This window comes from Diplotaxodon limnothrissa, linkage group LG20, assembly GCF_057381915.1.
Source record: "Diplotaxodon limnothrissa isolate DT_005_m linkage group LG20, D_limnothrissa_male_GT1.1, whole genome shotgun sequence".
Taxonomy (NCBI): Eukaryota; Metazoa; Chordata; class Actinopteri; order Cichliformes; family Cichlidae; genus Diplotaxodon; species Diplotaxodon limnothrissa.
The window spans coordinates 3,105,976-3,166,923 of NC_140615.1; the positions used below are offsets into that span (position 1 = coordinate 3,105,976).

The 60,948-nt window shown below is 40.1% G+C and overlaps 4 protein-coding genes across 4 annotated transcripts; 3 read left to right on the plus strand and 1 right to left on the minus strand.

Moving 5' to 3' along the window:
• Positions 1-17,914: 17,914 nt before the first annotated feature.
• Positions 17,915-21,227, plus strand: LOC146610238 (uncharacterized). The gene is made up of 4 exons (XM_085345371.1): positions 17,915-17,991; positions 20,303-20,637; positions 20,733-20,813; positions 20,894-21,227. Exons 2-4 carry the CDS (start codon positions 20,322-20,324, stop codon positions 21,172-21,174), a joined length of 678 nt encoding a protein of 225 aa, XP_085201497.1. The 5' UTR covers positions 17,915-17,991; positions 20,303-20,321; the 3' UTR covers positions 21,175-21,227.
• Positions 21,228-23,234: 2,007 nt separating this feature from the next.
• Positions 23,235-34,282, plus strand: csad (cysteine sulfinic acid decarboxylase). Its single transcript, XM_085345669.1, has 13 exons — positions 23,235-23,366; positions 23,444-23,570; positions 23,645-23,735; positions 24,229-24,451; positions 24,568-24,647; positions 32,464-32,518; positions 32,619-32,735; positions 32,822-32,886; positions 32,975-33,056; positions 33,145-33,344; positions 33,584-33,635; positions 33,723-33,812; positions 33,981-34,282. Exons 1-13 carry the CDS (start codon positions 23,235-23,237, stop codon positions 34,152-34,154), a joined length of 1,488 nt encoding a protein of 495 aa, XP_085201795.1. The 3' UTR covers positions 34,155-34,282.
• A 570-nt stretch (positions 34,283-34,852) lies between these two features.
• znf740b (zinc finger protein 740b) lies at positions 34,853-44,386 on the plus strand. Its single transcript, XM_085344480.1, has 7 exons — positions 34,853-34,922; positions 36,656-36,805; positions 36,972-37,205; positions 37,379-37,507; positions 37,598-37,727; positions 40,542-40,660; positions 42,255-44,386. Exons 2-7 carry the CDS (start codon positions 36,761-36,763, stop codon positions 42,402-42,404), a joined length of 807 nt encoding a protein of 268 aa, XP_085200606.1. The 5' UTR covers positions 34,853-34,922; positions 36,656-36,760; the 3' UTR covers positions 42,405-44,386.
• An 11,162-nt stretch (positions 44,387-55,548) lies between these two features.
• Positions 55,549-60,027, minus strand: copz1 (COPI coat complex subunit zeta 1). The gene is made up of 9 exons (XM_085343957.1): positions 59,990-60,027; positions 59,477-59,545; positions 58,772-58,853; positions 58,591-58,682; positions 57,172-57,227; positions 57,002-57,079; positions 56,863-56,914; positions 56,742-56,780; positions 55,549-56,101 (listed from the first exon to the last, which is right to left on the minus strand). The coding sequence occupies exons 1-9, from the start codon at positions 60,005-60,007 to the stop codon at positions 56,054-56,056; spliced, it is 534 nt and encodes a 177-aa protein (XP_085200083.1). The 5' UTR covers positions 60,008-60,027; the 3' UTR covers positions 55,549-56,053.
• Between the last annotated feature and the right edge of the window lie 921 nt (positions 60,028-60,948).

The window sequence follows — 60,948 nt, forward strand, 5'->3', positions numbered from 1 at the left end:
AAATTCTTTGGAATTGAGGTTATAATATACAATGCTAATGTTACAGCCACTAATCTCCAGTTTGGCATTCCCCATTTCCTTTCTTCAACATTCATTCTCTCAAACACAAATATAAAATATTCAGTTGAAACACCTGCTCAGCTCAGTCTTCATTATTTAAGGTGCTTAAAGAAACTCAACACATGAGCACAGTAACATCACCATTTAGTATTTTAGACATGCAATTACAGAGCCACGCACACATGTAAAACATTTTAGACAAAGTGAAACACACTGCAATGCATCAATGGGCGGGTTTTATATGTACAAAAAAATAGCTCTGTCCAGTAACCTTTTTACTAGATCTGTGAGAGCAACCTAGTGTATGTCTGGAAAAAATGTAAATGGTTTTTAACTGTCTGTTTTTTATAGAAAACATCAAGTAAATGATGGAGCCAATTAAAGTTCTTAAGGTTATTACACACCGAGGAAAAAAACAACATGAAATTCAACATTTTTTCGAATGTGAATTTGTCATGTAGTGCATTTACACACGCACACGTTTTGTGAACGATTCATCCCCAAATAATGCACCGTGAAACTCATTCAGTTCTCAACAGAAGGCAGAAGCAGCTCCTGCAAACAGAGTTGGGACCACATCTGAGGAGGCAGACCGCTGCCAAATGCAGTGATCTGATTGGTCAGATCTGTTTATTCGCATTTGAAAATCAGAAAAATTGAACATGATGTAAAAAAACAAATGCTGCAAATTTGTCAGTGTGAACGGCCACATTAAGAATAGGTGAGCCCAAAAAATATTTTTAAGGCACAAAACTTTTACACAGTTTCCAGAAAACTGGAATAATGTCCGACTTTTTTCATTGGAAAGAAAATTGCATATTCATAATTAACCTATGAGCTTTGTTACTTCTTCATTTGTTTCTTGTTTGTCATGTTTTTGCAAATTAATCTTTAAAAATAATTAAGGAAACTAATTCACATAATATGTCAAACACACATGCAAACATCATTTTTACAGACGATTAAGTAACTTTCTAGAATACACAGACGTCATTATAGCAACAGTTCTAAAACTGCACAAAAATGCTTGGAGTTTGAACCAAATGCAAATACTGAAACCAAATGAAAAAAATTAGGACAAAATGTTATGAAACAGAAAATCACAAGCACCAAGGTGTGCTGGTGAGTCAACACAAGTCTTTTTGTATGAACCACTCTCTCAACAAGAACACCGTGGAGCTGTGGTGCTAATATCGAACCACAAAAACTCATCACTAGCTAAAATAGAGCTCAAAGAGGAAAGCACTCAACAACACACAGTAAGAACAGAGTTATGAGAAATAAGAAAAGCAGCAAATATTAATCTGACCAAACGTCCAAGGACAAATAAGGCAACTATCTAAATTCGCTACACACAAAACCCACAAAACATGATAAACAACTCAGTTTGCTGTCAAAACAACCAACAGGTTACTTTGATATTACTAACAGCTCAGTGCATAAAGGTGAATGAGGTGATCCATTGATAAAGATATAATGTCTGCAGCCACACACAGCCTATAGCCAAATAGAGTATAACACTTTTTCCTTCTCTTCTTGTGTCAACACAATACCTCATAATATTTCACATAACAGACTTTCACTCACAGCTACTAGGCTGGATCCATCCACACATATTTATGGCTTCGTTGAAGTCTCCCATCTTGGTTTCAGCTGCACTGGTCTGACTTTGAATCAATAGTTATCAAGATTATGGCGAGGATGTCCAAAACCTGTTTTGGCTTCATCCAGCGTTTGAATATCTTCTTACAGCTTGACAACATTATTGGTAACAGAACTAAGCTGTTCTCAGCTCTCTGCTAGCTTTCTTGATATGTTTATAGCACAGATATGAGACACATGTCATAACTATTCAAACAGTTGTTCTTTGTCTGGCCCACACTTGTGTTTCCTCTCAGATTCTCCAGTTATTTTCTTTTCCTAAGACAATTTAAAATGTTAAGCTTGTTCTTTTCAGCATTACCACCATGATTTTAGCGTGATGGTTCTTTTTCACTAACATTCACCTAAAAATATATTTTTGGTCTTTATGTACACTAGCAAAGAAGGAACTCAGGTTACACTCTTCCTCTCATTGCTAATTTTATGTATGTTTTAATATGCAAAATTAGCTTTGCTGCTATCAGTATTGCTTTTCCATTGATTTCAACCCCACAAAATACATTTCATGAACTAGAACCGCAGGCATAACGATACAGGTTTCATTACACAAAGACTAACCTGCATGTATCTTGTAACCATGCATTCTTACCTATGGAAAATTGACACCATGCGCACGCTCAAGCAGACACGTGTGTCCAAATCAATGGGATTTTAGTCAGACATCATTCTTCTCAGTATGAACATACCAATATTGGAGAGGGAACGAGAAAAGCAGGAGTAGACAGATAAACCCATTAGGCCCTGTAAAATATGAATATATGGCTTATGACTTAGAACTGAGTCACTGATTAGGATAAGTCAATAGATATATGCATCATTGTTGTTTTATGAGGTGTTGTACTATTTTAATATAGCCCTAGAGAAAATCTATGGGTAAGGGTAAACTATTGATCAGCAAATAAGGCTGCAGGGATCAATAAAATGTGCACCAGTGAAATGTTCAGAAGAATGTACATCATCAAAATAGATCAAGAGCTAATCCTCATATACCCCATTCAATTTGATTTAACTCATAATCACCTACCTGTAAGGTGTGAGCCCTCTTTGAGCTTTTCTGAGTCGTACACATATTCGGGAGCTGATCCTGTTTTATTTCTACTCCTAATACTTTCTGTTTCCTTTTAGGGAGCAATACAAAAATAGTTGAGCTGCAGTACCTGTCACACGTAGTATGCTCTGACTATACCCCGTCTCTTTTTGTTCCAAGTCAGTGTTTCAAATTTGTCCTCTATTCCATAAAAGTAGTGCGTCATTCAAGCCTGTGTTTCTAATTATGTCAATATTCAAATCCTCAAAGCATCGAAACTTTTCTTTCAGGTTTTTGTTGACAAGTACAGAGGTCCTTTTCAGCAGATTGCTAGGATAACACACTATGATCCAATCGCCGTCAACAAACACTATTTGAATTAATTGCAACATATTGCTTTTTATGTGACGATTCAAATCAGCTCTTTTATTTCTGTTAATACCCAAGGGTCATGCCATAGCAAAGTAATGCCTGAGAAATATTACAGACAATATGTCCTCGTGGTGTTTGTAGGAAGCAAATTCCAGGCAGGGCTTTGGAGGCCATCTGCTCTTGTGTCTCAACATAATGGCTGGCTTATGAAAGCTACATCCCCAAATTTGGCTCCATGTATATGCAGCAGACAATGGGTCGCTTGCCATTTGAATCAGAACAAGTCCAGAAAGATCAGATCATTTCCAACATGCACAGTTATTGGAAATGTTCTGAAGAGGTTCTTCAAACAGCATACTGGTGAAATCTGTCAGTCCATCTAATTCCTTAAATGCTTATCCAATTTAGGGTCACAGGGAGCGGTTGGAGCTCACACCAGCTGTCACGGAGCAAGAGATGGGGTACATACTGGAGAGATCGACAGCCTGTCACTAAGATGGCTAATTTAGAATCACCAATTACCCTAGCATGCATGTCCTTGAACTGTCGGGGGAAGCCAGAGGGAACCCGCACGGGCAAAGGGATGACATGCAAACTCCGCACAGAAAGGCCCCAGCTGGTAGATTCAAACCCAGATCCTCTCACTGTGATGCCACATTGCTAACCACTACACCACTGTGCTGTGTTGATAACAATCTATTACCTAACAAAAATAGCACCCAGGATTTATCGTTCCACTCAAGACTCAGCAGCGCTGCGATATCTACATATGTGCTTAGTTTCTCTCATCTGACATTACATAAGCCCCCCTTTTTCTTTTTTTTCCTGCCCCTGTGCCTCTCTCTTACACTTTCTCTCCTTCACGGGGAGGTTTCAACTCAACGTAGCGTGAATATGTTTGAATTTTAGCAAGGTACTGAAACCTCCCCAAAGCTGTGAAGCCTGGGTGAAATGGGATTGTCATTTAAAAAAAAGCTGGGATCACATTATTATGCTTTGATACAGCATTGGTAAGTTCAGCTGACATAGTCATGCACAGAGAGAAAACACACGCACACAGAAGCAAATTTTCCTGTGTGCTGAAGTGTGAGAAGATAAGCATTATGCAGCTTCAGTTTCTCTCTGGTAACAGAATTAGCTGAGGTTAATGCCTGTACTGCCGTTTAGGAAGAAAATGGAGAGTGCTGTGCATGTGTAGAGGAGCTTGGCAGGGTTGACCATTTTCTCCTCTTCTGTAACTTCATTAAAGAAATATAAAAAGGCAGGCCATTAGGGCAAACGCATTCACCAGCCTCTTATTGAGAGATGCTTTTAGAACAATCTAATTCACCACAAATTGTATGGCTCTCCAACAACACACGCGCACACTTCTCTAATCTTCCCAATATGACTGTAGCTTTGTGAGCTCAGCGAGTGCTGTAGGAGGTGGAAATGGGTGGCACCGCTTTTCCACAGTGATGAAGTGGCATCTCAAACATGGCTGTCTGCCCGCCCTGCCTGTTTATTAAACAGTTGGGGGAGAGGCTGAGAAAGCAAGAGACCAACGGAGAGAGCAAAAGCAGACAAATTTGAACTTTACACCCATATTTCCTTTCTCCGCCTCCCCTTTAACAGCCTCCGTGTTCTAGCCTCTCTCTTCGCCGTGTGTGCTTCTCTCCGCCATATGAGTTATTAGAGATGAGAGGAGTCATACACTGTGTGTGGTTATTAGTATTGATCTGAGAGCCGTTCAGCAACCGTTTCCTGCTGATTTTCTTGGAGTTTGCCTTCCCTCCTATTCTTACTTTATATCAGTTAATAGTCTCATCCATCTTGGCTCACTACCTCTATAGTGACTTTTTAACATTTTGTCTGCTGTATCTGTTTGATTTACTGGTTACTGTGGTCTTAACGCTGGTTCACACGCACACACATACACAGCTAACTGACCATGGAAACAATAAATTTACACTAACTGTAAGTGCACAGCTGTGTATGTTATTGACCACACTTCATTTATGTAGTTTGTTGAACATGCAGTGATGCACGCTCACAAGCTCTGTCACACACACACACACACATATGCTCAGGAACACACATACATCGATTAATTAAACTATTACTGGTTACCACTGAGTCCTTGATTCTTCTCAATGGTGCGTGTAATACTGCCTGGTTTCATTTGCAGGACCTGCACATGTAAGAGGCATCCAAAGCAGTGTTGCCAACTTAGCGACTTTGTCGCTATATTTAGCGAGTTTTCAGACCCCCTTAGCGACTTTTCTCTTACTCAGTCAGTTCTTTTACTGTTATGCTGTTTTGCCGATCACAAGGTTTAAAACTACTAATAAACAAACACACACACACACACACACACACACACACAAAGTAACTACCCCAGAGCGCCTATTTCGGGTCACTTTTGCTGGTCCAAGCCAAAGGAGCAGGGTTGGAATTGTGACATTAAAAAACAATAATTGCTAAAAGAAATTTAATTTGTAGCTCCAAATAAACTCTAAATGCATTTAGGACGTTTTTTACTGACTTTATGTCTCTTCCAAGATGTTATTTCTCTCTCCAACAACATAGGTTACAATTACATTAGCATGACCAATTATGCAAATTAGGCGATGACGTCATTTAGCGACTTCTAGCGACTTTTAGGACAGCCAATAGCGATTTTCCTTACTGAGGAGTTGGCAACACTGATCCAAAGCCACACTAGCGCAACATATGTGTGCAATATGAAAATCAGTGGTGTGTTGCTTTATTATGAATATTATTGATGGTATTAAGATAAATGTTATTAACTCAGTTTTATATTTTTCATGGTGTTTGTTTCTTATAATATATGCAGATACACACAAAGACACAAACCTGAAACATGTCAAAATAACACACACTGAGCATAGATTAAAAGGACTACCGCTTATATGGCACTTTTTCACTCAATGTATTTTCTTACATGCCTCATTCAACCATACAAGTGCTTTTTTCCTAAGCCTAAGCACTCATCGCCTTACATTCTCATAGATTGAACCACCAACCTTCCAGTTAACAGACAACCCACTTTACCCCCTGAGACACAACCACCCAAACCAATGAACATCCAGCCTTTTTGAAACATAGGGTCACTGCATCGTTGGCTGGCTGACAGCTTATTGGGAAAAAGTCAAGTAAACCTCACCAAATTCTAACTCTACCCTCAGTCTTTAGCCATAACCTTAACTCCAGCCCCCAATCCACTAGATAATTAGCTTTAGCGTTTTTAGTGCTATTGGCATGTCTGTCCTCTGTGACCATGTCTATTAGTCTTGGTTAATAGAGCAGCCATCAGTAATGAAGACACTCTATATAGTTCCTAATGACTTGTTGGAGAGATGTAAACAAGGTCAAAGTAAAATCAAAACAGCTAATCACAATGAGAAGTTAATGAAAGACAACCAAGACCGTGTAAAACAGTAACTCAGCTCAGAGTAACAGCAATAAACGAAGGTATTTGTAGGCAGAAAAACGAAGGAGCAAAAGGTATTTTCTTGGGGGAAATCATTCTGCCGTGCACGGTTATTTACAGTTCAACCTGACCTGTCCTCTGCTGTCTGTGAATCTCTCCCAAGCTTTGTGCTACTTAGGAAGACCATGAGGACTGTTTTCTAAAAAGAACAACTTATAAATGGAGGCCATCTTCTGAGGGAGAAACAAGGGCAGTTGACACAGCCAAGCAGGGAACTGATTTTCTTTTCATGCAACATACAATACAAATAAAGCAAAAGGTTTCAAGTAGCCTATATATGGCACTAATTACATTTTTTAAAATTGTGCTCTCAGTGCTTACAGTTGCTTACGTAAAGCACAAAACTCAAATCGTTAAAAAGATAATTTCATACAAATTGAAATAAATTATAGCTAAAAGAAAACATTTCTGTAACAAAAAGACCGATGTTGCTGACTACTGTGATACTAATTACATTTCAAACATATCTTTTTGAAAAGGCAGTGGGTGGTGTTTAACACTGTTACCTCACAGCAAGAAGGTTCTGTGTTCTGGTCACATGTATATAAAATCGAGCACCTTGGCATGCAGAGCGTTTCTGCAAACATTTGTGAAACAACGGGGTCGCTCTCAGGAGTTCAGTGAATTCTAGTGAAGTACCGTGATAGGATGCCACCTGTGCACCTTGGTACTAAATATTCCACAATCAGCCTTTAGTGGTATTACAACAAAATGCACTAGTCTAGGTTTGGCAGTTGCTGGAAGGACAGCACTTGTTTGACTGCATTGTGCGAACTGTAAAGTTTACTAGAGGGGAGATTATGGTGTGGGATTTTTTTCAAGAGTTGGGCTCGGACCCTGAGTTCCAGTGAAAGGAATTCTTAATGCTTACCATTAAGACATTTTGACAGTTTCATGCTCCCAGTTTTGTGGGAATAGTTTGGGGTTGCCCCCTTCCTGTTCTAAAAAGACTGAACCAGTGGACAAAGCAAGGTCTATAAAGGCATGGATGAGGACGTTAAGTGTGGAGGAACTTGACTGGTGCCCACAGAGTCAGAGACAGAACATATTTGGGATGAATTAAAGTGGAGACTGTTAGCCAGGCTTTCTCATGCAACATCAGTGTGTGACCTCACAAACGCACTTCTGATTAGAAATTGCCATAAACACACTCACTTGTGGAGCCTTCCCATATTAAACTCTGTGTACTAAGAATGGCACTCGAGTTCATATGTGTGTGAAGGCAAACAAACAAATAGTTTTGGCAATATTATGTGTCATGTATATTACACCAAATTTTGGAATTTGAATTCTAATTTCTATATGAGCCACATGCAAAAATGTCTGTAAAGTATATATATATATATATATATATATACACACACACACACACACACACACACACACACACACATATATATATATATCAGGATGAAATCTTTGAACCCATTATCAGACTACCTACCCTGGTGTAGTGGGTGTGGGATGATACTGGTGAACAACAATGTAAGCAGACTCTCCAGGAGTTCAGTGATGCCCTGGATGGACCAGATTCGTGATCTCATCTGGAGTGTTCCTTTTTTTGACCAGTGTAGCAACAATGAAATCAGAATTTCAAAATAAAACAGGAAATTAAACAAGTAATCACAATTAACTGAATTCAGAAGGAGCAGCCAAAAAAATAAAGCTCATGTAAACACGATCACTCACTCACACACACACACACACACACACACCCTTTGTAGTCAGATGGCCCATTAGCATGGATAGAAATATACAGAGGCACAAGTACCCAGTTATCAGGCTCTAACTGGCTTCTATATTTAGAAAATGGAAAACGAGAGCTGCAACAAGGAATTTAATATTTCTGTGACTTTTTTTCTGTATCTGTTTTTAAAAAAAAACTTTATGCTTCATGGTGGGAATGCTCCCGATGAATGGCACATCTGCATGAGAGATGTTTTTTTTTTTTTTTTACAAATGCAGAATATTAGGTTACATATCGTTCTCTCATTTGTACTTGTTCTCTTTCTCTCGAACTCGTCACCCCCTCTCCCGTCCTCTGTGTGAATGTGAATGATATTCAGTTGCGCGTTAATCCACCCTGGATATTAATTACAGTCTCCATTAACATTTAATAAATACTTCCCAGGTGGGCTTGCTGCTGAGTGAGCTGAGAGTCTTATCAAATATTAGGCCTTTAATTGGCCTTTCACTCCAATGAATGGCTTTTTAATTAGCGTGCAGTTATCATTCCTCCACCAACCACAGGGCCAGGCTGATCAGCACACTCAGATGTGCCAGTTTTGCTGACTGAGGGCATCTTAATGACCTGAGGTAGGCCACCCATTGCATAATATACCATTTATGGGGACAGTTTCAGTTTTTCAGTAAGACAGAGGTATGTGAGGATGTGGGTGCAGCCAGTAGCACACATAGGAACTAGGGGTGCAACGATATTCGTATCGATATTGAACCGTTCGATACAGTGCTTTCGGTTCGGTACGCATATGTATCGAACAATACAAAATTTTTAATTTATTTTATCAACTTTCCTTCTGACGATGCTGTCTGTGTTGAGCGCTCAGTGAATCTGCGTTCGACTACTCCGCCTAGGCTCGACAGTGCAGCCTAGGCGGAGTAGTCGAACGCAGATTCACTGAGCGCTCAACACAGACAGCATCATCAGAAGGAAGAGCGCAGGGCAAGCTAGCGAGACAGAAGTTAAGCTCTCCTTACAACATGGACCTCCCGCACCCTCATTCAGATCTGGCGTTTGGAATTATTTTGGTTTTCATGTGACGTATGACCCTGAAGGTAAGCGAGTCATGGACTAAAGTAAAACAGTATGTTTGATGTGCCACGCAATGCTCAATTACATGGGTGGGAGCTAGTGTGTTAGCGCAGTTAGCTCGTTAACGTGTTGGCCGTCTAGCCCCATGCACGGGGCGATCGGCGGTAGCTCGTTAACGGAGATTTGCCGTGTTGTGGCGTTAACGTCATTTCAACGAGATTAACCTGAAAGCACTAGTGGGAACACGACGAATATGACTGCACATTTACGCCGACATCATCCTAGTGCAAAGACAAGTGGAAGCAGACAAAAAACAAGCAAGCATGCTACTAACTTTAGCCGAGTCATTTAGACAGCCGTTAGCACATGATTCTCCTTATGCTGCTGAGAATATAGCCCAGAAGAAGCGGATAGTATAGCTTTTATTTTGGAAAGAGACATTTCTCTGTAATAAACTCTCTTTTTCCAAAGATGAGTGATTCCTCAATCAGATACAGGGCTCGCAATATCGCTAGCCCGACGTCCCGGGGCTAGCGATCTTTTCAGTCGGGCTACCAAAATCTATCTCTGCCCTGCCCGTCGGGCTATTGTAGGAAGGAAAAATATATGTCAATGCTTTTGCATTCTTTCAGAAATGTAGCTGGGTAATTATGTCATTGGCATCGGTGAGCCACTGTCAATATGTGACATATTGAAATCGCGTTTGAATTTGCGCTTGTTTTTTGCTTTCACTTTGCAATCGTGCGAACTGTGTATAGAGAGCGACAGCACTGATCTGTGAGTGATGATAATTTGTGCACCAATTCCTCTGACATCGTCTTATTAATCGTTAGCTTACTATGCAAACATGACAAGTGAAATCTCCCGCAGCTTAAACATGTGAGAGGTTGATCGCGCAGAGAATCGCTGAGCTTATGTGAGTGCGTGTGTAAAAGCAGCAGGATTTATATTTGACTACGATGACCTTCACAGACAGATATATATTTTAGTTCTGCTGAGCCAAATAAGACAGGTCAGGGTGAAGAAGTGACAGCCAAAGAAAAGCTTACCACAAAACTGAGAAGTTATGACAAATCAGACTATAAGGCAAAAAGAAAGTGCAGCTTTATGGTTTCATGGACAAAAGAATTTCTGTGGCTGCAATATGACGAGCTAAATAACCAGGGCTGCACATAAGTGGTCCGCAGGTGCGCATTCGCTGTCAAAATAAAAAACACGCACAAGGGTTAGGGTTCAATTTAAAAACTGTACTTTTGAGTTAAAATATATATTTATAATTTTAATAAATGACAAATTAAAAAGGCATGAACATTTTTTTTGTATCGAAAAAATATCGAACCGTGACACCAAAGTATCGAACCGAACCGAACCGAACCGTGAATTTTGTGTATCGTTGCACCCCTAATAGGAACCACATGTAGAGCCCTGTAATCCTCTCATGGACTGCTTAAAATGCACAAAGGCGTGCAGCACAGAGTAAATGTGCTCGATGAAACATCTTAAAATCTGTTTACATTGAATAATTGCAGCGAGTCTGTGCATCTACGTTTTTATGACCACAGCTTGTATGGAGAGTTTCAGTTTCTAGAATTTTTAAGCAGAAAAAGGGTGGAAGCAGGAAAACAAGGTGGGCAGAGATTCAGCAGTGAGGCAAGAAAATAGACAGTCTGTCTGACTTGCATGAATTGGCAATGTGGAATGAAACTTGAGTGAACATACAGAGAACAAAAACAGTGTAAAAGATGGATGCAGCTTCAGGATGTGCACGCCTTAATCCTGCATTCTGTTTAATGGCCACTGGGAGGGGGGGGGCTTGCTCTGTGACCTCAGTAAACACTTCGCTGATGACTTTATGGGCTCGATCACTAGCTTCAGGTCATATTGAATCGAACATTAAGTCAATTTTATAAATTATGAGTGTTCTACTCAGACAGAAGGATTATCCTTGAAATGCTCATTGGCTAATGAGTGGTAATTGATAAGTAATTAATTAGTGAGAGTCCGGTTTCACAGTCAGCTCCGCCTCATATCCAGTTTTAACCCCATAAAGACGACATTTGACAACCTCCTCTGTACCCTTAATGTTGAGCTTTGACACGTCAGTATATATCAGAAGACGGGACTGGTTAGAAGAGGTTCTGGGTTTTTTCCAGGGGTAAGCTGGGTAAGCTGTATATGCAGAGATTACTCTCATTGTTACCTGATGCACAGTCAATCATTTTGACTGTCCATAGTTCTCAGCTGAGAACTATGGACACACACACACATACATATACTGATAAGCACTCACTGACGCATCACCCTCCCTATCCAACGCTACCTCCAACGCTTACCTCCCCCATGATGTGGACATCGGGTCAGCTGGAGGCGCAGTCGAAGATTGCAGCGGTCCCAGATCAGATGTACACACTGGAACACTTTCCCATGTTGCTGTCTGTGTTTATTGTGTTATGGTGTGTTGATACCTGTGCATTCCTGTATTATCCTTTTGTGTTGCACATTTCGATGTTTTTTTCCTCGCTACTTAGCCTGACCTGTCTCCCCAATGTGATGTTTGTATTGTATGTACGGTCGGCAAGGTCTGTCATCTCGGTTGTGGGCAAAAGACCTGCAACTGACAAATAAAGGCTCTCTCATCATCTCTCTTCTCATTTTGTTCTCGAAGCAGGACTGAAATATAACAGAAATCACTCAGTTTATGAAAGGAAAACTAGGGTTACGCCTATTAGGCATTCAAGGGGAAAAGAGTTAGCGGATCAAGATGACTTGGTGAAAAATGTCTGTGATTTCATATCTTAATTTCACTAACAAGTAGGTGACGTCATGTTGGTATGTCCATCTTTTATACTAGGGGAGAATCATCACTTAATTTTCTCATTTTGAATTAAGTCATTCATATATTGATTAGCTTTCTTAACACTAGGTTGTAATGGGCGCCATTGGGAGTTGTGGTGCATATAACATAACAGCAACATTCGCTTACAGATCCTAGCAGAAGAGACATGTTTGGCATGTTGTTCCCATGTTGTGTTTCTTCCCCGGTGACATTTAACTGTCCTATGCAATTATGCCTAATGCAAGACCTCCAAATCCAAGATCAATTTTATTATTTACCTCAAGAGTTTATGCTTCTCCTATAATTTCTCATAAAGTATTTGAACTCATCACAAAATTCTAGCAAATAATTATTTGGTCAGTAAGTTGTCAGTTGTTGTTTTTTTTTACGTTACTCCTCAAGCAGGGAAGTAAACATAGAAGCATATTCCACCCATCCATCTTCTTCTGCTTTATCCGGGGCCGGGTCGCGGGGGCAGCAGCCTAGAAGCATATTTGAGTAGTTATATGTCACACCTCTTTTATGTTTTAACTCTTCATCCTGTTAAAGGTTCTGAAGTAGAGATGTTTTTTCAGTTGAATCAGTTAAGATACTTCCTCCCTCTGGGGATGCTGGGTGTGATGCAACACACAAGTATGAATCACTGGCATATCTGGTCTACCAAAAAATGATTATACACACACGCAGGCGCAAATACACATATTCACACCAATGTGGAGTGGAAACACAGCAGGAGAGAGTGACGGCTGTCACAAGCACTTAAAATCACAGAGACATAGACGCCACCTCACAGCTCTGGCTGCACAAACACACAAACACACGGGCAAATCACTCAAGTCATTAGTTTGTGTTGTTTCCTGGAGTTTAATTAGCCTACGTAGCTCAGGGTGATGTGGGGAAAAAAACATAAGAGGGAAACATTATATCCAGTGTAGGATTTTTACCCGGTCATTGATTTTGCTGTTTTCCCAACACTGTTATTTGAAAGTGGTGACTTGAACAGAAATGAGCATATGGAAGCAGCATTGATGGTTGGAGGCTGACTGAAAAGAATGAAAGCCATCTGGCTAAGTCATATCATTTTCCTAATGAAAGCACACGCGTTGAATTTAATTCTGTCTCAATCAGCGCCAGTATTGATCAGATCAGTGAAGTTCCAAAGATTCTTTCAGTTGATGATGAGCACAGAGGATCATTTAAGCCTTCAAAACTATTGGTCTTCACTTGATGGAACAAGGGGAAAACAGTTCAATAATAAGCCCTTTGTACTGTTCGGATTTCCTTTTTCTTTTGCCTCCAAATGCTTTTTATCTGTGCTTCATTCACAAATAAAATGAATACTTCTTTTAGTGTTTTCACTGGAGCCTGAAAAACATCAATAGTTCAATAAATATGTATATGAAAATGGAGAAATGGAGGGGTGTGTGTGTGCCCGCTGTACACATAATGGTGTATGCCTGCAATAACTAGTGTGTAACTGCAAAAACAGAATCTTATTAGTTTTAGTTTTCTGTATTATATCATTAATCATAAAGAAACTAAACAGCATGCAGGCAAGTTTGGCTCAAGAAAAACACACACACACAAATTTATGTTCACACTTTCAAAGCAATCAGCAGAAATAGCATCAAAGTTCAGAATTGTATCATAATTCTAATATCATCAGACTTTAAACATAAGGGCACAGACAGGTAGCAATTATTTTCCAAATATGGTGATTATGTAAAATCCTGAAACCTCATTCTCACACATTAACAACATGTAATACAGATTTATGTGGCGTAATTAGCAGTGAACTTACTAAGGAATCAAAGGGATGAGCCATATGTTTTTCTTTTGCCTCAAATATCTCATTAAAAAGAGTGTATACTTGCCAGGTTACACAGCAAGCCTAAAATACTTCAGTGTTAAGTCCCAGCATTTAATGTTTACTCAGTGTTCCAGAGGTTAAAAAAGTCAGGCATCAAGTCTTCTCACAGTCTCTCCAATTCTTACACTGGTCACTGAGTTTAGGACAGACCAAACTCCAAAGCCAGCAGGATGTGGGTTTCTTTCTTGCCACTGATCTTTTGGGAGCTCCAGAAACCTGGCTCGCCCTCTTTTGCCAGAGGGACTTTGTGTCGTCTCATGGCCCAAAACAAAGAGTCTTAGGGATTGAGGGAAGCCTGAGCTTTATGGCTCAAATCACACAAAAGCTATGGTTAAATTATGAGCTGAGTGCATCACCCAGCTAAAAGCGTTTTGATACTTTAGAATGATAAGAGCTCCCTCTAGAGGTCAGCTCACACTGCAGTAGAGCCACAACAAAGCAAAATGTTCCCTCTCCTCTTTCACTTTGTGCCTTTGTCTTTAATGTAATGAGGCAGATTACCTTATCCGCAGACTTCGCTTAATGAATCCTGCAAACAAGGTCTCGACAAGTCGCTGACTTCACTGAATTACAGCAAATATTAAACACTGACATCAGCCGACACCTGCCTCTCTGGGTGACTTTAGCTGGATGATCTCATGCGATAAGAGCTTTTTCTTTCTTTCTTTTTTTCTTTTTCGGAGCAGTGACTATTTTTTGCTCCTTTGAACTCTTCAACTCTGTCCTCCTCCTTTATTTAAGCTCCCCTTTGACCTCCTTCAAAAAATCTTTCTCAGCCTCCTGCTACATCACACTCACAAACACACACACACACATTCAGAAACACATACACATCCATTTCCTCCAGGAGCTCCTTCGTGGCTTTAATGCTGTCTGAAAATGTGTCTGCTCTGTCTGTCAGACTCACTGTCTTCTCCCTTCGTTATACTTAAAGGAGGGAAAATGCCTTTGTGTTTGCTGTTTTTCAGTAACTCTAAGTAGGGGTGCTGAGGAGAACACACACACGAACACACAGGTAAATTATTTACACTTCTATCAGCCTTAATGGATCTGTCAATTACATTACAGGCTCAATCTATAAGTCCTCTGCAAACGGTCTTCCTCCCATAATGAACAACAGCTTCATATATATTTGATCTGAGAGAATATATATGACATGATGAATGGTAATGGATGGTCATCCTGCTGTTATCCAGCATTAAACCCTTCTTCCCTCTAAAAGAAGGCATGATAACATCTCAGATAGAGTTACCTAACAGTCTGAGTTGAGCCTGTGATACTAAATCTAGTGTGTTTGTGCTGAAAACTGAAGCTTTCCACCTACAGTTTGTCTACCCAGCTGTAAACAGCAGCATTGCTTTGCCCTCTTTCACTTTCTATCTCTTGCATTGCGTGTTTGCTCTGTTTGGCTGCCCTGCTGCCATGGTCTTTCCTCCCTCACTCTGGTCTTTCATATATAATGCACGTTAAACAAACAGACATGTCAGAGCCACTCAAATATATGTCCATCCCTCCACCCTCTCTACCCCCTCCACCCCCATCCTGGGAGCGGGGTGTGTATGTGTGTGTCAGTGGGAAGGGATGGGGGAACCACATATCAAAGGCCTCCCTGTGCAGAGGTCCATCTGTACTACAGTCGGCTGCAAAAAATATAAACAGTGGATTATACAAGGGGAAGAAAAAAACAGTGAACCTACTTCATCACATCCAGTCATACTAGTGAATAGCAGTTTGGTGCAGAACCCTTAAAATTGCAGGCTCATATCTGAGTTATAACAAAAGAGTGCCATTTCTTTTATCAACAACTTTATCTGTGAAGGAGCTTTGTGTGCATGTTAGTGTCTAAACATAAAAGTCCCAGCTTGTGTACTGTCAGCAAGTGTACAAAGCAGTGTTTGATCCACACAAATGCAGACCCAACTCCGTCTTGTCCCTTGTGGCTCGGAGCGCTAAAGTCTGTCAGTAAGATTGATTTCCCTCGTCACTTACTTTACATGTAAATTTAAATTTCTCTGTTAAGGCATGGAGAGGATAAGCTGCTGCGCTGGCTCCCTCTTCAATTATATACATGCATAAATAAACACACACACGCACATACACACACTCATCTACAAAAATCCCAATTTTCCAGGTGCAGAGGTCTGTAGAATAGAGCCAGAGCCACTCATACAGAAACTGCATTATTCTCCATCAGCAGTGTGGAGAGTTGGAGCTATTATACCATCCACCACTAGCATGCACATACAAGTGGAGTTTGCCACTTGACAGAGAGCGCGATGGGGCCTGAAAAGAACCAGGGTGTGAGTGGGATCGTGCTTGATCAGCGGCAAACTAAGTTCATTGTCATTTTCAAACAGAGTATGCTCCACTTGTGCTGCAGTAATGTGATGCAAAATGAATAACTGCACACTTTGCAGGCACATTGTACAGCATTTCAAGTTGAAAGCTCCCTGAGTGTCGGTGTATGTATTCTCTGAGATCAGCAGATCGCTGCCTTTTAGCTTTGCTACGCTGAAGCTCAAGATTGGATATAATTCAAATTTATAACATAATAAAGTCATTAGTAGTACATAAAGGAAGATGAATTTCTCTCTAACACAGAAGCCTCACCTCAGTGGTAAGAATAAATAAGGAATAAGTGATTTGCTCTAGTCTTTCCACCCACTGTAGGCGAAGCAAAAGCTGGTTTTATTCAGACAACCAATACACACAGTGACTCAGAGTGTATGTATGGATGAAATGGGCTCGAGAGGCTTTTCCACTCACACAAAGCAAATATCTGTTCAGGAATAAGATATTGATTTGTCATTTCCCAGAGCTGGAGCTTTGTAAATAGGCTGAGCAGATGTGTGACTGGTGATTCCCGATAATTGTTGTCCAATAACAGTCAGGTGCCTTTTGATACATTAAACTTGGATGTACTGTAATGTAGATCATCATTCATGATACCTGGCAAGTGCGCACATCCAATAAACACACACAGGCACACGTTCTATTTGGTATGCACGCAACGAGCCGACTCTGCTCAACCAAAAACAATCAAATATTTATTCCCATGTTTACAGCGTTCCATTTTCACAATATTACCAGCAACACATTTCTCCGTGTCGACGTGAGAGTTAGAGATTCTTGCTCTGAGGAGGCGCCCAGGTGGAGAAGCTATTTAGTTTACAGTTTAGCTGCAGTGAGTGTATTTTGTTTTTCTGGCCACAGAATTTGAGCTAATTTTAAAGAAACAAAATAAACTAAACATACATATTTTGTCCTCCCCTGCTGCTTTTCATTTTTGTACTAAAGAAATTATCATTAGACATGCTGCATTATTTATATCCACTTTAAGTTCTGTTGCTTTGTGTTGCATTGTGCATATGCAGTGGCTGTGTATATTGTTTTTATAGCCATTATTCTTTATAACATAGAAAATCTAGAGCTTTTAAAGCTGCAGAGTTTTTTGTGCAAATTTTGCCTTATTCTCCTTAATAACCTGAGGTTTTTTTATGCCTCCCATATAATTCTTTTAGTCACTTCTTTTTGTATTTATTGAAATGTCTCTGTTTCATAATAAAGTCTTATATACTTTTTTTTAATTAAGTATAATTTAAGATTATAGAACACTTCTGTCACTGCAGTGCAATGTGTAAGCATCTCCACCAGGTGACGCTAAATGCTCAGAGCTGGGGCGGTTTCCTGCAGTTAAATCATCCACCCACTGGATGGAAGCAAACAGAAATAAAATGCTAGTGAAAGAAATAACCGGAAATGATTTGACCGGATAAAATAAGGAAGGAAAAGCAGCGGGAGAAAAGAAGCGATGGTGAACTTGTGACGCGTCTCCTGTTTGTCGGCTAAAAGCTGCGTTTGTTTACCATCTGTGTTATTGGGGCTGTTGCATTAAATGGTAAGAGAAAAGCACAAATACGTTCCGCCTGTAGCCTGCGTGGGGCATGAAAGCGAGTCTGTAAAGCGCATCTGGAAGTGATCGACCACAGATGCCACACAAACCCAGGAAGTGCAGAGATTAAAGGGGTTTCGAATTGAAGTGCTGGATGTAGAACAAAGGCTTTGCGTCCTTCACGCACTGAAAGTAATAAACTCTGTAAGCACGTGGTCGTGTCACGTAGGCAAAGAAAAAAAGTTGATCAGTGATTGTGCACGTGCTGTGATTTCTGATCTGTGTACATCAGTATTAACGCTTATTTGAACAATGCTACAGTTACTGGTCTATGCTTGAACGGAAAAAAATATTAATGCCACTTAATTTTCTTCATGTCCGAAGCTACAGATAAGATAAGATAAGCACTATTCAACTCCCGTGTATCACAGTGTGAAATACTCACCACTCACTTCATTAGCAGTGGGTGGGATCCCCTCGTATCATTGATTCAACAAGGTGCTGAAACATTCCTCAGAGATTTTGGTCCATAATGACGTGATGGCGTCACACAGTTGCCGCGTATCCATGATACATCTCTCCTATTCTGCCACGTCCCAAAGGTGATCTGTTTGATTGAGATCTGGTGACTTTGGTGGCCGTTTGGGTACTGTGAACTCATTGACATGTTCAACTAACCAGTTTGAGATGTTGTATAGGTAGGCTCTCCACCACTACAAGGTGCCTAAATTCATCATTTATTGTCTTTTTGCCAAATTCTCAACCTACCATCCAAATGTCGCAGCAGAAATTGAGACTCATCAGATCAGGCAATGTTTTATAGTCTTCTATTAAATCATTTCAATGACCCGATGCAAATGGTGGTTGTAATGAGTGGTTATTTGAGCTACTATTGCCTTCCTCACAGCTATTTTAATCTCTGAGAACTGCCACTCACGTGATACTTTCTCTGTTTCTGATCTTTCTCTGTAAATTCTAAAGATGGCTTGTTAGGGCCATGGCTGGGCATGACTTGCTCTCTTTCCAGCCGTAGATGCTGCCCTTTCTCTGCTGTCCTTTCTATTCAACAATTAGGCGTTGAGTACTTAAGATCAGGGATCAGGTGAGCTCCAGTCCTGGAGAGCCTTTGTAGTGAGCTGAGTTGCGTATGGCTTAACTGCTTATGCCTGCTCTGTGGAGCAGAGGACATTTTTAACCATTTAACCTTTTTGATGTGCTCTTATGCATTAAATCTTTTGATGCATATAGTGACTTGTCTGTCTTCTTTAGTATAGTTATTAATTTTAAAAAAAACTATTTCATCTATATTTTTGCCTCCTTGTCTCTTTTTTGCCCCAACCTAGATACTTTTTGTTACTTCCCTGCATCCCCTCGACTTTTAGAGGAATGTAACATGGATTTGTGGGAAAATCCCAAACTTTCTTCCCTGTTCTGAGGTTGAATTTGACTGTATCTACATACCTAAATACACTGAGTTTCTACCATATCATTGGCTAATTAAATATTTGAGTTAAGGATCAGTCACACAAGTATACCCAGTGAAGTGGCCGGTGAGTTTATTTTGTCAGAGGTTGTCATCAGAGATTGTGGTTTTCAACACGTTATAACATATTATGTTACATATTACATGTTAATTTATGTTAAATGTTACAGTTTTATATACTAAAAAAGTAGCTGCAAAATTGAAACATTTATTTATTAGATATCTTAAACAGTCTTGAATATTTCCCATTGTACATTCTTCATCCACTGGATTATTGGAGAGACTTGAATGAGTCATTAAAATAAATGTGAGAATATCACATTTTTCCATAGCCACGTAAATTAAAAGGCAGCCAGGAATATGTTTAGCAGTGATTATGCAGGCATGTGCAGGACAATTAAGTGTTGCATTAGAGCCTGATAGATATATATCAAGTGAGCAATGTCATTGGCTAGTATTGGCTTAGAACAGATATATAAGCATTGATGCACATGCTATCGGTCATGCAGCAACTTGAAAACTCTTTGTCTTTGTTTTTAAAATAATGAGAAGGCAATGAATGCTTGTGGGAATGTAGACATGCTGTCATTGCCTATTTGACCAGCAGAGGGACCCTGACTCTGGTTCCAATACACTCCCTGCTGTCTGCAGCACATTTAGCAGAATAGCGTCACAGCTACAATTATTACCACTAGAAATGTTGGAGAATGGATGGATGTTGGAGCTGTTTACTTTTTTGAAAGTTTAATTTAGTCAAAAGGTTTTTGGTTGAGTTTGTTGGACATGTCACATATACTTTTATTAAAAGAGGTCTTCATCAACTTGTTTTGCCAGGAGTTGATTTAAATCAGTCATGGCTGAGGAATCAGGAGAGGAAATCCAGCTACTCAGAAGTCAGAAGCCAAAGCTTATAGAAATCCTAAGTGCCGATCCTGACTTTGTACTCCAGCATGCAGATGCTCGCCGTCTGCTGCCTCTTCACGCCTACCAGCACGTGAAATCTTGCCGCACTCCTAGTGAAAAAGTGACAGAGCTTTTGGATCACGTCATACAGAGAGGTCCCGAAGCAGCAAAAGAACTACTGGAGCTTTTCAAGGATAACGCCTTGCAAGAAACCTTCCCAAGGCTTGACTTTATTAACAAACTGAAAGTCAACACACGGTCCTCGGGTAGGTTAAAATTTGCTCGTTTTCAGCAATCTTTTATTCCAGTTAGATTTCTATTTCTGATCTATAAATATAAAGATTTTTTTTTCACTTCCAAGGGGGGAAAGAAACCTCAGAAAAAAGAAAACAAGCGCCTGAGATACCAGATGTCATTCCAAACAAAAGGATCTGCAACAATGGTGAGTGGCAATGCACTGAAATATATTCCACTGTCAAACTCTGTAAAACAGTCACATACTTTAACGGCCTCATCCCACAGGCTCTGGCATGGTGAGTGAGAAACAGCTGATGTCTGTGGCCCGTACCATCGGCAAATCTTGGAGGGCGATTGGCAGAGAAGCTCTGGAAATCTCATCTGTAAAACTGGAGCAAATCGAAGAGGACCATAATCTCCATGTGGAGCGAGTCTTTGCCATGCTGCGTCACTGGCGTAACTCACAGAGGGAAAAAGCCACACCCACTCAACTGCATTCACTTCTCAGTCAGGGAGAGTGGATGTTGCCACCTGAAAGCATCGACTTCCTGTTGAAGACTGACTGATTACTTGCTTGGAGTATAAAGGAAATGTTTTTACTGACAAGTCAGATCATAAATATCAGGGCTTAAACAAGAACAAGATTTTATTGTTTACTACTCTGCATTTAGCACTACTGTACTTTATACTGTACATTTTTAAATGATGCATTAACAGTTATCGTAGGAAAGTCATAGAAGTTTTGCCAGAAGTTTGCCAGAGTTGCTTTTATGTCTGTTTTCTGTTGTGGTATATGTAGTATGATTTTTATTCACCTTTCATTTGAGAAGATAATGAAAAGCAAGCTGTACTTACTTCATTTGAACGGTATTTTCTTTTTATATTGGGATTATTCATCTTAGGGATGAAGCTCAGCGGTCCACATGAAGCAGCAGAGAAAAGAACATTTTCAAAACTCTTTCATGGAAAACATCTGCAAAGGACAGAAGCAGGAGAACCTTAGTACCACTTGAAATAACTCTTTGTAATTGTATTATTCGTTCAACTGCCATAAAATAAACAATTTTTTATTTTTAATTTTTTAACCAGTGTTTAAGAATTGAGCCACTGCAAATGGGGCACAGGTGACTGGACAGAAAATGGTGTGAAATCGAGTTGAAGGCTGATAAACTGGTGTGTAAATGTTTGGGGGGTTTTTTTGGTATTTGAATTTAATCACCAGAGTAACCAGATCAGCAAGTTCAGCCACAGACGAAAGCATCACTGAATGTCCCAGAAACATAAGAGACTATAGAAATCCTTTTTTTTTTTTTTTTGCTTTTTTACCCCTCAGCCGTAAAAGAATGATGGGGTAATGCTGTCACCCCACTGGTACGTGTTGATTACATCAGTTACATTTTTCTCAGTGCTGTTTTACCCATAGAACCAGATATTTTCTCATTTTGCACCAATCTCTGTAAACCCTGGTCGTGGTGGAAACTCCCAGTACAGCAGCAGCTTCTGAAATACTCTGACCGGCCCGTCTAGCACCAACATCCACGTCATGCTCAAAGTCACTTAAATCATCTTTTGTCCTCCTGTTGTTCAATTTGAACTTTAACAGTTCACCTCGAACATGTCTTTGTCAGTGCGCCCCAGGGCAGCTGTGGCTACAATGTAGCTTGCTATCGCCAGTGTGTGAATGTGTGTGTGGATGGGTGAATGACTGAATTTTGGGGTCCTTAGGGACTGAGTAAAAGCGCTATACAAATACAGGCCATTTACCATTTGTGCATAAATGCATTGAGTTGCTGCCTTTTGATTGGCTGACATTTGCATTGACGAACAGTTGAACGGGTGTACCTATTGAGGTGGCTGATGACCGTACATTCGTCCTTGACTAGCTGCAAACTTCTCCTAAACGTTAGCTGTTGCTGCTCATTAAAAAGGTAAATAAATAAAAATCACAGCTGGAAGAAGAAAAGAAGCCATAACTGGGAACAAAGCAATCCTAGGAGTTCTTTTCTGTAAAACTATGAAGGTTTTCTGTCTGAGCAATCTGGGAATCGCTTTGCTCCTGCATTGATGTTTCATAGAGTTTCTGTAGAGGCTGACTTGTGTCTTTTAAGATTCATTTACCTTCTCATGCATATCAGAGCAGATATACAGCCTCTATTGCATAACACTCCATAACTCATCACAGTAAAACGACTGCCTTTAACAATGTTCACCCACAAGCTAATCTGATGCTCTTTGTTGTGAACTGATGAGAATCATTTCATGAATCCACAAAAGTTTTATCCATTAAAGTGCTATACATGACTTATGACTTACTAAAGCATATTGACCTTCTAAAAATGAACTTTTGTGAGCCCATAAATCACAGTTGAGTGTATGTGTGTGCCCCATTGTCTTTTCTCAGCTCAGATAACATTAACTAGAAGTGTGGGACAAAGGTTGCCTCCCTCCCTCTTTTGCCACCTTACCTTTGCTTTGTAGCCATTTTCTGCAGTCTGGTTTCAGAGCAGCACAAACCCGTCTCCATTCTCAGGTTAGTAGTATGAAGTTTGCACCATGTGTCTGTTTCTTATCACACCTTTTGAATTTAAAAGTATTCATGTTTTTTTTAAACAGCACATAAGAGATAATGGAACAAGCTAGTCTCCGTGACCTGAATGAGCCTCTCATTGACCATGCTGAAGGCCAGTTCTTCTTAAATGAAGCCTTCAAAATTATTATGGAGGAAGTGCTCTCCAATGGCACAGATGTCAAACAGAAGGTATCTTGTGAAGCACAAAATAGTTTCCCTGTCTGCGGTAGCTAACAAGCTTCATAATCCACACTTTCCTCGTGCAGGTTTGTGAGTGGAAAGAGCCCGAGGAGCTGGCTCTGCTCCTGGATTTGGGGGTGAGAGAGACAGGAGAGCCACGGGACAAGCTCCTCCAGAGAGTAAGAGATGTTGCCAAGTACAGCGTTAAAACAAGTAAGTAGAAAAATGAGCTAAACAAACAGGCACTTGTCCGATCTTGAAGGGACTATTTCTTTTGTTAATTTCAGGTCACCCACATTTTTTTAATCAACAGTACGGTGGGGTGGACTATCATTCCTTGGCTGGAAGATTCCTCACTGAGGCTCTCAACACTAATCTGTAAGAAGGAGCAGATAAGATAAATATTGAGGGGATGGAAGGTTAAGCCTGTAAGAATATTGAACAATAAAATGTGTTAGGCACTGATCAAAGGAGATCAGAGTTTCTGCTTTGGTAGCAAACTGTAGAAATACTCTAGAAATAGGAATAAGCAGAAAGAATAACCTCCAACAGTGAGGTTATTTTAGGTATTTTGCATATTTTTAGTGTATCAGTGTTTAATAAACCGAATTTATTAGAAAGCATGTGCAAAAATATAAAGTCAAAGTGTTTCAAAAGGATGTTTGGGTGCACTGTTTGAGTGGTGCTTCTTGGCACCAATGCTGATGACATATTTCACAATGTTGTGGGTTTTTTATATATTGGTTCGTAAGCAAGGAAGGTTTCCTGACTCATAGAGCAGCGCTGCAGAGATTTACAAACTGAAAGATAAAATGAAGACGAGGCTAATCCAGCAAATAACATGATCAGACGTTTTCTGTGACAACTGCAGCTTCACCTATGAGGCAGCCCCAGTCTTTGTGCTGATGGAGAACGAGGTCCTCAGGGGCCTACGTCAGCTGGTTGGTTGGCCAGAGGGTGATGGGATTTTCTGTCCGGGGGGCTCAACCTCCAACATGTATGCCATGAACCTCGCACGCTATCAACGCTTCCCAGAGGTCAAAAGCCAGGGGGTGTGGGCTCTCCCACGGCTAAGCATCTTTACATCTCCAGAGGTGAGGGCGACTGTTCACCTGTTTGTCAAGGTGTATTGTTGATGCAATGGAAGCTTCATCAGGTTTATTTCTAACTTCATGACACTGTTGAAACAGACATACTTCTGTTTTTTCAGAGCCATTACTCTGTAAAGAAAGGCGCTGCATTTCTGGGGATTGGTTTGGACAACGTCATCTTTGTGAAAGTGGACGACAAGTAATTGAACTTTTTTATTGTCATTGTACAGTTGCTTGCACAGAGAAAGTAGGTAGCAAGACCACAAAGGTGCAAAAGTAAAGAAATATATAAAGAAGAATATAAAAACACTATATACACAATGTATTAGTTACATTATTCACTGTTGGGGGTGTATACATGGGCATCATAATAAGAACCCTGTAAAGCTGTTCTTTAGTCTGTATGTTTTGCACCTGATGGATCTGAACCACTTTCCAGAGGACAGGATGTTGAATTGGTGGTGGTTAGGACGAAGTTGGTCTTTATAATTGCCATGCCTCTAGAGAGACATCTAGAGGTGGCAATGGAGTCCAGGGAGGGGAGTGGACAGCCGATCACCTTCTCTGCAGTTCTGATGACCCTCTGGAGTCTCTTCAGTGTGCACCAGCACACTCTCAATTGTGGCTCGGTAGAAAGACACTAGTCTGCAGCCTGTTCCATCTCAGGACCCTCAAGAAATGGAGGCGCTGCTGGGCTTTCTTCACTAAGGCGGATGTGTTTGTAGTCCAAGAGTGTCTGGGGTGATGGTATTGAAAGCCGAGCGAAATCAATGAAGAGCATCGTCGCTGAAGTCCCAGGATTCTCCAGGTGATGCAGAACAGAATGGAGGGCAGTGGAAATTATATCCTCGGTGGACCAAAGCTGGGTGGGAGGCAGTCCTTAATGAGCTATAGGACCAGCTTCTCTAAACACTTTGCAAACTCAGGTGTCAGTGCAATGGGTCTGTAATCATTGAGGCCACTGAGCATGGTGGACTTGGAGACTGGGACTTTTGTTTCAGATTTCAGCCAGTGAGGGACAGTGTAACAGGGAGAGGTTGAATAGTCTGGTGAACACAGGAGCCAGCTGGTCAGCGCAGACTTTGAGCACTCTCCCAGGTATTCCGTCAGGGCCAGCAGCTCTCCTCTGATTTACTGCTCTGAACAAACTGTGAACCTGGAGTTCTTGGAGGGTAAATGTGTGTGGGCTGTGATCAGAGGCTATGGGCAGGGCAGTGTGCATGGTAGGGGTGTCTACAGTTCTCTGGAAGTGGGCAAATAAGTTATTTAGTTCTTCTGCTAATGAGATGTCCATGTTATCTGCATTTGTCCCACTGCCTTTGTAATTGGTGAAGTGTTTCAGGCCCTCCCATACCTTTCTGGGGTCGTTATCTGAGAGCTGATCTGACAGTCTACTCGAATAGTCCAGTTTTGCTGCTCTGATGCCTTTTTTAAGGTCTGCTTTTGCTCTTCTGTACATATTCTGGTCCCCAGATTTGTATGCAGAGTTACGTGCCTTTAACAATGCCTGAACCTTACTCGACATCCAGGGTTTTTGGTTGGGGTAGACGCGGAACCGCTTTTCCGTGGTGACAGTGTCAATGCAATACATGATGTAACACAGCACTGCAGCTGTGTGAGTCTCTAGGTCGTCATGTTCAAAGACACTCCACTCTGTGAGGGCAAAACAGTCCTGCAGCTGAGCCAGAGCTTCCTCAGAAATGGTGCTAATAGTTCTGATTGTGGGCTTTGTCCTTTTACTGAGTGGTGTGTATAAGGGGACAACAAGCAGAGAGAGGTGGTCGGACATGCTCAGGTGTGGGAGGGGAACAGATCTGTAGGCCTGGTTGATATTTGAGTAAACATGTGTGTTATTCCCTCTCATAGGGCATGTCACATGTTGAACAAATGCAGGCAGCACGGTTGTTAAGCACACTTTGTTGAAATCCCCTGCGATGATGTGTACTCCCTCTGGATATCTCCGTTGCTGTTCAGAGATCGAGTCGTGCAGGTGGGCCAGGGCTGAGCTAACATTAGCGTTTGGAGGTATGTAGACTGCTGTGATTAGCACTACAGGCAGTTCTCTAGGCAAGTAAAAGGGTCTGCACACGACAGACATCGTCTCTATGTCCGGGGAGCAGACTGTGGTGATTATCTTGGTGTTTGTGCACCAGTTGTTATGTGTGTAAATGCACAAACCTCCACCTCTGCTTTCACCTGCTGTAGCCTTTCCGTCGCTGCGGTGCATTGTGCGGCCCGCTAGTTGCATCGAGGCGTCGGGAATTTCCTCTTGTGGCCACGTCTCCGTGACGACCAAGGCACAACAGTCGCGGACGAGTGGCTGTGCGGGGAGAAGTGGGTTCACTTCGTCTGTTTTGTTGACGATCGAGCGTGCGTTGGTCAGGAAGATGCTTGGAAGCGGTGGTTTAAAAGGCTGCTTCTTTAGCCTGGCTCGCACGCCTGACCGGCAGCCCCGCTTTTTTTTGCGTCCTGTCCGCCGCCTGGGTTGCTTGGCAGAGCCGATAACAATCCACGGAGCGCCCGGTGTTCTCGCTATCTCCGGGGGGATGTTGTTGATCCTCTGATAATCACTGGTAACGGGGATCTGGCTGTTATAGCCGATGTTGCATAATTCCAGATGACTGTAGGTAAGTTTTGCGTTGCAGAAAGAAAAACGCCTAATTGGAGAGGCTGAAGCTGCTGCGTCCGTGTGCGCTGCCATCTTGGATGCTTTGGATGACTTGTTAGTTATCAGTTGCCCGCTGAAAGAATATTGAGCATTAAAGAAATTGAATTTTCTTCTGTCCTTAATTTATACAATTGCAAAACGAATGCTCATAAAACTCAACTTGCAGATGTTATATGACCTTTTCTATAGACTCAATAATTATTCAAAATACAGTCCCGATAAAAAGTTTAAGAACACTAGAAAAATGGCCAAAAAAATCATATTTTGCATGGTCGGATTTTAACAAGGTTCCTATGGAACTCCAAAGTGTTCAAAATTAAATAAATAAATAGGTCAAGATGAAATAAATAACTATGTGAATAAATAAGACACAGATATGTAATGTGAGAATGATATTGTGAAATAATGGAACACATTTTGAAAACAATGCTCATTATTGTGAAACATATTACATTCTGCTATATAAATTTTCTTATTATTGTGAAATATTATTTCATGGTCATTATTTTTCACAATAACAGAGATTATTCCTGAGGCATTTTATTTATTTCCAGCCGTTTATATTCCAAAATGACCTTTTTTCAAAGTCAGTCTTTATTTCAAAATCCCGTTTTTCCCGATGTTCTATTTATTTCATAATGCGACTTTTCAGCAGAATGACTTTGTCTGTCAATCAAGAAAGACAGGGCGGAGCCAGTTGTGTGATTGGTTGCTCCTTTACTCAGACATAAGTAATAGCACATGAATTGTCGATTTAGGTTTAATGGTGCAATGCGTCTCCTATGCAGCTGGCGGCAGTATGCAGCTCAAAATAAACTTAAGGCACCGACAAATGCAAAACACTGGGCGCGAATAACGTTACAGGTGTATCAATTCTTGTGAAGGGCATGGCTGCAGGAAACAAGTCCGTTTCTGAGTTACTCAGAGAACTTGCTAACCGCTTAGATTGAACGTCTTCACCTCAGTCTGCGTATTGCAGCAGTGTACTGGAGATGAAGTGGTCCCTGGTCCAAGTTCTCATCACAACCGCACAGTGTTAACGTTAGCAAATGCTAACGCTATCACAGCTAGCTCCACTCCACGAAACGCTGTTCAGGGTAAGTAACGATATGTTATTATTGCTTGGTTAGTCTGTCTGGCAAAAATGAGCTTTTTAATCAGTTTAGTCACAGATTTTTTTTAATACTGTTTTTTATCATAGCAAAGAATTCTATAAATTAGGTAAGAGAAAATAATTGTCTTCTGGGTTAATGTCTGTATTACTATTTACATTGTTGTAGGTAATAGTTATTCATGACTGTTTTAAAGTGGCTTATCTTCTGTGCTAATATGGAAGACAAGTAATCTATGTGAAAGAAAAGAAAGCAATTTTAGTTCAACGTAGTGATTTTGTAAGTGGGTATAATTTGAAAATGCTTTTACTAGTACAGTGGATGTTCTTTAAATATTTAACATTTAAAGTGTGTGTCACTTTACAGACTCCAACTTCAGTTTTGGTTTGGTCTCACCGTTGTAGGTCATAACACAAACAAGTCGTCAAGTCAAGCAGCTGAGGAAAGGGCTTAAGGAAACCATGGTATGGCTGCTTCTGACAGAAAGATCAGACATCATTCCTCCTTTCTTACCAAGGGAATCAGAGACTGCTCCCTGTTGTGAGGTAAGGTCAGGTCACATCTTTTAACATCTGAATAGTAAAGCTATTTGGTTAATTTATGAAGGATGAACATTAATTGTTGACACAAAACACCAATATACTGTTTTGTATGCGTGGGTTAGTTGAACAGCTGGGTTACATTTAATAAAAATACACCTAATGTTGCTGATGCTCTTAAGACTACAAGATAAGTAAAGCTATAAAATGACTGTGGCCTGCCACAGAAGATGAAGATGAGGAAGAAGAGGAATGCTCTCGAGGATAAATGCAGAGTGGCAGGTTACCTTCGGTCCTTCATTGAAAATGGTAAGTCTGCTGCGATAGGTATTTTGCCATTGGTTTTCTCTGATTATACTTTGGTAAATTACATACAGTCCAGTGATCTTGGGTCATTAACAAAGTACACTATAGTAGAGCTGGGCGATATGAGATTTTTTCATATCACGATATTTATTTTTATTTTTATAAAAAGGACAAGAGCGGTGAGGTCTATCGCAATAGTTTAATTTTTCTATTGAGAAAAAGTTATTTCGCAGTACATATCGTTATCGTTCTATCGCCCAGCTCTACGCTATAGTATAATTTTGTTTTGTTATTTGCTCCATGCAATACATAAGAGTGGTGGCATTATCAGTTGCACTAGAATTGTATGTAGACTACTTTTAGCTTTGTTAACATAAAAATATCTATAAAAGCTACAACAGCAATTTGAGTGGGGCAAAAATGTCTGGTGCCCTGTATGTAAGTGGTCATCTTTATGGTATTTCTCCATAAAAGATTCAAAATAATGAATATAGGATGTCATTATAGTTTAAAACAATCTTCTGTTGCAGCATCTTGTGCACAACAAAAAGCCCTCATCAAGTTTTGGACAGGATGGGAAGTCTTGCCGAGAAATGACTGTGGAAGTGGTCAACAGCAATCTTCCAAAGTCTTCCACCGGTTTTGAAGTACTACGTCTTCCTGCACACTACTGTACCTATGAGTCATTTCTAATGGACATTCAGGTGTGTCTCAACTCTACTGACTCAGGTTTTGGTCTGGTTTACGATTGATTCCATAACCACATGGTAAAATTAGACCATTTCTTCTTTCTTGCATCACATTACTGTACTCGGTGTTCAAAGAAACGGACAATCTAGTGAGTTCTAGTTCTTTTTAATACACTTGACAGTGAAAAATACAGAGTACAGGTGTGCATTTATGGCTTTTTTAATATAAACTGATGAAGAGTTCAGATATCAAAATCAGTTGTTCACTGTACATTATAAATTACACAATATGTTTTGTTTATACTCGCTACTGATACAAAAAAAATTTCTAGAAAAAATTATTTGAATTAAGATGTTACACTACTCTACTGTGTTCATTGTATTAAATCTGCTCAGAGTTGACATGTACTGTATATCCAACCAAGAAATGAATATCATTAAAGTGACAGCTGTATAAAACAAATCCTGTTTTATAGCCACTCACTGTTTTGTTGAAAATGAAATTGGTTATGCTGTTTTGAGTCAGTATTAGCTACAAAGCTGTAGAAATTAAAAAAAAAAAAAAATCCTCCTGACATAGAAACTGATTAAATGTAATAATGTCTTTCTACAAGTGATTTTGAAGTATTGGTAGCACAGCAGGGTCTTGTTCATTCAGTGCATCTGGGAGCTGAATCTCAGGAATGGTGATCTCATTTGATGGGCAGCGATTATGTTGTCCTGTCCAGTCCACACCACACCATAATCCTCATCAACCTGAAAGAGCATGCACATGTTTTAAATCTAAACTGAAGAGGTGTTTCCTGCAGCTGTTCCTAGATGGACTTATTGAGTCTGCCAGGGCCTATGTGAGTTGCTTAGGCATTGGCTACCAACTAATTATTCATTCACCCATTCTAGGTCAGGATTGGTTCTCTTCAGGTATAACAAATTTAACTTTGTTTAAAGTATTGCCATCTATACCTGACAGGTGGGATAAAAGAGAATGGCTTGGGAGGCGCACAGCAAATCTCAAGTTTTCCAATTAATGCTGAAAGAACCAAGGATGTAAATGTATTCTTGTTTTAGCTTTACCGAAGACACCAGAGAAAGTATATCTATAATGCTGCTGAAATAGACAAAACCATTTCAATAAACTCGCTATTTAACATCAACCTTGTTATGCGTTATCAGAGAACAATCAACTGCAAACAGCAATGAAACATTCAACTATGTACTATTTAAAGCACTAATGACCCTGTTGTCTAACAAGATGTGATAAGTAAGTAGACTGTGGAAAGCTGGTGGGTCTACTCTCTGTGTAAAAGGTTCCTACAGGCTCCACTGACCCCAGTCTCCGAGTTAACACACTAACAGCTAACACTGCTAAACGTGTCTCAACGCCGAGATGGCGCCGATAGCTTTAGCCGTAGCTGCCCCACTTAGTTTAGACAGTAACAAAAAAAAGTAAGCGATAATAATTCATTGTCAAACGTCATAATTAAGGTCAACACCTAAACAATGCTGTGTACAGAATCACACAGGTGCTCAATTACAGCATAAACTTACCTTAGACCTTCCTCCGTCATTTTCCTCCTAATTGTGCTCGGAGACAGAAAATGTATCGGCAATTACCCCGATGGTTATCCCGGACAGCACTAAAGTCCTGAGTGCTGCACCGGGATTTCTAGACGTGGACAGCCAACATTTGAAGACTGTTCTTCCTCGGCGTATTCCAAACGAACACGGTGCTGAATTGATCTTAAACCTTTGACAATGCTGTCATCGATGCGAACATCTTGAAGAGCAATTATCATCCCAAGCATTTCAGAAACATCTAAACGACTCAAAACAGTATCTACAGGTAAATGATCCCTCTCTATCTGATTTGCTTAAATGAGCAGAACTGGCTGAAGTTCACACCAGTCCGCCATCCTCCGTGACTTTTGACCTAGCACGCTGTTGCTAGCTGCAGCAGCCGTCCGCGGAGCCGGTATCCAGGAAAACTAGTCGATGGTAAACGATAAGCCAATAGGTGCAAAGGTCCAGCCCACTTACATTGATTGACAGACAAAGTCATTCTGCTGAAAAGTCGCATTATGAAATAAATAGACCATCGGGAAAAACGGGATTTTGAAATAAAGACTGACTTTGAAAAAAGGTCATTTTGGACTAAAAACGGCTGGAAATAAATAAAATGCCTCAGGAATAATCTCTGTTATTGTGAAAAATAATGACCATGAAATAATATTTCACAATAATAAGTAAATTTATATAGCAGAATGCAATATATTTCACAATAATGAGCATTTTTTTCAAAATGTGTTCCATTATTTCACAATATCATTCTCACATTACATATCTGTGTCTTATTTATTCACATAGTTATTTATTTCATCTTGACCTATTTATTTATTTAATTTTGAACACTTTGGAGTTCCATAGGTTCCAAGTAGAGCTTCAAAATGCAACAAGAAGAAATGGGAGTGAGACAAAGCAATTTCAAAATATTGAAAACAACGCTTAAAATGAAACAGGCCGTTTTCAGGCACAACAGAGTTGCCATTTTTCAAGTGATCTTAAACTTTTGATTGGGGCTGTAAATAATAGATTCATGTTCTGTATTGAAATAATTGTTACACCTTGATCTATTGTAACCTGGAGTTGTGCCAAGTAAAAATAATACCTTTCATCTAATTAAATGCTGTCTCTTGTGCTGCAGAGGTCGTCTGATTCCAGAGGATCTGGATGAAAAAATAGAGCTGTCCAAATCTCAGGTAGATTTGCTGATGTTTAGCTAGTTTTCATCAAATGTAACATGTAGCTTTTAATCATCATCTCCTGACTCTAATTGTATTTTTGTGTGTTTTCCATTAGGGTGCAGTCCCATTTCTTGTAAGCTGCATGTCAGGGACCACAGTGCAGGGTGTGTTTGACCCGCTGGATCACATAGCTGATATTTGTGATAAACACAAGCTGTGGATGCATGTAGATGTGAGTGCACTTGTGGAAGACTGATGTGTGTTGACGAGACTTGGTTTTGTGAACCTTGTGAGAATCTTTTATCTTTTTTTTGTCAGGCTTGCTGGGGAGGGAGCGTGCTTTTTTCTAAGAAACACAGACATCTGATGAAAGGAGTTGACAGGTATTAAAATGTACATGAGCTTGTACATGAGTGGAGATACAGTGTAAGGCTGTGATGTTGATTAGAGTTTGTTTCTGTGTATAACAAGAGCAAATTCAGTAGCATGGAATCCCCACAAGATGCTGGTGGCTGGCCTGCAGTGTTCTGCTTTACTCCTGAAGGACACCACGGTTTGGCTTCACAATTTAAAGGCTGCAGAATTAATAATCATAAAGTTTGGGTTTGTACGTTTTTTGACAATCATTGACTTTGTTCCAGAATTTGTTGAAGCAGTGCCACAGTGCCAATGCCACATACCTCTTCCAGCAAGATAAGTTCTACGATGTGAACCTGGACATTGGGGATAAGTCTGTGCAATGCAGCCGCAAGGTGGACTGTCTGAAGCTGTGGTTGATGTGGAAAGCTGTTGGCTCCATGGGCTTAGAAGAGCGTGTAGACAAGGCTTTTATTCATGCAAGGTAAATAAAGGATGTGTCACAGGGCGAGCTTCAAGTAAAGTCGTAAAGTCAGATTTGTCTCATTCTAACAGAAGATCAGCCTTACACATCCAGTTAAGACCCCTTGAAACCAGTTGTCTTTCTCTTGGTTTTCACTAACTAATAAATTATGTCTAATATGTTAGAAATATGATTTTTTTTTTTTTTTTTTTTTAAATATGGTTACTTTTTGGGTCTTTTGCTAAATTTTTCTCTTGCAGATATCTGGTGGAGCAGATGAAGAAAAGAGAGGGGTTCCAGCTTTTGAGCATGGTAATTTCATACATTTTTCATAAAGCATACCTGAGTTTTTTACCTGCAAAATGTCATTACCATGCTTGCATTTGTCTCTGCGGACAGCCAGAGTTTGTGAATGTCTGCTTCTGGTTCATACCACCGAGTTTGAGAGGGAAGGAAGGAACTGAAGATTACCAGGAGAAACTGGCAAAAGTAAGTTTGTCTGTTGCTGAATAAGAATTAGCCGCCACATTTGAGATATTTTATTCCTTCCGTTGCACACATATTGACATGTACTTAGATGTGGCATCTTCATTTTTTGTAGTGTGCCCATTATCTGAAATGTACAGTTAATTCTGTGTATTGTTTTCTTGCTAAAAGGTAGCTCCTGTCATCAAGGAACGTATGATGAAGCAAGGCACTATGATGGTCGGCTACCAGCCTTTGGGAAACAAGGTCAACTTTTTCCGTGTGACTGTATTCTCTCCCCTACTGTCCCAGAAAGACATGGACTTCTTCCTTGATGAAATTGAAAGACTTGGAAAGGACCTGTGACAAAGCCCATAAGTGAACACCTTGCCCTTCAGAAAATGTGATTGTGCGTTTAATGCTGGTCATTGTAATTTTACAAATAACAACAAACAAGTCAAATTGTGTTCATTTCAATATCTGATTTCCTAGATTCCAACAGCTGTTAAATAAATAAATAAATAAATAAATAAATAAAGGTTACTTGGTATTACAAACTTTATATCACCATGTTCTTTATTGTAAAGGAGTTTAAAACATTTTTGGAGAATGCCTACCCTTTACATTTTATACCTAACTAATTACTGATTTTTTTTTTTAATTGATTCCAAGAAAAGTGATTGGGAGCTTTTGTTTTGTTTTTTGTTTTTACTCAGAAAAACAGTTCAGGGTCACAATGTCTTTCTGTAAGTGTAATGTAAAACAAACAATAAAACAAATCGTCACCTCTGAGAACCTGCGTTTGGTCTTGTAATGGATTAATTATTCAATTATTTGGTTAGGTTTAAGCAAAAAAATTACTTTCTTTGTGTAGAAATAGTATTCTCAGTCAAAATGTAATATTTATAAAGTCTGCCAGACACAAAGCCTTTAAACAAAACTTCTGCAGCACACCTTACAGTTATGGCCGCAAATCTGGGTCACTCCGCTTCGGTCACGTGTCTTGGCGTACGACCAATCAGGACTCTCCCCGGGGAGCACTTCCGGTGGTGTTTCCTGTCAGTGTTTGTAAACTGAGAAAAAATTGGAAGTGCGACAAGAAATATTAATCTTCAGCACTGTGAAAAGCGAAAGGTAAGCGGTCGAGTGTGCAGCACGTCGCTCGCGGCTCTGTACACGTTTTATTTCTGGTGCCCGTGTGTTTGGAGCAGTTGTAGCTCGCGAGGGCGGCGTTATTTTGAGGTCGGCGCGGAGCCTGCACGCCCTGCCTGTTGTTGTGCTGTCCGGGGCGGGGGGTGGGGTGGGCGCTCACTCACACAAGAGTTGTCCCAAAATCCAACTCCGGGCTGGCTAGCTGCTTTCTGCTTTCGGTTCATTCAGCGGGGACTCTCAGCGTGCGGCACACTTTCATACAGACCCCCGCGGAAATACACAAAGCTGTCTGTCCCGTGTCCCGTGACCCCAGCGGAAAAATAAACCTCTTACTTTCTCTCCCCCCCCCCCCCCCCCCCCCCCAAAAAAAAAGCTGGGATACGTTGCTAGCTAACTGCTGCTAACTGTTTGATCTTTGTAAGATCGATCAGAGAATAAACCCACCAGCTTACAAATGAATCGCAAAACAAAGCGTTTTCCAATAATAGATGTGGTCGAATCAATTAAAATAAAAATCTCTGCCCGTATTATGGAGTTTTCTGTATGGGTGGGTTTGGGTCGTCGAAACAGCCCCCTTTACATTACCATAATAGATCATGCAGTAATCGTGCCATTTATTGTGCATGTTTGTATGCATTCATCATTTAAGTACTTCTAGCACCAGCTTTTGACCTGACTGGGAAGCTGCTGTATGTATTTTATTATCTAATACACGAGTATTAAATGCAGGTAGAACAGACAAGAAAGGAGGGTAAGAGAGCAGGACAGCACACAGGGTTCAAGGCAGACTGGAACCTAAGCCACTGCATATACATATACCCCCCCAAACCCAATGAGCTATACCGACCTCCTAGTAGCTTGGTTTTTACAGTATTTATGGCCTTTACATGTATGACAGAAGCAGCGTCATTCATAGCCTTTGTAATCAGTAATGCATATACTATTATATATTGTACATATATTTATTAGTCTCAGATTTAGCCATTCTTATATTTTGCTTGTTTTACGTTACTGTATTTTTGCACAACTCTGTTGCTTGTGAAGCTCGCACACAAGAATTTCACTCACATGTACTGTACCAGTGTACCTGCACATGTGATGTGACAATAAAAGTGATTTGATTTAATAGCCACATTTGTGTGTAGGGTTTTCAAGACTAATACTTATATCTTGTTATTTTAAAATTCATTTTAAAACATCTGCTGATATTAATTCTCACAAACACACAAAACATAATCAGATTTAAACATATTTTGATAAATGTAATTATTTAAAAATCCACACTGATTTAACGTGTTTGTAATGTGATTTCTAATTTTCTCTGTCATGTGCATGAAAAAGACTTTCAAACAAATTCCTGCTTCATTTAGGATGTTTTTTTTATTACTGCAGCTGTATGAGGTAGATACAGGTGTGTGTTTCATTACACTTGGACTAAAGTGCATTGCAAACCATTTAAAAAGAAGCATCATTTCTATATTCAACTACCGGCTATTGTCATTGAAGGATTTGTTTGGTTAATGAATTATTTACACAGTTGCATTGTGCATAACGAGCTTTTTCCTCATCTCCATCATTTTTCTCATTTTACCTTTTATTGTTGTGTTTTCTGTCAGCCATGTACCGAGCAACTGGTGCTTTCCTGTCTGATAGACAGCACGTATTAAAGCTGCACATACATTTTTAGTCATATATGCATATGCCTTTATTTTCAGACTTTTGCCCCTGATGATTTTGGAGGGTGTAGTCTCATCTGTCACCCCTCATCCCGAGTGAAGCCCCTCTGTCCCCACAAACACACACGCATTCAAAGCACGGCGATGACACACCATTCCAGCAATTCTGTTCGAGACCATATGAAATGGGTCAGTGGAAGTCTCTTCATCTCAAGATCACGATCATGGTTTTATCGTATGCATGTATCCGTTACTCCCATTGTTCAGTCCCCCTCTCCTTCCTTCTGATGCCTCGCTGCGTGAGGAGTCCTGCAATCTCCTCTTTTTCAAAACGACATTTTGCTTGTATTGTCAGGCTGGGTTGCTGGGCTGCGAGGCAGTGCTGTCCAGCATGGCCCTAATGCAAGCCAACAACATCCCAGGCCAAAAGAAGATGATGTCACCCTTGGGTCAGGGGCAAAGGACCAGTCCTGAAAGCCACCAAACCCACTCGCAGCATAGCCAGAACCACCACAGCCACCAGGTGCACCATGGACAGCCACATCACAGCCACATGGGCCATCCATCAACTGGGAGCTGCCCACCCCTGGTGAGAGATGCGTCTTTATTTTGCATGGAGAAATAACTCACTTTAAGTCTGCTGATGTTATTTCACAGTTTTGCTTTTATAAGCCAATTTAAGTCGTTGGTTGACAAATGTACACAGGTTGCAAAGCAGCATTTAACAGAAGCCTGTTGTCACGTTTTTTCATCTTTCAAAAGCTCATCCGGAAAGATGGAGATTATCATACATCAAGGATAATTGAGGGAAAGGGCATGCAGGCAAACCAGAATATGCAGCCCAAGAAGAAACACAAAAAATCCGGTTTAGCCAACAAAGTAAAAGTGGAGGTAAAGAAAGGTTAAAATTATACTGAAATTAGAAAGTGAACAGACTGTTGCTCTTAAGTTAATTTCATCTAATTGTCTTCACGTTTATAGCATTTAGTTCCATCAGTTGATATGGATGACGACAGCTCATTGAAAGTCCAGAAGAACTTCATCTGTGATCATTGCTATGGAGCTTTCCGGAGCAGCTACCACCTTAAGAGGCATATTCTTACACACACAGGTGAGAACTTACCCTCACCTCTTTACTTCAATTGGACTATTTTTTCATTTATTTTATGTTTTTTTGTATGTCAACTAGGTAAGTCTTTGTGAGGATGTTTCCTCAAAGCCCATCTGCTCAGAATAAGCTTAAAAACACCCACCAACTTCCTTTATTTTTAGTATTTGCTCCTTTAACCAGTTTTGATGCATTTTCAGAGGTTGGTTGACAAGTTTGTAAAATGTGTCTTTTCCACGTTTCTTCTTCTAAGTTTGTATGTTGATCTGAGTTCTGCATTGGTCCTAATTTGTAACTCAATTATAAGACTCATACTAAAGTAATGTGCAAAAAATCTTGCCATCATTTTCTTTATAATTTGCTTCTGAGGAGCCACGTTTTGTTATAATCTTTTACAATGGGCTATAGAAGGCGGAGCAGTAGTTCTCCAGTCTTTCCAAGTTTTTCTTTGGACATCGATGCTTTTTCACTCATTTTCAGTATAGTCCTCATTAGGGCTGCCACAAACGATTATTTTGATAGTCGACTAGTCACCGATTATTTATGCGATTAGTCGACTAATCAGATCATCATCCACTGGACGTAAAACTACAGCTTATTGCACCAGCAGCATCTGCTCTTATATAACTATCATTAGCTTACAGCTTTAAGCTTTTAAGGTGCTAACTAAAAATAAAGACAAGATGATAGTTTATTCAATTTTAATGAAATTTGCAGATTGTTTCGGTGAAGTTTAATAAACTCCTTGCTATCTAAAATATAACAGGACACCGGAGTATATTCTCCAGCATCTCACACTTCTGATAATCAGCTGTCTGCTTGACGTTTATTCAGCTGTGTAAAAACTATAACTTTAATCTCAGACAAACCGATTTACTCAGGAACAAATAAAATACTAAAAAAAAAAAAAAAAAAAGCCAAACAACAACATTTTTAATTTATCTAAGTGACTCATATATCATGTTTAACCTGAGTAGCGAAAGACGGCGGTGGGTTTGAAAACAATTTGCCGGGAGTCCGGTGTTCTCACCGCGCTAGTGACCTAGCCCCCGGCTAGCTATCGAGCTAGTGGGTAACAGACGTCTCCGAAAACGTCGGAGCGCTTTTGAAAATATGTGGTGTCCTGATAAACTGAGCCGATATTTGAGGTTTACACAGCTACATTCTCGGCTGAAAATATGTTAAACGTTTATTTTGTGACCCAGAAAGAATAATAAGAGTAATATTAAAACTAACTAGCTGCCGCCATTGTTGGAAACTGAGCTGGGCCGCGCTATGAATTCTGGGACACAGCTGCTGCTTCTTCTTCTTCTTCGGGGTTTAACGGTAGCTGACATCCTTGTACATGCAGTGCTGCCATCTTCTGTTTCAGTCCGTTATTACACTCTTAAATCCTGCCACTTATTCCTGCGTCTTTTGGGATCTTACAAAGCTTCAAACGACGCGTCGACTATTAAATCAGTCGTCGACGATTTTGATAGTCGACGTAATCGTGACTAGTCGACAAATCGTGGCAGCCCTAGTCCTCATAGTTGATTTTCAGAGGGGTGGGGTTTCTTTCCTTTGTTAAGCCACATAACACTGAGTATGAATCATTAAAGCATGAAAAGGGCATCTAGCTCAAGAATAAACCCCTGTCATGTCTACACATAACAGACAGCTTAGGAAAGAACCAATTTAAATAGTGTCTTTAAAATCATGTCATTTGTTCCCATTTCTTCAGTTGAATCTATTAAAAAAGGCCAGTAATGACACAGCTTGACAAGCATAAAACAGTATTTAGACCAAACAGGTCTTTCCCAAAAAAGTCTATTTACTGAAAAAAATGAGGAAACTGAAAAAGTGGGAAACAAAAGATGGTAGTCCTAAAAATCTATCTGTAGCATACGAACAGTGTTTGAAAGTCATTTCATGAAGAAAATGGAAGACAAATCCAGCGAAGACCTGACACAGGACCCGGCAGATGCATCTGAACCTTCTCTGAACTGTTTGCTGAACAAGAAGTGAAATTGGTGGAAGGCTGGGTGTCGAGATTAGATTCTTTAGGAGGGCGAATGGAGAGAAAATGCTGTGATATGTCAAATCAAACAAGAGCTACACTGAAAATCAGAGGCAACAGGACTTATGGAGTAGTTAATCCATATTTGAAATTGTTGTTTCAAATTGTCATCAGAATGTACAGAGTAGGTCACAGAGAGGTCAACAGAGTGTCTGAAGCTATCTTTAACACACAGTGGAGGCTCTGTCATGGTTTGGGGCTGCGTTTCAGTCACTGCTGTTGCAGATCTCCTTAAAATTGATGGAATTTTGAAAGCAGAGAAGTAACATCAGATTTTGATCCACCATACAGTACCATCTTAAAATGATCTCATTGGTAGTGGCTTCAATAATCCCAAACTGACAGCCAATGCAGTAAAAGCACAAAAAACGCACAATGCAACACTGTCAGTCTCGGATTGGCCTCAACATTACTGACGCAGTGTGGATCATGTTGACAGCGAACGGAACAAAAAGCAGCCAACATCCAAAGCAGAGCTTTGTGTGTCCTTGAAGAAGAAGACTGCATAAAGAAATGACAAGAGTGCTTGTCTAAGAGAGTTCAGTTGAAAAAAGCTGGTCATATCTAATATCAATTATTAAGCTCATTAGAATTGCCAAAAGTGTATTTTTGCCTTTTATGTTTTTGTTTGCACCCCTTTTCTCATCAAAGAGGTGTCTCCAGACTTTAACGCAGTAATTTAGATTTAGATGTCTTTTGTGAAATCAGCGATGATTAAATTCATTTTCCCCGTGTGTGGGTTTTGTTTTGTTTTCCAGGGGAAAAGCCATTTGCGTGTGATGCTTGTGATATGCGGTTCATTCAGCGTTACCACCTGGACAGGCACAAGAGGGTGCACAGCGGAGAAAAGCCTTATCAGTGCGATCGCTGCCATCAGGTTATTCATACTTTTTTTTTTTCACTAATATACTTGGTGTACTTGAACAGATCCTGCATTAAGAGATTTTCAGCTTGTCTCAATCACTCCAACAACAGTGGATTGCAGATGTATTGGTGGACATGGCACTGCATGTGCCCGCTGTGTTGAAACAAAAACGAACACAGAAAAACAAAATAGAAATATTTTAGTTTTAAGCTGGAAAAACAAAAATTACCAAGGGAGGGGGCCTAAAGGAAGCAATCAAACAATGTTTAGGGTGCGTAATCTGTAATGTGGGCAGTGCAAGTGAAAAACTAGCCATATGCTGCTAATTTATCTATCTTTGCTCCTCTTTATATTTAAAATCGGTTGTGCATGGAAATTAGAGCAGGGCGATATGACCAAAAATATTTATCACGATATACATTTGAAAATTTCCGATAACGATGTAACTGACGATATAATTGACACGAGACAAAATACTTTACAACTCCACAACTTTATTCGTGCAAAAAAAAAAAAATCAATGTATTTTCACTTAAACAAGCAGCTGTTTATGTGCATTAAAGTTATATAAAATTGTAACAGTGCAAACTCCTCGCTGACAGTTTAACCAAAAGGCATTTCCAGTGGAAACTGGCCGACATATCCTCAGCATAACCATGTATAACATCCACAAAACTTAAAAAGAGGTTATATACACACAATACGGTAACATTATGTTGAAGCACAGTACGTATCACTCCGCGAGGCTCCTGCCTATTATTGCCGTAATGCCCATCAAGCTGTGCGGGTTCGTAGCTTAGCAAAGTCGTACTAAAACATTTGACAGATTTTCCAGCGCTGTGCACATAAAATCGTTTCGAGGTCAGTAAACACAACCAGAGTTCATACATAAGGCACTCGGGATTATAAGGGGCTCTGTCGACTTTCAGAAAAATCAAAGGATTGATTTTAAGTGCGCCGTATTTTCCAAACAACACGGTAACAACGACGGCCCGCTAGCATGCGCTACCAAAAATAGTGCTTTGTTGTGTATCTGACGGGGGAAAGCTAAACCAGTTCCACACCACTGAAGCTGCAGCATTTTTACAAACCAGTTCTGGTTCGTCCGTTTCATTCAACGATCCACTTTCGCCCTTCTCATTCTCTGTCGCCGCCATGCTTTTTCCGCCATATGCGTATGAAAACAAAGGCACTGCGCATGCGCGTTTTACCCATATTCTATCGCGATATTTCATTTTCTTATCGATGCCCGACATTATACCGGTATTACCGTGAACGGTATGATATGGCCCAGCCCTAATGGAAATTGAGATTTTCTACAGCACTTGGCATCGACCAGACAGTGTAAGCTTTTCAAGGCATTCGATTCTAAATTCTGATCAGAATCTCAGCCAGTTTCTGTGTGCAGATCTCTACTTGAACCACTTTAGCAACTGTTTTACAAGTGAAGTATTTACCAAGTGGAATTCTTATGGAGGTACACCAATAAATGAGCAACAGAAAAATGACAGACATCACCCAAATAAAACTGCTGGAAATGTACTACCCCACCCTAATTCAAATGCTACTTTGGCTGAAGCCCACATGTTTGTTTGCATTGCTTCAGAACTTCTCACGGACAGACAGGCTTCTGAGACACCGACGGCTGTGTACAGTTGGGATGAGCAAAGAGGAAAGCCAGTACTCCCAGGACTCATCTACCCATCCGGCCTCATGGAGCCCCCTACATCCTTCGAGCAACCGTCTGACTGTCTGACCCTCAACTTCCACATAGAGACCCAACATCAGTCTGCAGCTCAGTAACATCACACCTTGGAGTGGTGACCTGAAAATAGCCCAACTTTTCCACAGCCAACCTTTAGTTTGCTCTCACCAGCTCATAGTGGATTTTTATGGTTTTTTAACCTACTGTCACTTTAGAATCCAGGAAGAAGGCGATTGGGGAACGGACTCATTTGCAGTCACGGACATCGTATTGCGGCAATAAATGAAGATTACACAAAATTTGTGACTGCATGGACAGTCAGCACCTTCCGTGCTTTCAGCCTGCAGTCAACCCCAACTCTGCCTGTTAATTCAAACGAACGGTTCGCTAATGTAGACAGACAGAAAACCATGAAGCATTAAAACGTCCTATTTGTTTTGTGTTTCTTTTGTTACTAATTATGTACCGGCTGCAGCTTATAAGCAAAAGGTCACAGCAGGCTTTCTGTGTGCTGCCTCGAGGAAGTGATTAGTCAGTGAAATACTGTAGGTCGCTAACACACGTGAAGCTAAATTTAATGACCTTTTTGATGCCGCTGATCTAAATGTTAAAGATTGTTGGAGAGGAAAAAAACCATCAAATTAGTCAAACATTTTTACTTTATGTGCCGTATTCTTTCTGTGCACAAGTCTTAAATTAATCAAAATATTTTAATCTGCTGTTCATGCTGTTGTACATCTGGAAAAATAACTACACGTCCCTACTGGTAACCAAAACAAACACTAAAGCTGAATTGGATAGATGGTATCTGTACCATGGCAAACACATTTAGAGTTCTACCTTGTTTTAAAGGCATATGGCCCTAATTGTAAGACCTACACTGGCTAACAGCTGACAGATTTTCGAGGAGCTCCAGTTTTTTTGAAGCTGATGTTTACTGGATGTAGGGATGACCCGTGTGTGGCAAAGAATGAGGTTTTTCTTGACGTGCTTCTGTAAAATGACCTGCCGTATGAATGCATTGTGGTTACGCTCCCTTCCTAGAAACCGCTGTCTTGCCTTTTCCTGTTCAGTGATCAGAGATTGTTCTCACTTTAAGACTTTTATTCCCTTCATTGTATTTTGGTAAATCCTTAGGTTTACTCTTACTTAAATATCTATGAAATATTGTCAGAATCATGCTCGTAATATTTTTTAAATGCAGCTGGATCAACGCTCGAGGCTTTTCACACGAGTGCACTGGGGACCTTTTTCTTCAGCACTTGTGTGAATGGCCCAGGTCAACTAGGTCATAATATAAATTGGCTCTATACAGATTCTCACTGCTGAATTGTGTGTTTGCCTGACTGAGTGTGATCTAAATGCAGTTCCATGTCATTTAACACTGAGCATCTTCAGTGAAGATGACAAGTCGTACTTTGTTGTGGAACTTTGAGGGTCGTTTGTATGTTGATTACTGGCAATATGAAACTTCAGGCCTGTATATTGTGAAGTCACTGGACTGCAGATGTTAGTTCAGTTGTAGATGACTATTATTTAGACGAAAGGTTTTTTTAATAATAGACAGGTAGATCTGTTTCTGTCAGACTTTTAGATATGTGAGAAGAGTTTGGGCCCATTGCTGACTGTCTACTGTTTATGAAGTTAATATATATATATCTATAAATTGTTTTAGGGCTAGAAAATAGCATGTATGGGACCTAAACTCCAAAGGCAAATCAAAGTTTTGATGATGTTTAACCTTTAGTCTGATCATTGTTATTCTTTATTATAGCTCAATAGGCCATGGTGACTCAGCACGAAGCTTGCTTTTAGGACAAAAGTTTGAAAATGTCACACTTGCCCTTTTAGTGCAGCAGCTGTGATTAGTTAGGATATTTTGTTTTCATTTGCATGTATTTGTTGGAGGATCTTTTGTTCATTTGTTTGGAAAATAATATTTTTTTGTTTATCTGTTTTTATTTTATCAGCCCCTATATTTTGTTATGCCAGGAGTGACATCGAGTCAGTTTCACACTGTAGTGAATGGAGTTTTGGGCCCAAAGCAAAAATAAAGTTGTTTCTTTTTAAACGGCTGGTATTGGTCATATATTTACAGCAAAGGTTCAGAATCAGAATACTTTATTCATCCCGAGGGAAATTAGGGCTCGTGGGCGATTTTCTAATAACAGTTTTGAAGGATAGTCTGTAAAGTCTGCTACGTTCATCTGTGTAAGTAATGCAGCAGTTATGTCAGCAGGTGGCAGCCATGACCATGTGAGCGTTTCCTCCCAGCCTGTTCATGGAAATGGAAACAAACCTCAGCACAGTGCTCTGTGTGTTGTTTCAAAGAATGCTGCCTCCTTTACACCAAAAGCGTCGCTTCTTCTGACTTCAGTGTGAAGCTGGCGAACAACAAGAAACCCAGCTGTCAAACACACCGAATCTCAAACATACCAATTACTCAACAAGCAAACGTTTTCTTACACATAAGCATGTAAAACCTGGGCCATAATTTAGTGCGTCTTTACAGAACTCCCTAATGCAAAGACACTGATGGTACCTGCACTGTGTAAAAGTGTTTGGTTTTTGGGTTTTTTTAGTTTATGGGATGTATTTTAGTAAACGCTCAATGGAGGACGTGTTCAGTGAACCTTATCTGGTGAATATGTCATACAAACATATCTGTGTTTAACACATTTATCAGGCCATCTGTCAGAAAAAAACAGAAAACCTCGGTTAAATTATTTTACCAAATTTTATAGAAAATGTCAAAGGACCATTTCTAAGCTAAAAATGTTATTTTTATTTGGTAGGCGAATAACAAACGGAATTCATGTTTTTATACCCAAATTTTAGCCGGCACACTGGACTTCTCTCAGAAGTCATAAATAAATCAAAGATTACATTTTTTGTAAAACAAACAAATAGAAAATTCATGGATAACAATAATTAAGTTTCAGCATCATTTAAGAGCTCGTTCATACCGGTGGATTAACCATCACAGAAATGTTTTTCTTTTAATGATTTCGGTAATTACCGATATTGTTGATTCAGTTTAGGGCAGCTGTGGCATAAACCTTATCTGGGGTTAAACTCTGTAAATCATCTGCTTGGAAATTCTGCTTCTTGTAAAAATAAGGTAAAATTTCCCATAAACACACTTTTGGTCAGAGCAGAGTTGGCAAATCAAATTTCAAAACCTGCAGTTTGCAGTGAAGAAATGTGAAATATACAACAGTCGTTCATACAGATGATTTGTTTAACAGATTTCTTCCAAAGGACCCAATCAAATGGACGTAAACGCCTCTGTGGCTTTAGCCAGATTTAAGAGAATGGGGAAGAATTTCTTCCATCCTGCTGCCCTGTAATTCGAGCTGCATGGGTATTGCTACATCAGTTGTACCATAGGAAGTGCAGATCATACCCTTTAGCACCTTCTTTGCTATTGACCAGTTCTTTAATTACACAGCATTAGGATAGGCAGGATGAGATCAGCCTGAAGGCTGCTGGGAGTGTGCGCTTTCCCCCATGGGAGACATCCCCTCCCTCTGCAGACTGATTTACAGCACCCACAGGCCCCCGGCACTTAACAATGGACCTCCTTAAGTGAGGTAGATGGGGAGGAGATCAGAGAGGGGGAGATAACACTCCATCTTCATGCACAAAGTGCTGAAATCATCTAGGTTTGAAATCATCTCTGCACGACAGACTGATCATGGAGTCAGTCCAGAGGTAAAGTGTGGGAGTGCTGCCTCGTCCTCAGTCTGGCTCACTCTATCAGGGAGGAGAGCTCTCCTTAAGACTGATGGCCAGTTCTCTACATGCTCACCTCTCCCCTCAGAGGGATGCAGAAAAAAACATAGGCTTGACAAACTGAAATCTCCCAAACAACCGGTAAATCTCAGCTAACTGTGTACGCCGGGGCTCGTGTCATCACGTAGGTGGTTCAGAGGTTTAGGAAAACAAGTGCTCAGCAGCAGAAAGCCACTGTCTCCTACAAATGTTTGGTTGCCCTCTGATCAAACACATCACAGGCTTGCTGCAAATGACTCAAACCCTCCTAACAATAGCTCCTGCTATCTCCTTCTCCCCGAGGTGTGGGAGAGCCTTTTCATCTCAGGCTTTGATTAATAAAGGAATCGCTGGTTGGTTGAAAGCAACGATCTGCCCCCTACGAACATCCATCATGCGTGTGACAGCCCACCTCTCTGCGTTAATTAGCACTGATATTTAAGCTGTCTGAGGCGTACCATGACTGTCAGCGTGCGGTGCTGCTGCTCATCATTAAAATTTCAATCCCTTTGCCCAGGTTACTCCCATTTTCTGTGACACCTCAGTGAACACGTCCTAAAACGTTCACGCAGAAGCACGGGGCCACGGCAGAAATGTAAAGAACGGCTAAAAAAGACCTTTAAATTACAATAATTCATGACTCTGTTGGTGCACCCTGCCTTTCTCATGCATTTGAGAGTAAAAACATCAATTTGACTTATCACACTCGCTCAGTTATTATTTGATATTACATGAAAGAGTCTGACATTAATCTAAAGTTCTTGTCAAACAACGAGCAAAGAAAGTGTGAATGCATTACTTATTAATGATTACCAAATATTGTAATATTCTCTAATACCAGGAGCTATTATTCAAGAATAAATTATTTATGCAGCCGATTCTTGGTTTATGTTATAACCAAAAGGCATCCTGCACCAAAATGAGAACTTCAGAGGGGGCAGAAATAAAGAATTGCTGAATTAAACGAACATTTTTAGTCAAAGGCAGCCATCTTATGCCAATCCATGGACAAAATGGCTTCCAAAACGTACGCAAAGTTGGTGTAGCGGCGTCCATAGGGTGCCAGTGCACGACTCTCACCGTTAACAAAGTCTAGTAACTTGTGAAAGTTAAAAAGGGGTTGTCTGCCCACCTCAAAACGATCTCTCTAATGGGAACGTTCAGTCATGTCATGCTTCATATTGTCCCATATTTAGATGGCTGCCAACTCTTTTTTAATTAGTGCAACTCAACAAGATTAATTAGCCTCGGCACATCATTCCCAGTACTCAAAATACAACACAGAGGAGAAGAGGAGCGAAAGCTTTCACCCGTCTGACGGGTAACGAGGGAAAAGTTTGTATTCAGCCCATGTGTGCGATGATAGATCCGAATCATGAATATTCATACGTGAAAATGAACCCCGGGAACGGTCAGAAGTTGAGAGCTGAATTTTCTAAATTCCCTCATTGCAATATGCAATTAATTAAATAAGAGAAACTGGATGTGGGGTTAATGAAAACAGTTCGACTGCCTGGCAGTTATATGAGTTTCATTTACCAGCCTCGTCTTGGTGGTCCTGGTGTCTTACTGGGACACATGAAACGTGTTTTTAAGGCTTCTAATCAAAACTTGTGCCTGTCAAGTCAAAAATGTCCACTCTGACAAAAAAGGGTTAAGTCACAACTTTGTCTGAGTTCCTAATTGGCAGGCTCGTCCAGTACTGCCAGGACACATCAAATGAAAGATGAAGAGAGCAAAGCGTCCGCTGGTTTCAACAAGAATATAACAGGAATAAATGAATTATATCAATTCAAATATCCTACAGTATGTGCTGCTGATGTTGGTCATCTGCTACAGTGCTTTCAAAGAAAAAGTCAAATGTTGTTCTGTCAGGATATCTTTGTTTGCAAAAAGACTTCCAGTCGTGTGGAAGTCTAAAGGAAAACAACCCTTTTCCTTTAATATCGTTTATCTGAAAATGAGTGCGGCTGGTGTGGAGCATAGACTGCTTAAAAAGTTTGTGTTTACGGTTTGCTGAGGGAAACTGTAGTGTTTTATTAGCAAATATGAGTGTCGTTGCATTATATAGATTTTATGGATGCATCTTGCTAAAGAAGCTTGCTAGCATTGGCTAATAGCATGACTAATAACTTGATATTTCAACAACAATGAAGATGTATTGAACTGGGGCGAAACGTGACTCATAGCAACTTATACATGATCTCATACATTGAGCAGCATATAGGGCGCCCTGTATGCTGCTCAATGCCAAGAAATGAAGAAATGCCTTTCAGTCTTTTTACAGTTGGGTTTTCCCCCTTTTTCCCCTTTTTTTTGCCAAATGCCTGCCTCGTTTCTCCAAAGGCAAAAAACCTCAGATTTCATGATTTACCATCTCTCCTTCACTCCTTGCAGCAGGTCCAGCAGGTGGCCTGCCTAACACGAGAGGCCTTCAATCTTCTCACACCAGTGAGTCTGTGGTATGTAACTATTACATTATGTGAAAGCTTTTGGTTGCTAGTCATTGTTGACCGTAGAGAAAAACACTACTAGCTTTGTCTATCATGTCATCCTTCCCAGAGTAATAACAGCATCCTTCTCTTATTCCTCTCTAAGCAGTTAAAATGGTTTAGCTCTGCCGAGGAGCAGACGTGGCAGCATTATAGGTCATGACATGAAATGAAACAATGTAAAATGGCCAATTGCATTAACAACAATCAGAAAGATAAATAAAAATGAATCTGAAAGTATCTGAAAATATGCTCTTTCTAACACCACTACAGTTATCACCTGGAATTCTTTTCTAAAACTTGCTCGAGACGTTTACAGATTTGATTGAAAGGTCTAAACAACTGCTTTGATAGATTGCCATGAAAATTGGTACAAATGTCCATGTCTCCCTCACAATGACTAATGACAATTCTGGTGATCTTTTGACATCGTGAACACTGGCAACTCAATCCACTGCTGTGCTTTGGTATAGCCTCAGACTATGTTGTCTCTTTCACTCAAGATCACTGTTTTCTTTGCTGTAAAAACATATTTCAGTTTCAGAGATCCTTGGCGATCACTGCCCTGAGAAAAGATATTGATAAGCCATTAACTTTATGTTCCAAAGACCAGAAACACATGGGAGATTCTGTAGTGTGAGGTTATCAAGATGCTAAGCTTCAACCGAACCGTTTCCATGAACTCCAAACTGTAGACTTGATAAAAGAAGCCTTTTACATATGTATATATTACAGAACAGACACAAATAACATGATCCTACAGAAAAGACCTTGTTGTTAACTCTATACAGGTATATTTGTCTCAACCCCTTCCAACACACACTCAAACAATCCATCACTCCTCTGAGTTCAGAGGGATCATGTCTCTTTAAAGATGTAAAGCCTGTTTTCTTTCACTGACATGGCACAATGTCAGAGGGCATGCTGTGTAACCCCAAGTTATCGAGTTCAACAGAAGGTCTTTTATGAAATTATGCAATCCCACTTGACAAGGCAAAACCAGGGCTTTCCTCAGTCTCTTTATTTTCCAACAATTTTCCACTTGAGCAGACATCCTCAAGTGTGAAGTGAGAGAGTAAAGAGAGGGATTTGATTTCCAAGGGAAACGGTGCATGAATTCACTAGAGGTTGATAGACGGAGCAGGGGCAGTCATGCTATTTACCCTTAAGAGATTTCCGTGGGTCAAGGCTGTTACAGGGCCACATTCTCAGTCTTCTTGATCTTGTCAGGATTGACTGTCAGGCTGATGAAGAGATAGGCTGCAGATAGATGACGGTGTTGCACGAACACTGGGGCTGCAGCGAGCAGATATAGTAGTCAGACTCCAAAGTGACTTTGGCAGTTTGCTGCTGGTGATCAGCTTAGCGATATAGTGATTTATTCCATCAGTTATGATCTTCTGACCCCTGAGTCACCTGAAAATCTGCTCATTATTGGATGTGAGAGATGTCTAATGAGAGTAGAAAGAAAACAGCTTAAACAAATGAGGTGAGAAATAAGTTTATTTATTCCATATTTGTTTTTTTATGCATATTCAGGTAGGAAAACATCAAATCAGAGGCAGGAAGATTAAACGAACACTTTACCTGTTAGCAGCCCAGTTTGGGACATACCAGTTATAGAGATGGCTGCCTTTGTTTTTAATATAACACAACCAGAGGGCACTCGCCTTGCTCAAAGCACTATGTCTAAATAGAAATCCTGATCCAGTTACTCAAAAGAAACCCAAATAGTAGCAACTCGCAAAGTAGCATGCAGCTTTCTAACATTACAGCTAAGCTGAGGGGGACACCCATCAATGTTTACATCCTGTCATGGTGTCACAGCCTCTAACCACGAGTCGACGCACCCTTCTGTCAGCAGAGTCATGCGGTTGATGGGTGTATTTTGGTAGAAAAGTAAATGCTCACAGCAAGATGTTTTGTTTTTTTTGACTAACTAGATCTATATTTCTAGAAAGAGACACAGTTCATCCATCTCTTTTGTTGCGCTTATCTTTGGCCAGTTCATGAGGGCAGCAGCCTAAGCACAGAAAGAGACGCAGTGGAATTCAGTTCCATTACATTCAATTCAATTTAATTATACTAATAAAATATAAATCATAATAAAAGGGGCCTCAATGTGCATTATGTTGTAGGGTAAAGATGCTACAATAATACAGAGAAAACCCAAACAAACAGACAACCCTCCCATTCTGCTTTTAAATATCCAGGAACCACAAGTAAGCCAGGAGTCTGAGGGTGAAATGCTCTACTGGGGTTGATGTGGTATTATGAGGTCTTAAGATAAGATGGGGCCTGATTATTCAAGACCTTGTTTATGAGGAGAAGGATTGTAAATTTGATTCTGATTTAACAATGAAGAGACGCCATTATGGGAGAAATATGCTGTCTCTTTCTATTCCCTGCCAGGACTCTTGGATCACCGCTGCTGGGTTTTTTCTTTCAAATGTATTTTATTGGAATTTGAACACAGAGGTATTTAGTTCACGCATTCATATTCCAGAGAAAGCAGAGAAATCTACACCCAGAACCAGGCCGACTCACAACAAAACAGTACACGGCAAAGGTAAAATATGTAGTTTCATTTTGGAGTGAACTATCCCTTTAAGTATATTGCTTTGTGATCTATGTAAATCATTTTCAATAGAAATTTAGTGGTCTTTTTTTTAACCATACCACACATTTCTCTGTTCTTCCTTCTGTGCTCACAAGAAAGTCTCCTCTGCTCTTATGATGTAAGGACTATTATACTCCAGTGCCACCTCCCTTCAGGGATAAGATTTTACGATTGCAACCTGACACCGTTTCTGTGTCCTATAAGCGACAGAGCTGTAACTCACTTCAAAGGCAGGAGGCATCAAATCACAGTGCACCTATAAATTAACCTGTCAGGTCTTGGCCAATAAGAAGGCAGCATTAAATCTCAGCTGTCACGCTGGCGGCCAATGGAAAGACGATGGCAGTAAATCTGTCAGGGCCGCTCTGTTAACAGTGTTGTGGTGTGGTTGGGGAATCCACGGGGAAGGGAGGGGAGAAAGGGTAGATGACAGAGGGAGGAGGGAACAAGCTGGGGGTTTAGAGGTATGCCACAGAAAATGCTTTTTCTTTACATTCTTGAGCTCCTGCACACTCACACACTTACACTGTAGTACAAGAGAGTGGATTATCCAGAGGATCCTCTTTTTTCCATGCAAAACAAGACTAAACATGAACTGTAAGCCATGTTTAGTCTTTGACGGATGCGGTGGGAGCTGAATAACACCAGCAGAAACGCTCATAAACCGTTACGGCCAGCATGCCGGAGTCCGATGTTGACAAGTGAAAATGACTGATGTTCCTTCTTTAGCACAATTTTGCATCATTTTTGGACCAAAATGTAGTGCTGACTGTTTGATAGCCGCAGTAACCCAGTAACCTCTGACTGGTGTGACACAGCATCACCAGAAGCATGTCCTCCAGAGTGCACCCTGCCTGCAAGGGTCTGGAGGAGGCAGTTGAGCACATCCTCTTACCAGATGTGAGCCAGCTGTGCACCTTTACAGGATGGCGGAGTTGACCCAGCCGCTCAACAAACTTGAACAGCCGTGCTTGAGGATTTTGAGTTTTTGTTGTGCAGCAACAAAGAAACACAATGCGATTGCTGGCTGGACGCAGCAATCCTGCTGCATCCAGCCACTGGCAGCATTTTCGGAGGATTTTCACCATCACTCTTCTGAAGCATGCTTTCAGTAGAAGAGTAATGCACTGCTCTGGCACAAGAGAACTGTGGGAAAAACAACAGAGGGAAAACACATCAGGTGGAATATTTCCTCGATTAACAATGCCCTTGGTGGTGCACTTTCATTATCCTGTCAAAGTTGAACATTTTCATGTAATAAATCTTACAGGTATCATAAAGTAACCGGTCCTGCAAAGGCAATGCCATTCCATCCCCAAGAAAAAAAAGCTTTCCCTTAACAAACCTCACAATTTTTTCACCCAGTTGTAACAGCATCCAATAAAGCAGACACATTTGTGGTGACAGTTTTATTTTACATCAACAAAAAAAAAATTAAACATTAGCATCAGAATTTACCGTCATCTTATGTCATTACTATGAAAACTCTTTTTTTTTTTCCTTGGGAAACATAAATAGTGGGCTGACTTATGGCTAAAGCAGGCAAGAGTGCAATGGTGGAGGTGTTGTTTTTGGCTGGCTTTCCTTGAAGTGGCTAAGATTCTCTGTTCTATGGGAATCCATAAACAGACCCGGAGAGGGCAACTGCGGTCATAAACCACACCAGGCTGCCACAATGCTGCTGAGGCAAAGGGAGCAGGCCCGGGCCCATACCTCCTCTTCTCTGCATGCACGCATTCACACATGCAGCCGCACGTGCTTCGAGCAGCCTTCGATGACCTATTTCTAAATGCTGCCTTTGCAGCGATGCTATAGATTTTTGATGGTCTCTTGTTATTATTTTAAACACTGGAAATGAAGGCATGTGAAAAATGAGCCAGCGAGGGAGTGATTTCCTTTCATATTATTTTATTTCAAAACACTAAAGCAGCATCATTATGTTAGTAATTTTATATACTGGGTGGAAATGTGAAAGCAGTAGAGGTAAAATGGCCTTGTTAATTTTAATACAGTGGGTCATCCAACATCATTTGGTCTTGCCCTTTGCTCCGCTCAGACAGTATAATGGCACTTTCTTTAATACATTTACTGTACTGCATCCAACATGCTGTCATTGTTTTCCCCTGTGTTGTTTCTGGTTAGCAGGACAAGCCATTGGATGGGTGCTTGGGCCTATTGACTATGACATAAAGAGTCTGTAAGCTTACAGATGATGATAATTTATAGACTCTAATTCAGAAAGTCACTCACACACACACACACACGCTGAGCGACTCTTTCACTGTATGCATTGATCAATTACAAGGCTCTGAGCCCACACGTCTCTGACAATTTTACTGCATGTTATGTACAGCATGTCAAGCCATGGCGTTTCAAACTGTTATACTCATTCCTATATAATTAATATAAATTACCTTGCTGGTTTTTATGATGGTGCAACTGTAATTAGTGGATGAAATCGCGTCACTGAGCTGCCGATGGTGCTGCAGGGCTATCTAGATGAAGAGTGAGGGTCTGGACGGGCACCTTGGGTGGGGATCTGGTTTAACCCTCTCTTTTCCGCATTGTGCCCTCACTGGGATTTCATCTAATTACATTTACTGCTGTCTACTTCAGCTAACCTCATCCTCTTTAACCTTCATCTCCCCACCCCCTCCTCCTCCTTCAGTGAAACCACACACAGAGACATCAGCTGTCCTCATTATACCACCAAACCGCTGCGATAACAGTAAACTGGTGCAATAATGGAGTCCATTTATAATGATTACCTTTCCTTTTCTTACTGCTTTTTATCCAGTAAAACGCTTAATAATCACAAGTAGCATCATCATGGTCTCCATTCAGTCGATCTGTGCAGCTATAAAGAGCCACAGATTCAAGGACTGAAACAAACTGGGGCAAAGTCAAGACACTGGGACCACAGCTCACACCCAATAACCGTTTTCATTGACTGCACTACTCTGTTTAGTAAAGACAACACACATGCATGCATCCAGGCAAAAACACACGCACACTGTTGTTTTTTTAACAACCGCTGTCACGAAGCCTAATACACAGTATTTTTGATATGTTTCAGGTGTTTTTTCCTTTCGTTTTTTTGAGCTAAGGAAACATAAATATTTTATTTCTAACATTGAATTAATCCAAATATCACAATTGCTTCTCACACTCTCGGGTTATTTTCTCACGAGATTTTTTTTTCCACAGGAGGAGGTATAAAATTTTCCATGGGGCAAATCAAAGGTGGAACGCTAATTTACCTTCTGGATTCCAACATTACCACAAATGTGTGTGATCCTTTCAGCAAACTCCTCCAGGCCACAGACACCTCTACATCAAGAGCATTTGCTCTGTCAGTTTCTTACTTTGATGTCTGAGCAAAATTACTTAGATATCCAGAACAGAAACATTGGCAAACTTCTGACATATGACAGCTTGTGAAAAAGCCTACAAACAGTAGCTCGATGACCTGAGACCTGTCACAGCATGCAAAGGGCTTCAGGATAATTTATGTAATCTAAAGTACGAGGAGAGAAGAGACTCTAATAAGGCCTGCTACCAAACGTGGTTTGGATTAGACATGGATATAAGCACATGGTTTTCAGCACAGCCAACACAAATCTCTGCTCACAAAGAGTACTTTGAAAAGATCAGAATTGTAACATATGGGAATACCTCGCTGGAAGAATGCAGTTATATCATTTTCTTGTAATATGCATCAGGTACCAATATGATCTAGTGCCTATACTCGTACCCATTCCTCTCTGGGGGGTTTCCTTCATTTGCATTCAAATGAGCACAAGCTCAGCATATGAAGGTGGTGGGGGGGTACATACATGGGAGCACACAATTCACGGTGCACATAGCAGCTCTCAGTAGTAAAGAAATGAATCAGGGGTTTCTCCATAAAACTTCTCATGTCACAGTACCAAGTACTATGCAAGTTCCACAACAGACCTGCATGGATGAGTCTCCTCCCGTTCACAGTATTTTTGCACTTTGTTGCCAACGCCAGGAGATGGAGCCCTTGAGCTTCTGTTATGTATTTAGGCGTTGAAGAACAAAGAACACTTAAAATGTTCAACTCTGAAATGCAGAAGCTGTTAAAAGCAAGCTAAACAGAATTATGAATGTTAACAAACAGTTCGCGACTCTTAGTCTATGTGCAACAGAGTACTAACTAATATTAAAGCCACACCATACAAACAGGTAGTGTTTGGACACATCATGGCTTTTCCCATGCCAGTGTCAGATATTTATTAACTGTATCTGCTGATGGAAGATCCCATACAGAACTTAATGACTACAATAATACTTTAATCACAACACCCACGTAAATGAAAGGGACAGAAACTGACTGGATTGTTTTACAGTAATGTGGAGGAGGTGGAAGGATGCAGTCCTGAATGACACAACTGTTATTGTAAGGAGACACGTGGAATGTTGTCACAAGCTATGATGGTGTTTATTAACATCTTACATCTGTATACTGTTTTTATAAACAACCAGCTTCTTTGATGAAGACAAAAGAAAAGAAAAACCATAACAGAAATAAAAACAGGACAACCATTACTGGAATGTACAGCACATCTTATCCCCACATTGAGCATGTTAAACAATGCACGCCTGTGCAAGAAAAAAAACAGAAAATGAAACTTTGTCAAGTAGTCCTGGGAGTGTGACTGAACCAGCGGTCAGTACTGTCACAGCGTTAACTGAAGGAGTGGAAATCAGAGGAAAAGGAATATGTAGATCAGTGCTGTGAAATCTTGGCTGTATAGTGGCTCGATGGTATTCTGGTGCAGCCATGACTCTTATCGCAGAAGGGACCACTTGATCTGTTCTTTGGCAGACTGAAGTACCTGTGGAAAAAACACAAGCTTGACCAAAGAGATCACATTGACTAAAGTCCGACTTTACTGGCCCAGAAAAGAACGGCTACCCTTAGGAGAAACAGTACCAAATAAAAGTAAAAGAAAAACACAAGTGGCACGACCAAGGAAGATAAAGTAAGCACAATTAAAATAAAGTTGAAATCCTGAGAGAAAAAAATGATGAGCAAGTGATATGAATGAAGGAAAATATGCAAGAGCTCATTAATCATCTTAATCCACTGAAGGAAAGCCGAATCATAACCATAAAGCATGGGGACTGGGCACAGCTATTAATCATGGCCAAAGGAGGGGTGGTAGTAGCCAGTCTCAGGCCTCTTAAATGACAGCATTAATCAAGAAGAGCTCACACACACACACACACACACACATGTAAGAGCTAAAAGACAGGAACCACCGCTGGCTACCTACCACCTCACCACTGAACAAATGAGTAGTCATGTACCCTGACGTGCATATGACACAATGCAAAATGCGAGCATGGATGAGAATGAGTGCAATGACCTTGCATTTGCAGGTTTTGAAGAAATTAGTTTTAACAGTCAATAAACTAATGGAGCCTTAAAACTTTATGGGAGAGAGAAGATCAGAGTTCGAATGTTTTTCTCACCTGGGTGACTGTCTGCTCTGTCAAAGGCACATCATCACCCTACAAGAACAATTACATTACTTTAGCAGCAGAAACAACCGATGTCAAAATTGGCTGAATGTTTCAGAGGAGAGCAACTTACTCTAAGAGCCACACGATGCACAACCTGCTGTGGGTCGCTCTCTAAGATCACCCTGCAGGAAATGCACAGGAGACAAAGTGATGTAAAACTCTAAAAGATGACTGACAAGAATCAGAATTATCAGGTTAGTTTTACTCACCCGCCATCTACAATTTCATCCACAGCCAAGAAGAGTCCCTCCATATTCTCCAACAAAGCTCTCCTCTCAACATTTTTTCTGCAGTTAAAAATATACACGTTAATTTTAGTGAAAAAAAATGTGCCTTAAAAAAGTTTGTATGTTTGTAAATAACTGCTGCAAAAACATACCTCAACATCTGACTGAGCGAATCAAAAAGGCAATTTAGAACAGCCATAAGCATGAGCTGTTGAAAACAAAAGAACACATCAGAATCGGTGCACTATATAAGCAGTTCTTAAATTACAACAGTGTACAAATAAAAGCCACTTTTTATTGAGGCTAAAACACTTGATTCGTTACTAAAGGTTCAACAGTTTCTTTTATTTATATTGGTTTACTTAGGACATATTTGCTAGAGTCGCATATATCGTGTGAGAAAAAACAGGGACACAAAATACTACTAATACATTTGAAAAGCAGCTTATAGCCAAATCATGATAGCAAATTATACGCTTCTACAATTTGCTTTAAAATTCTATTCGGTAAGACAAATACAAAGTTACATATGAGGAGGGGGGGGGGGTTATCCTGACACCAAGTTGGAGGGAGTGAAAAACTTAAAATTCAATAATTTACTATATAACAAAAGCTGAACTACAGAATGAAGATGGAAATTAAGGCTCAGCCTCACACGTGTGCTGTAGCCTTCAACTTTTCTACCCTGCGACGCGCACAAGTGAACGCAAATATCACGTCATCAGACGATCTTTACCCACCAGGTTACCCACTGAAGTCTGTGTCAGAGTTATTAAACTTTTATATTTTTCATTAGTTTTAATTTTTTATTTCATTTTTATTTTCAATTCAATTTAAATAGATTCAAATCTATTTAATGTAGTTCTTTTGGTTTGTAAATCTTCAGGTTTGTTTATCAGTTTAATAACAAAAAATAAATACAATTAAAAGATTAAATAATAATAATAATAATAATTCAGGGGTAAGATTTATTATTTTGGGTAAGATTTAAAGAGTACTATTGTATTGTAATATTATCAAGTTGTTAACTTATTAATATTACAATATTAATAAGTTAACAAATAAAATGTGACTACCCTTAAGAGTAAAGCTGACTTTTTTAAGTTTAATTTAGTTAGCTTTGTAAGCAAACATAATTTTTTCAGTTAGTTTCTGTGTTTTTCAAAAGCCCCCCTCCCTTTTTTTTTAAGTTAACTAAAACATTTTCTCCATGCGTAGTTTTAGAAATGTTTCAATAATGAGGAACCAAATGACTCTGTTTATTTCCAGTTGTCTGCCACGTGTGAGAAAGGGCAGCGTTTCCACTGGACTCACCTGGAATTTTATGGACTTTACTTGTGAAAACTTCTTATGTGGTTTAGTGCAATTATAAGGTTCCAAGTGCAAAACAATAATAGTCAAAACTTGCTCATGTACCGTGATTCACACCATTACTCAGGCTATCACAGACTGGATGATGAGGCAGGATCCATATTCGGCATGTGCTGTCACTTTCCTCAGCACAACATAAGCAAGTTTCAACTCCTACTTAAAAAGGATTCATTACAAAACTTTATGGTCATTAAACTTACCTCATTTTCATGTGAACTTCCAATCACGTAAAAGAAAAGGTCTATATTACTCTTGTAGACGACAGTGAGGCCTTCAAGTAGTGCTATCTCACCTAAAGAGGCATAAAAAAAACAACCATGCTCAATATTAGGTATGCATTGAGGCAAAGTAACTGTTTTTAACAGTGTAAAGACGACTTACTGTCTGTTCTGTGCGTTTTGTTGAATATGTTCTTCTCAAATGCCTTCTGCTCCTTCACTGTCGGGTACGTGTCATCATAATACTGCAGAAATTAGAAATTAAGTCACATTTAGATATTAGTCTAAAAATTACATCCTTTTCACTAGTTTTCATTTTTATTATTAGATGATGACATTTTCTTGCAAACAATCAACCCAAAATGAGAAAACGAGACAATAGTGAGTCATACATGTTTTAAAGGTTTACACTTTTCTAAAGTAACTGGGAGCTGTTTAGCACATAATTTTTAATCAGGAAAAAAATACAGCATTTGTTATGGACTGAATTTTGTGTTTAATGTAGCTATGTGAGAATTTACAGAATCAGGCAGTGTTTTTGTTTTTTTGGTGGGGGTTTTTTAGGTGGCAATTAAAAATTAACTTCAGAGCAAGAGTGTTTCCATGATTTTTCTTTGAGTTCCTGTGGGCCCCTCCGCACAAACTCAGAATATTTAATCAGAATTAAAATTAGTGCAGTCTCAAAATAACTTGACACCATTCACAAGAGTTTGACAGATTATAGGCCAATAATTAATTTACATGCGTTTAAATATCAGCAGTGATTTTTGTCCAGTATTCACTGTTTCGCAGAAGATCACTATTTGGCATTTCACCGGCGTTAATAATAATGAAGTATCATGATGGCACAGATGTCTGAAATTCATACCTTGGCGTAAAGCCGGTCTCCATCGTTGTCCAGAATGAGAACAGCTTTGACCGTGTATAAGGACGGTTCCTGTGAAGACAGCACACGTTAGGCATTGTTTATCCTACCCAGGAACGAATTCGCCTTAATTCTTTAAAAATGTGGCAACTCGTATGTTAAATAATAAACATGAACTATCAAAACTATGCAAGTAAATTGAATAAATTGGGTGTCGACTGGCGTCACAAAATCAGTCTAAATGTTATTTAAAAGACTTCTAAATCACCAAATCGTGAAGGAGACATGACAGTTCCACATCATCAACAAACGCATATACGAGCTAACTTTAAAGATGCTAGCTCCTTAGCTAAAACGGCCAACCCGTTTACTGTAGTTAGCACTGGGATTATTCGCCTGACTCTACAAAACAAAACCGCGAGAAACATTTTGCTAGTAAATACTTATGTGAAGTACTAATGAGATAACGCTGGTGGCTTTTACATCGTCAGAAATGAATAAATGGGCTAACATTACCAGTATGGGAGAATCCATCTTCTTTCCTGTTAGCAAACCAGCTACCGGGCTAGCAGCATTAGGCTACGTAATACGTACAGTAAATGAGTCTCTTTCCTATTGGCTGACGCGGTGCCGTATGTTGTGCGTGCAGGGCAAAGATCAGTTCACTGCAGAGCAAACAGCCTCAAAAGCGATGTGGTTAATAAAGAAGTACTTTCAGACTCGCCTGTAGTTATAACACATTTGCCCTTTAAGTCGGAAAAGTCTGAACCGTTTAATGGCCCAAACGTAAAGCTAAACAATATATTAACTAACTTTATTACTGTAATTTCGGACTGTCTCCTGTTACTGTGTAAAACTTCAAACTATGAAGATTACTAACTACAATAGAACTTAAAAATTCATTTGTGGTTGAAACCGTAAATCCAAACATGTAAATGCCTTTAGTAGCTCGTATGAGCTTCTTAAAAAACACGTGTAAGTCAGGATGTTTATTTTAGAGTTCACATCCCTGCAAAGCTTACTGTAATTAAACCTAATGACTAAAGGTGGTTGCTGTTTTTGTAGGACTTAGTGGTAAATCTCTCGTTTTACAAGCCATTTTAGCTTGCTCGTACTCATCAACATCTTTTTTCAGTATCCTCCTACATTTAACCAACTCCAATTATCTTAGTTCCCACTTCTGGGAAGCATTTGGAAACACAGGCTGATGGGGATTTCCCTCTATCTAACTCCATAAATTACATCATTGTTTGGCCTTACTGTAGGATATTTTTGGGCTTCAAATATCACTGAAAAGCAAATAATGTCCAGCCATTATTTAACTGCAGAACGTGTATTGTGAGGAGATACCAACTATTCTTATGCGTGCTCACAAGAGGACTGTGGGAAACTATGAAATGTTGCAACACTGCAGTATGCTTGCACAAATTTAGCCACTACGATTTCAAAATTGCCTTGACCAGAGAGGAAACTGT

What these genes read in the sequence shown, in the direction of transcription:
- LOC146610238 (XM_085345371.1), top strand. Translation starts at nt 20,322, where the DNA reads ATGGCTGAGGAATCAGGAGAGGAAATCCAGCTACTCAGAAGTCAGAAG. An exon ending in AGTCAACACACGGTCCTCGG is followed by an intron (nt 20,638 to 20,732) that starts GTAGGTTAAAAT and finishes TTCACTTCCAAG; the next exon opens with GGGGGAAAGAAACCTCAGAA. An exon ending in CAAAAGGATCTGCAACAATG is followed by an intron (nt 20,814 to 20,893) that starts GTGAGTGGCAAT and finishes CTCATCCCACAG; the next exon opens with GCTCTGGCATGGTGAGTGAG.
- csad (XM_085345669.1), top strand. Translation starts at nt 23,235, where the DNA reads ATGGAACAAGCTAGTCTCCGTGACCTGAATGAGCCTCTCATTGACCAT. An exon ending in GAGGCTCTCAACACTAATCT is followed by an intron (nt 23,736 to 24,228) that starts GTAAGAAGGAGC and finishes TGACAACTGCAG; the next exon opens with CTTCACCTATGAGGCAGCCC. An exon ending in GCATCTTTACATCTCCAGAG is followed by an intron (nt 24,452 to 24,567) that starts GTGAGGGCGACT and finishes CTGTTTTTTCAG; the next exon opens with AGCCATTACTCTGTAAAGAA.
- znf740b (XM_085344480.1), top strand. Translation starts at nt 36,761, where the DNA reads ATGACACACCATTCCAGCAATTCTGTTCGAGACCATATGAAATGG. An exon ending in CTGGGAGCTGCCCACCCCTG is followed by an intron (nt 37,206 to 37,378) that starts GTGAGAGATGCG and finishes ATCTTTCAAAAG; the next exon opens with CTCATCCGGAAAGATGGAGA. An exon ending in GCATATTCTTACACACACAG is followed by an intron (nt 37,728 to 40,541) that starts GTGAGAACTTAC and finishes TTTGTTTTCCAG; the next exon opens with GGGAAAAGCCATTTGCGTGT.
- copz1 (XM_085343957.1), bottom strand. An exon ending in GAAGTTCACATGAAAATGAG is followed by an intron (nt 57,228 to 58,590) that starts GTAAGTTTAATG and finishes TGTTTTCAACAG; the next exon opens with CTCATGCTTATGGCTGTTCT. An exon ending in CAGAGCAGACAGTCACCCAG is followed by an intron (nt 56,102 to 56,741) that starts GTGAGAAAAACA and finishes TTTTTTCCACAG; the next exon opens with GTACTTCAGTCTGCCAAAGA.